Source organism: Phalangium opilio, unplaced genomic scaffold (genome assembly GCF_054372755.1).
Source record: "Phalangium opilio isolate 3A_F unplaced genomic scaffold, DU_Popi_V2 ptg000055l_1, whole genome shotgun sequence".
Classification (NCBI taxonomy): domain Eukaryota; kingdom Metazoa; phylum Arthropoda; class Arachnida; order Opiliones; family Phalangiidae; genus Phalangium; species Phalangium opilio.
In genome coordinates, this window is record NW_028324174.1 from 3317578 (window position 1) to 3389666 (window position 72089).

Sequence of the window (72089 nt, forward strand, 5' to 3'; positions counted from 1 at the left end):
ACATCACAAGTTTTTCGCACAACCACAGATGTTTCCTATTTCACTTTCAAATTAATTTAATTCATCATTAAAATACATCGAAAGCTCTTACATATTTTAGGGTAATTGCAATTAAAGTTAATATTTTATCGAAACTTGTATCCACACTAGATAAACCGATAAATTAAACTTAATCAAGTATAATTAATGTGAAATCAACTCAAAACACGAATGTTTTTGGAAAATTCATGGATGCCTTATAATTAAACTAACAAATTATAATTAAAACTACACTTATCTTACACTCAGCCTCCATTTTCCTGTTTAATTCTTACACTTAAATAAATTGTCATTTAAAAGCGCCAAAGAGTAGATTTTACCGCCATTTACTTGATGCTGTTGCATAGCCCACTCGATCACGCGCGTCACGACGAGAAATTTCAAGGGTAAACAGGACGCAAGCTGCTCGCGCTATCGCGAGCAGCTTGCTTCGTGACGCGCGTGATTGAGTGGGCTATGGCTGTTGAAAGGAAAACATCCAGTGGTTATCGGCTCGCGCATGTCAATGGGCGGGGCTTTACATTTCCCCACTCGGTCCAGGTTCGGAAATAAGGATATTATCAAAACTGGACACTGGGTCAGCAAACCTCCTGGCCTGGAATAAATAAACTGGTCCATGACCATTGACCAGGGCGCGTCGTCTGTTAAACTAAAGAAGTGGGTAATTAAAATAGTTCAGAATAATGTCTGGACTCTGTTTACCATTGAAATTTCTCAGTGGTCCCGTGGACCACTGACGCCCCTCCGATTTAATTTTTAAACTGGTCCAGGAAATTTTTAAACTGGTCATTTGCCCTGTGCCACCGGATTATTTCCCACGCTGACTCGGTCTATATCCCACCAAGTCCCACACGAGTCCCACTCTACTTATGGATAGCAGCCTAATCAAACTGTTTATAAATTGGTTAAATTCGACGTTGAAAATAGTTTAATAAAATGTTAAATAACGTGTTAAAGACGGTTTTATTTATTTTAATTTTGCGATGTTCAGCGGGTAAATATACATTTATAATTCATTAAAATATCAAGTATAAGTAATGTTTACTTAGGCCTTGGTTGATATTGAATGGGCCAATGCATGGCGGGCTCGGGAACGGGGAGGTGTGATTGTGAAGCTGAAAAATATTTAGTATAATCTGAATCTGGTTATAGTCCTATTTTTGACGCGTCTCCGGTTTTGAGGAATAAAAATTTGAAAACTGAACCATTTAACCTCGTTGCAGAAAACGCGGGACCAGTCGTTTCAAGACTGTCGAGTTCTTTGTTTCAAGTCTTTTTGTCTCAATTATATCTGGAAGAATTTTTAATCTCTGAAGTCAATTGTCCCGTCAATTGTCAAAATATGTCGCAACGTGGAAATTTCAATATGAGGGGCCGTAAAAGAAAATTAAATTGTAATTCACTAACTTTTTTTCATATTATTATTTAAAAAATTAAAAAAAACTTGACAGCTACATTTACCCGAAAGCCCCTTTGTAACTCCACACTTCATGCGATGTTGGAGATTCTGTCCATCTCTCGCGTTCTGTCACTAACTCAATTTCATATTATATTTAAATTTAATTTAATTAAAATTTCGATTTTGCGCTCTTGTAGAACATTAGAGGTCCGGTAATTAGTCACTTGCATTGCATGTAACTCCCTCAAAACGATTTAAAAATCGCTAAATATATATTAAAGACAAAAATTAATTAGTTTCGTACTCTATTAGGTGATAAAATAAGTTTCAAGGACATAGTATAAATATTTATTCGCATATTGAAGCTTCCCTAACACTATCAACGGCAAAGGAGTGAAGCCCTCGCCTTATGGTTTGGTTGTACTTTCCCGAAACGGCGTAGATCACCCTTGCGCCTCGCGAGTAGAAGCTAGTTATCGCGAAAAATGTAACTTAACAGGGTTAACATAAAAAGCGCAAGCCCACAATTAGCTCTAACAACAATTATACTCCATCCCATTCTACGCTTGAAAAAAGCGATACTTTGCTGCGTACCAATAAATTTTATTTTGTTATCTTCAGATTCAGAAGCTCAACGTAGGAAAACATTTAAAGTGAAGAGAATCTATGGTAAGTTGTACCCACTTTGAGGATTCCGTTAATATAGATATGAGATAAAGTGTTTGTTGTACTTAATATTTCAACAAATAACAAACAAATGTTTTTAAGACTCCATCATGCCTATTGGTGAAAGAAAATAATTTTCGCAAAAAATGGAAAACCAAAGTAAGCAAAGTGTTCTATCGGTGACTTGTCTAGGGGTGATTTTTAAAATTTTATCATTTTTGTAAGATTTGATTCCAAGCATTTGGGGTTTCGTGGCTGTGGGCGATGGTGTTGCTCTTGAATTCCTAAAACACGAAGGATATTACGAATGTAATATTATATATTGTATAATTTTTCATGTGATTAAACTTTTCTTTATTATTATTTAACAGCTGTCAAGGGGTGGCAGAAAATAATTGGACATACAAGATCGCACTCGCAAATAAAAAGTCTCGCGGATTATTTTGAGAAGAACATTTCATTAAATGAACATACAAGCTTCATAATTTCTACAGGAAATTTTGAACTACAAGAGGTAAGTATCATTTTATTTTGTTTCTATTTGTCATGTCCCCATAGGTACGTTGATTTAGTACTAGTGACAAATTTAGTCCAGTTATCGTTAAATTACCATTCAAACATTTCGGTATGTTGTCAATTGGTAATTTAGAGCGGTAGTAGGTATATTACTGTGCTGTGCCAACGGTTCGAAAAAGAAACAGTTCTGGTCAATTGTTGAATGAGTTTAAATTTATTTCAGTTAAGAAAGACTAACAACGACAAACATTTCGCTAACTTAAAGACATACACTGTGCAGTTACTAGACTTATTAAAGGGGAAAGAAGTTATTTTTTAACTCCTCTTGAAACACTGGCATCAAAAGTTGAAGAATACGTTAGTTTCGTTAAAGGGTACATGGTTGGCGAGAAAGGTGTGTTTTCAAGAATGGAAAAATATTTTCTGTTGAAGTTTTAATGTAATATATATAAGTATAAAATAAATTATTTTGTATAGATTTCAACGTAATTCACTTAAAAGGAGAGCTGGTAGACGGGTAAGTTTGATAATTAAATCCGTCTATATGACGTAACTACTTCAGGCTCAATTTAGAGCAGGCGCACATGCCCAGCCTTTTAGACAATGTTCGGATCCCTAATACTTAGTATTCGCGCAGGCCCTTCAATTAATAATATAGAATTAAATAAAAATAATGTCTTCCAATTTTAACCTTGGTTTTTAATATGGTATAGGAGAGGCATCCCAATTTATCATTTGATAAAAGAGGAAATAAGAAAAATAATGATCCAGAAGACGGGTGGTGAAATAAAGAGGGGTAAAGAATACTGCAAAGCTGCGCAGTATTTAGAAACTTCGAAATGGATGGACAGGCTTCTACCACCCAAAAATAAAATTATAAACAATGAAGAAGAAGCAATAGCTGTGGGGGGAAAAAACCATCAGAAGAAAACAAAAAATTAAACGAGGAAATTCAAGAGAACGAGAACTTGATGGATGATGAAGAAGAATCTATTAGGGATTCCGATTACGATGACCATGATGACGAGGAGTTTGAAGAAAATTATCAAGTTTGTAAAATTTAAATGTTTAAAGAAATGCTAATAATTATTCTTAAAACACTTTCTGCCATTTTATACAGAGATATCATAACTTGAACAACAGGTTCACCCACTACCACTTTGCTGCTCTTAAAAATAAACATGATAAAGAAAAGAAAAAGGTTTTTGAGGGAAGAAAAAAAAATTAAGTGAAAGCAGAAAATTTTTTTACAAATTTAAAGGAAAAATATTTCTTCGAATTTAAAGCAAAAAAAAAATTGGAATTGAAAGTGTTTTTTTAGGGAAAGAAAAAAATGTTTAAGCGTAGAATTTCTTTTCTATTTTTTCGATTCGTTAAACAACTTCTTTTGAACGGGATATGTTTTTTTACTTCTACTAATATTAAAAAAAATTGTTTCTGGAAGAGAGGGAAGAAAAATAACACTTCACTTGAAAGGAATAAGGAAAAAAAATTAAGTGAAAGCAATATAAAAAGGAAAAAATAATTTTTTGGAATTTAAAAGAAAAAAAATTCTTGCAATTTAAAGGAAAAAATATATTTCAATTAAATTTAATAGAACGGAAAAAAATAAAATTGAAAAGGCAAATAAAAAATATATGTGATAACTAAAATACCTCATGGGTCCAAAGAACTTTTAAGAAAAAAGAAATTTCTTTTAAGGTGATATATTCAGTATTAAAAAAAATGCTTGTAAATGATATTTTATTATTTCCCTTGAATATAACATGAATAATTATTAAAAAGTTTTATGAAAAATGTATATTTTGTGTTAAAAATTTATGTTCCTTACACCCTTGAAATAATTTTTGTTGTAGAATTTTTCAAAGTATCTGCAAAATCGATTTCTTGATTTTTTTCCCATTAAATCCTATGAAAATGTTGAAAAATAATTAGATATAATTATTAATTAATTTAATTTTATACAATAACTTGTACCATTTTCATGGAGGAAAACTGATTTATGGAGAATTTTTCAAAGTATCTGCAAAATCGATTTCTTGATTTTTTCCCATTAAATCCTATGAAAACGGTTAATAATAATTAGTAATAATATTTAATTAATTTTCGACACTAATTGGTACCATTTCCTTGGAGGAAAACTCATTTCTGGAGAATTTTTCAAAGTATCTGCAAAATCGATTTCTTGATTTTTTTCCCTTTAAATCTTAAGAAAATGTGAAAAAATAATTAGATATAATTATTAATTAATTTTATACAATAACTAGTACCATTTTCATGGAGGAAAACTCATTTCTGGAGAATTTTTCATAGTATCTGCAAAATTGATTTCTTGATTTTTTTCCCATTAAATCCCATGAAAACGGTAAACAATAATTATAAATAATTGTTAATTAATTTCAGACACTAATTGGTACCATTTCCTTGGAGGAAAACTCGTGTCTGGAGATGTTTGTAAAAATGAAAAGTATCTGGAAAATCGATTTCTTGATTTTTTTCACATTATATCCTATGAAAATGTAAAAAAATAATTAGTAATAATATTTAATTGATTTTAGACACTAATTGCTACCATTTCCTTGGAGGAAAACTCATTTCTGGAGATGTTTGTAAAAATTGAAAAGTATCTGCAAAATCGGAAGTTATCAACGCCCACTGTAGTATGGAAATGTTTTTGCGGTGGTTTATGGGGACCACCATTTTTCTATTGCGATCATTCCAATCAAAATTACCACGTAGCGTGTTCAAATGGAAAACACGAGTGTGTTCGCGGTGAAAAACAACACTTAGTATGTCTGCCGTGCCAAGGAATTTTGCGAAGTGGAATAGTAAATGTTCGAGGAAAGAGCTGCTGGTTATCTTCCACCATTCAAGCGCTCGTGGAAGTAGAGTTGTTTCATCCAACAGATAACTTTAGCCAAGCTTTAAAATGCTTTTTGGAAAACGTTACTAACAATAACGTAATGTATGAAAAAGAAGTTTCACTATTTTTAAATTGGATTCAAGAACAAAACTCAAGCCTGAAAAGTGATTTGCAGAATGATCCGGAAGAGTTCATTAATTCCATAATTGAAAATGAGATGCCAAAGGAACGTCTTTCGGAAATAATTGTCTCTCAAATATGTAAATCATGCGGATCTGAAGAAATACAAGAACAGCCTTATTTCAGCACGGGTTTCGTTGTAAACTTAGACGTTAGCGGAAGAGGTGTATTAGAAAGAATTGAAAGTCATATAAAATGCCAAAATTGCAACAAAAATCTACTGGAGAAAACGAAAGTAGTTCTCTCCAAAATAATAAAAGTGTATTGTCCAAGGATAACTGGTACACCAATAGTTCAAACTCAATCGTGCCCGTTAGAAGATGATTTGCACATACACGAGAAAAAATACAAATTAAGAAGCGTTATAAGTTCGATTTGGATCAAACGCTAGTTTTGGACACTATAAGGCTTATTGTCGAAAATCAAATTATTGGGTAATTTATGATAACGATTCGGTAACCATGGAAGAAAATGTCGATCTGAGTCGTAATTGGACTCAAGCTTTCTATGAAATGAAAAATTATTGAACAATAAATTAATTTCTTTCGTATTCGCCAATTTACCTCAGATTACAAAAGAAAAATAACTATCAGCTCCTTGCATAACGCGTGGTTTTAATATATTTGAGAAAAAAAGGCTCTGAAGACCCATTCTGTTACCTCCACGTCGGTCAGAGCTGGAAACTATTAATTTTATGATAGGCTAAAATAGAGGGCTTATTTGTTAAACTGTTATTACTTAACAATTTTTAAAATAATCATCTCATTGATAATAAAAGGGAAACGAATGTTCTGGTATAGTAATAAACTCATTTGAACCTCGAAAAATCATTGAACCCTTAGCGAGAGAATTATACACTGATTAGGGATCTAGTATTATTCCATACTGAAGATCGTGCCATTTATTTATTATTATTATTATTTTTTTTGGGGTGGGGGGCTACACTCAAAGAATGCACCATGTGAACCTGTAACCGTTGTAACGTGTCACAGTCCCTTTTTCTTCTGTCTCACTCACTGCCTTTCTTTTCGTATCAGTATCAAAGTTTATTGGTTTTCTTGATTATTATTTCAGTACCGCTTTGGTTTCATGGGCTAATAGCATGGTGACGTCCCACTAAGGCTTCTGATGTAGCTCTATTTGAAATGTGACTTGCTAATATATTCATTTAAATTCGATAAGCCTCTTTTTTTTCTTAAATCCTACGGGCTTGAACGCTTTTCGAATTTCACGCGAAAGCAACACAAAGTCGTAATGTTAACACGGCCAAAGTACATATACTTATAATAAGCCTTGGCCTTTGGCAGGCCGGCAGCCTGCAGGTTTTTTTTTCCAATTTTCAGATAATGCCTATTCTGTATATACTCTGTTACATTATTGGTTTTCAGCACGCACAAACCTAGGTCTCTATGTAACCGAGCTTTGTAGGTGCTGTCAAGAGACGAACAACTTCAGGATTTTCAAGATTTAAAATATCCGCGAGTTTTTTAGCTCGAGTGCACGGACCTTTAGGCCTTAGTTTCAAATACGTGTGAAATTGCCTACATCCTACTACAAGTATTTCAAACTAATTCCTAGAGGTCTGTGCACTCGAGCTAAAAAACTCGCGGATATTTTAAATCCCGATTTACGTTACATAGAGACCTAGCTTTGCACGTGCTGACAACCAATGTTGTAACGGAGTATATACAGAATAAGCTGTCGTTCGAGTTATGGAGTTGCCTATCCTATAGCGTGAAAACAAATTAAGCACGGGCGAATACTCGAGTAACACGAATAACTCGATCGAATATCGAGACGAATAACCGTCTCGATATTCGATAATCCCCATTTCGGGTATTCGAACGAATATCAAATAGTGAATTTTACTATTCGGGCCAGGGCCGGATTAACAATTTTTTGGGCCCTAGGCAAGGCCTTAGTTCCGGGCCCCCAGCCCCCAACAGACCACAGTTCTAAATCTAAGAGACATACTATTTTTAATATCTTTAATTGACTTAAAACTTAACTGCATATTTAAATTTCTTTTTGAACTCAATAGTTAAATTTCTTTCTTTCTAACTCAAGAAATTTAATCTCTTCATAGTCTATGAAGTCGTTTAGTAAATCCTGTTCAATATATATCAAAGATAAACAACTTAATTTTTGATGGGCTAATGTGGTTCTTAAGTAGTTTTTCACTCTTTTTAAAGCTAAAAAGGATCTTTAGTCACTTGCATTGCAAACATAAGTAAATTCTCAAAATAATTTCTAAGTTTGGAAAAGTTGAAATGATATTATTGGTTTCAATGTAGGATTGAAAGGATTCTGGGTTTTTGCTTTCTTCATTCTTCACGAAATGCTTGAAATGTAGCAGTTTGTTTTCATGCTCTTCAAAATTTAAATCAACGCTCCAGAGAAAGATTCATCGGGGCATTAATGTTAAAAATAGGTTTGAAATTTTCATCAGTGTCCTTGTTAACTTCAGATTGTTTTTTAGTATTTATCATTAGATTGTCACATAAGACGTAAAACACTTTTATTTTGAAAGCGTCCCGTCCAGTCAGTGTGTTATCATCGTTTTTAGTCACATCGTATGATGTACATCTACGATGAGGCTCTTAGTTTGGCCTGCCCTGTTGTACTAGTACTAGTACCAGTAGACATGAAAGAGTAGAGCGTTTGGCAGTATAGAAACTTTCGTTCGTCATTTAAGGGAGATTGAATGGGGGAGAATTGTGGTGAGGTGATTTTTACGTTCGTGCATTTTAAGAGGATGGCGATTATAATAGTAGCTTTAAGCATTGCATTGAGTTGTACCAGTAAGGTTAAGCATTTTGAATTGTGTTTTACGATTGCTCGACATATTTAAAGCGAGATAGAGGATTATGGTGTTACCTTAATTAAAATGGAAGGTTTAATACGCCCTTTAAAATTCCTGTCACCCGTCGACAATAAGGGTTTCACGCTTTCAATCCCGATCCCCTATTTCAAAATCCAAAGAAATCGAGGGGAATTTTTAAAATGCAAAAGGAAGTATATTCCCACGTTATATTTAGAATGGCCTTGAGGAGATGTTTATTAATAGAAGTTACGTGTATTTCTCCACAAATCGAGAAGAATTTTAAAAGAAAGTACTAACTTGTGGATCTGGATATTACAATTATAACTTAAGGAAATTTATTGAAGTAAGGATTAAGGGTTATTATTTTTGTTAAGGCATCGAGGGGTTATTCACTCTCATTTTCTGTACTTCTTTTAATGGGCATTTACGGGTATTTCGTTTAACCACTGTTAAAGGATGTTCATCGTGGGGGTACTCACGTTTTCCGTTCGTGTCACACTATTATAATTATAACAGAAATAAAAAATGAAGTTATCATTTTTAAACAGTTACGGTAGCGCATCGAGGGCTATTCACTCAAATTTTCTGTACGCCTGTCAAGTACGGTATGATGTGGCTACTATTACGAACCCAACCCTTGAGTCGCCTTGTTCTTTCCTGCGCCTTCATCACAGAACAGTTTACGTATTTTTTCCCCTTTCTTCGTTACATTTGTAAATTATCTCTTTTGTGAGCTGAGCAATTATTTAAAATATTTCAAATTATCACGAACACGCTGAATAAAGCTTATTAAGGAATCATACAATACAACTCCAGTGTTTAATGACGATCAATAACAACACGAATTCAAAATGAAATTTCTTTCTCCGAGGATTGCGACTTCTGAAAATACATTTCCATTGAATTTTCAAGTTTGTTTTCGTCTCTTTCTTTCTTCCTTTTTAAATTGCCATAATGTTTTTTGGGTAACGGGTTTTTCAACATTAGGCTGCCGTTACATCTCACCTGGCTTTCCCATGGTGTCAGTGACGTTATGTTTCGGTTGAGAAAGAGGGGAGAATATATTTTTTTGGTTTTTCATTTTCTCATTTTTTGGAAACTAGCTCATAACGGGCCCCTCATATATCTGGGCCCTAGGCAATTGCCTAATTTGCCTAGTGGTTAATCCGGCCCTGATTCGGGCCTACTATTCGTTAAATATTCGACTAACTATTCGTTAAATATTCGACTAACTATTCGTTAAATATTCGACTAACTATTCGTTAAATATTCGACTAACTATTCGTTAAATATTCGACTAACTATTCGTTAAAAATTCGACTAACTATTCGTTAAATATTCGACTAACTATTCGTTAAATATTCGACTAACTATTCGTTAAATATTCGACTAACTATTCGTTAAATATTCGACTAACTATTCGTTAAATATTCGACTAACTATTCGTTAAATATTCGACTAACTATTCGTTAAATATTCGACTAACTATTCGTTAAATATTCGACTAACTATTCGTTAAATATTCGACTAACTATTCGTTAAATATTCGACTAACTATTCGTTAAATATTCGACTAACTATTCGTTAAATATTCGATTAACTATTCGAGAAAACAAAACTAATATTAACCCTAAAAATGTTTTGAAAAAGTAATGGCAGTTACACTTTTTAATGTATAAGCTTCTATGGAAAAATAGGCCTGAAGTGCTACTACTCTATAGCGTGTGAAAGTTTGTCTGTGGACGTTTTTTTTTCTTCTTTTTTCCCACGCTTTTTATTGGCCACTTAGACATTTTTGGCTTCTAGTATTTTCAGAGTTTTCTCCTATTGCTTAAAAATTCAAAAGGCCAGAAAGATAGACTAAGATTTAGAATTGGTTCCAGTGAGTCAGTTGAGCGTCATTTAGTTTTGGTGTTGCAAATTGCAATAGTTGCATATTTCCAGATTGAACTACTGTAGGTATTTTTGATAATTTTGATAAATAATTTAATATTTAAATACTTTAAATTTTGTTTATGACTATTTTATGCGATTTGTTTTAGCTTCCTAGTGATTCGAAATATAAAAAAAAATCAACGGCCTACGACCTCTTAGCACAGTGTCATCCCCCCTACCAGGCGCGTACAGTATCCCCTCTTACAAAAGCGCGCCTACAGGGAGGGATACACAGTCTACTACCCCCTCTTCCGACACTACTCTATGCTATGACGTTTGCATAGTAGAATCTGACATTACTCTAGAGGGCAGAGAAAGATGCGCGCGCGCACCGGAAGCTTAGAGGTAAATTTTCAATGCGAGAACACTCAAGCCAAGCCTTCTTCTCCCCCTCTTTGGTAGCGTAAAGTAAGGGTAAAAATCATAACCAAAGGAATAGGGAGATCTCATTGCAGTAACCAAGGGGAGAGACAGAAGGAATAGGGAGATCTCATTGCAGTAACCAAGGGGAGAGACAGATTGTAACCGTCATCTTGGCCTATAGAGGGTGTAAATATTCGATACCAATTAAGGTAGATCTAATAATTAAACGAATTATTAATATTATTTATATATTTCTAAATACACTAGATGGTAAAGTGTGTTGAGAGCTATTAAGTGAACTGTGTATCCGCTGCGAAAGGGTCAACATTGTAATTGAGAATGCTCTTCGCCCGGAAGGGGGGGGCGCTATCACTAAGGTGAGAGATAGAGGGTTATGACTAGGGTTGTAAGTCGGAAAATTTTCCGGAAAATGACCGAGCTATATTTTTCCGGAAAATTTTCCGTATTTTTCCGCTACCGGTTTTTCAATTTTAAAACTTTAAAATTTTTCAATTGCCTTTCTTTTCAAAACATTCATTATTTGGTTTTAGGTGAATTCGGAGGGGTAAAAAATTGTCCAAGGGAACAGAGTCTAGTGACCCCTATTCTCTATAGGAAAAGCTCACTCATATGCTATCGCTTGCATGCATAGGGTTACTTTTTGCTCTTATGACGGTATAAGGCGTTAGAGACTCGAGACCTAACCGTTAAGAGACCCAAGTGAAACTAAAATTATCAGGCATAAAGGATAGTGATGGTCTGCGTCATTGTAAGGGAAACGAGGTGTTATGTTGTTAATGAAGTTTGTTAACCTTGTTTAAAGTCACAAATTATGGGAAAATCAACCACTAATATTTGGTGACACTTTAATAAATCTACTAAAGATGGCAAAATAACTGGAGAATGTTTTAAATCTTTAAAAGTTAGATAAATTGACTCAAAGCTCACATAATTGCTAGTTTTATATTTTTCCGATTAGCGGAAAATTTTCCGCGTTTTATTTTTCCGGAAAATTTACAACCCTAGTTATGACGATCCCGTAATAATACAGTTATTTACTTCCTATAGGAAGTAAATAATTGTATTATTTTTATGACTGTGACGTAGCAACGCGTGCTCAGGACCGGGCGCAATATCCGTTAATCAAAATTTGTCATACACAATTATTAGTTTAGCTCCTCCCTCAAAACTCGCCTATACCTTGAAAACACGGCTGCACGATAATTACTATATAAGTTTTGAATTGCTGGCCTGATTTAATCAGAATCAGTGTATAATTCTCTCGCTAAGGGCGAGGGGGTAGACACTTGAGAACTCAGGTGTACAATATGTCTTGAACTCAATGTACTGTCAAAGCTGAACTTTGAGTTCCGAAGGCTTTGAACTCAATGTACTGTCGAAGCTGAACTCTTTTGAACTCAGGTGTACACAGATATCTAAAGTGTCTACCCACTCGGCTAAGGGCTCAATGATTTTTCGAGATTCAAATGAGTTTATTACTACCAGAACATTCGTTTTCCTTTAATTATCAATGAGATAATTATTTTAAAAATTGTTAACTAATAACAGTTTAACAAATAAGCCCTCTGTTTTAGCCTATCATAAATTTAATAGTTTCCAGCTCTGACCGACGTGGAGGTAACAGAATAGGTCTTCAGAGCCAAATAAATTGTTGTTCGTTAATGTCCTATAAACAATTATGGCAGGAATAATTTAAATAATCAAAACTTTATTTGCAAGTTTTTCCCTGCATTTCTCTTTCAATTTTAAAGAGAGTATTAAACTTAGTTCTATATATGCGTGGTTAACTTCACTGTTGAACCAAAAAGTGTGAAGAAGTGGCGTCACGTGCGGTTTGGATCCCCAAATTATGAAAGGTTCACTACGTATAAGGGCATTTTTGGTTTGTTAAAATTGATATTGAGTTTCATTCTATATTTGTCAAAATTGCACTATTGTTTATTTGCGATACAGATATGCATAACGTAACCTAATTCCTAAACACGCCCCATGCGTTTCTTGAACCTCGTTATCAAATGATAAATCCATTGCCGACCTTTTAAGCTGTCGGGTGGAGGTTTTCAAGACATTTGAGGCACTCCTTTTAAAGTATTGTACGAATAATCTACAGTCTAATGCATTTTCATGTTTTGGAAGGAATTCTTCGACGTACTGGATTTCAACCTTAGGATCCGTTTTAAATTGCCAAAATGATATCAATTTCAAATTTTTTACATGTTTTTGACGGATCAAATATTGAAATAATGCCGTTTTTCCGAATTATTGCTAGGAGCCAATGTTCTGAGTGGTTTATGGTTCTTTTAAGGGTCAGTAGGATGTTTCTTTCATAAAAATCGGTTTGATTACGCATGATGTGTATACAAACTTGAACTTTGGTTTCCTTCAGACTCATTAAACGATAAATTTATATTGGTATCCACTAAAAATCCCCTTTTCTTCCGACTAAATCCAAGAGCTCTTTGCCTGCATAATCCAATGAATTGTCATCAATATATACTTGAGGTTTCAAACACTCATACTCTCTCAAATTCAAGATTTCCTTTGTGCATTTACCGTCGCAAAGGAATGTCAGCAGCATTTCTTTGTCGTTCTGCGAACCCCATTTGCATATTTGCAAGGGTTTTGCTAACAATCACGTTTTTCCTGGAGGGTTTTGAAGATTTTTCTAAAAAATTTGTTTGGATTAAATTAAATATCCATCTTCGTAGTAATGTGCTTGTAAAAGGTAATTTAATATCTTCATCGTTACGCAGGAAATAATATACGTATAACACTATATATAATCGGAAGTCACATGAATTTTCGGTCTTTGGGTTGTAAAGAGGCATGTTATATCTCTCCCATTCATTAGGAATTACATCAAATAAATTATCCGATACTGAACTTTCTGATTGAAGCGCATCGAACGCTACCATTTCTTTTGATTTTTTCGTGATGCGAACCATTTCGGAAAGATGATTATTAATTTTTGTTTGTGGGGGCGCAATATGAATTAGTAATGTCCTTTCTTTAATTTTTTTTTTTGCGTCATTTTCTCTTCGAAATTTTTCTTAAGCTCGCTATTCCCAAACAAAAAACGAAAGCTGTCGAATGTTTGGGAGTTCATGTAAACAAAACCATTTGAACGGCCAGATTTTTGCAAGAGGATTTTAATGGCTTCATCTACTGTTCACCCTCTAATTGGTTTATTCTCCTCTTTAAGATCGCATAATTCAAAAATTTGATATGTTTCTCTCATTTCCTTGTCAATGGAAGAGTGAAAAGGGCTCCAAGGTGGAAATTTGACCTCGACTTGGACCATTTTCGCTGCTTTGAACACTTTACGGGGTATTTTTTGCAATGGAATTTCAGCGAGTTTTGACATTGTTACTGGCGGTTCTTCGGACTCCATATCAGAAACTTGGACATCGAATTTCTTGGATGTTTCGGATTCCACTTCAGAATTTTCCTCAGCTATGTCGGATGTTTCTGATTCCTTATCAGAAACTTTAACATCCGATCTTACATCCTTGCCTGTTTCGGATTCCACATCAGAATTTTCCACAGCCTCGCCGGATGTTTCAGATTCCACATCAGAATTTTTCACAGCCTCGCCGGATGTTTCGGATTCCACATTAGAATTTTTCACAGCCTCGCCGGATGTTTCTGACTTCACATCAGAAACCTGCACATCCGTTTTCACGCAAGGGTAGTTTTAAGCTTCGGATTCCGCGTGAGAAAATGGCATATCGATATGGAAGTTAGGCATATCGATATGGAAGTTAGGCATGTCGGATGTTTCTGATTCAATATCAGAAACTTTAACAACCGATCCTGCATCCTTGCCGGTTTCGGATTACACATCAGAATTTTCCACAGCCTCGCTGGATGTTTCTGACTCCACATCAGAAACCTGCACATTCGATATCAGGCTAGGTAAGTTGGAAGCTTCGGATTCCGCGTCAGAAAATGGCATATCGATATTAAACTTTGGCACGTCAGATGTTTCCGAATTCGTATCAGATTTTTCAAAGCCAATATCAGCGTTATACAAACCTTTCGGCGTTTTTAGTTTGTCTGGAGAAAAATCATCTGTTACGTTACAGCTTGCATTAGTAGAATCTAAAGCATCCAAAATACTGTAATCAAGTAATTGAGGATAATAACCTTTCCTCCCACGCTTCCCCGTGGTTGTTGCCTTGTACCGATCACTTAGTTTATATTTCGGATTTCTCAGTGTCAGAGCTGTTCTTTGGCAAAGCATTTGAACAGGTAAAATGTGGAAACACTGATTATTTCCCCACTTGCACGTACAAAGTCGCTCAATATCATTGGAATTAACAACGTTTATTCTGTTCTCATGAAAAGGATCCCCCACTTTGTAAACTAGCAAATGCTGACAAAACTCAACTAGTCCATTTTTCAAACACATTTCTGCCAAAAACCCAGCAGAAGCTCTATGTTCTAGTTTGACTTGGGTATAGGAGCTTAATTTAGATTTAACCTCTTGGATTATCTCCTTCTCTAAGCGGAAATTCAATTTCAGTTCATAGTTGCAATCTTTAACGTTCTCTTTAACTGTGTGGTCTCCCTGAATATTCTTGTATGCTTTGCTGAACGAGTCCAAAGCAAAATGCTGCAAATGAGTCATTTTTAAAACCGCTTCAGCAAAATCAAGTTCTTTTCCTTTTGAACTTAATTTTAATACACTATGGAACGATTCGCTTAAATTATCTGTTGGAGTTTTTGATTGAAACGCAGGAAAACGTTTGAATTGCGCCGCAATCGCATTATTTTGCTGGTCTTCTCTCAAAAACGTATCGGCGTATGTCAAAAAAGGCTGCGACCATTTGCTAGGATATTTCTCGTACTGTTCTTCAAACTGTTCCTCGTTTTCAGATTGTAAAAGGCACCAAAATGAAGCCGATATCTTTCAAGGTCTGAAGTAGTACCACCATTTCTACGCAACCAATATTTTACATCGTTTTTGATGTGGTTGCGACAAAACAATAAATTATCGGACGCCACGGAACAGCTTTGTTTAACAGCTTTGATGATACCCTTTTCTCTATCGATAACGACGGGAACATTTTTGCCCAAGGTTTCAAAATCTAGTTCCAGCACTAGACGTGAAAAAAAGCTCTTATGAATGGCAATGAATTTAATTTGGTGTATCAAGAATAAGACAGGGAAAATAGGGTCATTGACTAGTTCCATATTACGCATTAAGACTGTAAAAGTTACCCATATTGAAAGTTGTATCGTAAGTTATGCACTGTTCAATATTTGTGCCATCTCTTAACGTTTGGCTCAGAAGTCGCTTACCTAAAGTCACCGCTTCCGGTTCATCAAAGACTATTGTTAAACTGTCGTTGTCCAAGTTTATTACTCTGATAATGTCCTTAAATTTGGTCTCCTTCAAGGCTATTATCGAGTAAACTGAATCAGGACAAATCTTATTTGCTCTTCATGCCAAATACTTTATGTTAGCTGCCTGTTTTGTATTCCTCGGCAGTGCCATTGGTTCGATATCGCTAACTTTCGGTTGCTGGACCTCTTTTTCCAGATTTTTTCGTCAACTTTCACCTCGGCAGTTATTTCCCTAAAAGTTTCTTTTGGGTCATTTTTTTGACCTTTCACTTTAGATTTTACGTTATTTAACGTGGACCGATTGGTACGATACCAAGGAACTTTTTGGTTTTGTTTTGAATTTCCATAAGGTCTTTCAACCCATACTGTTTCTTGATCTTTGTAGTGAATTAATACAAGATATGGAAACGATTTTAAGAGTGCAAAGTTGCCTTTGAAACTCCCTGCTACATGCTTTTTCAAATCCAGGTCTAATATCGCAGTACAATTTGATGAAGTCTTGGTACGTTTTGGTAGTGTGAGATTTTCTCCAATGCATTCCGTCATTATATAGATCTCGTTCCTTCATTATGTTATCGGTGCAAACTAAAAAAATATCGCCCCCTTCAATTTCATCTTTTGGGCAAAATCTGAAAACGCTAGTTGTTTACTGCATTATCTGCATTAGATTTTTCGATTTTTTTACTGGTGTTGGACAAAGTTTTAACGTTTTCTATGTGTTTCAATCCCTTGGAATATTTTTCCAATTCACTTTTTTCACAACCAAACTTAGCAATACAAGCGATACATAACGCTTTGGTGGGTTCTTCATTTACAGCACGTAACCAACCACGAAAATCATAACTACCGAGCCAGGCATCTTGGAATAGTTTGACTCTTTTAGAAGGTGGCTTATTGCTCTTGTCAACGTTTTTCAGGGGCGTGTGTTGAAAAGCGTCTTCATCTGAATTCATGCTTACAAAAAGTTTCTGGTTTTCAATGAAAATAATTTATAACCCTTTGTCACTAAGAGATATAACTGAAAATTATAATATTAGAAAAATATTCTCACATAAAATCCAGAAAAGATACTCAGGTTCCAGGGCAAGAAATTTCTTAAAGCTCGTCTTGTTTGAAACTTAAAAAGGCAGGTGTGAGCTGCGTGGATACATTCGGTTCGGTAATTCGGTTGATTAAACAAAGGCTAAGCTAACTTTGCAGGCTGCCTGCCGCAGCCGGAGTTTCCCGCCTAAACTATCAACTACTACCAAGAGAAAATAGAAGAGAGTATAGTTCTTAGGTACCGCGGCGACATGCCTTATTTGAGGGGCTATAGCTAAGCGCGAAACATGCTTCAACCCCCCCTCCCGGAATAACCGAATCACACATTTTGAACGAAAAGTAGTCCCATGAGAGAGAGACTTAGTATGCTGGCGTCGTCTGCTTATAACTATTTTAGTTATGGCGCTGGCGGGATCGGAGGCTTCGGAGCCGCATAATGTTGGCGTTCTTATAGACGCGAAAACACTTGTAAATGATTACAAAGACGATTTTTTTATTGCGGATACTAGAGGTAAAAGAAAGGAATTACTATCAGAATTATCAAAATGTGAGAAATTAGATAAGTTTGTTGAAACGATGTGTAAACAATACTTGCTACTGCATGGGAAATTCAAACTGGAAAAAAATGGACATGCAAGGTTTCTATACTCTTGGAGCTTCTTTTTAAGAGAAACTATCGTAAAGAATTTCATTGAAGACTCAAACGACCCAACTGTAGAAAATGAAACTCTAATAACACTTCAGTGGTTAGGATTCAGGTTCTTGGATGAAATGGCGAAAAGAAATGACAAAACTCAAACATCAAAAAGGGCCGCAAGTCCACTTCCCGACGAGATACCTAGGAAGAAAATCCGAAGAAATCGCATTTCAGATAGGATTTATACTTTAAATCGTCTAGGTGGAGGAGCCCTAGGCGAAATATTTAGTTGGAATAAATCAAATTTAAAGAATGAAGTGCGACTATTCAATAAAAAAAGACCACTAGGGCCAAAGGAAAAGGATAATGCTAGACTTTTACTAAATATCAGTGCATCTATTCGAAATTTGGAAAAGCTGCCTGAAGATTTTCCACCCGCGCTGATCAAAGTAGACAGAGGTGGACTACTTTTTCCTAACGTAAAATTTATTCCATACATATCCGCTATCAGTTCAATGGTTGTTAATGAGTTCACCAATTCTATTCAAGGCAAAGATCCATCTCACACTATAGGTAATTATCAAATTCCTTGTTATTGTTAAGATGAATTTAAACTAGATTGGTAATGAGAATAATTTGATCCATTAATTAACAGAAAATGTAACGTCTAAATTGATGGAAGATGAAAGTCTTAAGAACATGTTTCATTCAACCGCAGCGCTAATAGAGGAAACACATAAGTTTTCGTCAAATGAACTAGAATCTCAAAGAGTGATATGGCAAAGAAAAATGACCCACGCGAAAATAGCTGATCTAATTAGAGGTGGAATAAATCAACGAAATGAAGGAAAAGGAAGAAGAAGCCTCGGTGGTCAAAATTTGAGGTGTAAGTTGTATAACCTTGGGCCCAAAAGCAAGAAAGGACGAAGCGGGAGGAAAACCAAACAAGGTTCAAAATTGAAGATTACAATTAAATGTAAAAAGCAGGTAACAAAAGTCAAGAAACTAGCCAAGAAGCCTGAAAAAAGGGCGAAAAAAGCGTCCAAAAAAGAAGAACTAGTTAAAAAACCGTCCAAAAAAGAGGAACGAGTCAAAACACAGCCCAAAAAAGAGGAACGAGTCAAAAAACCGTCAAAAAAAGAACTAGTCAAAACACAGTCCAAAAACCTGGAACTAGTCAAAAAACCGTCCAAAAACCTGGAACAAGTCAAAAAACCGTCCAAAAACCTGGAACTAGTCAAAAAACCGTCCAAAAACCAGGAACTAGCCAAAAAGCCGTCTAAAAAGCAGGAAGTTTCGAAGATCTTCAAAAATGTTGACAAGGAAGAGGTGGCCAAGAATCCTGAAAAAGTCAAATTTCACTCCAAGAAAGATATAACAGGGAAGTTGAAAAAATCTGTCATAGATGAAGAGTCCCAAAAAGTGTGTGATAAAACAGAAAGTGATAATGTTATTAAGTTGATTTCTAGTCCAAAATCTAGTCGATCAAGCGGTCGTGTGATAAAACGAAAAATATTAGACGGGTTCCTATATGACAAATAAATTTATTGTATCAAAAAGTATAATAAAATTTTAATGCTTATGTTTTAATTCCACTATTTCTTAATTTTTTTCCAAACTATCTAACCCAATTTTCCGGTAGCAAGATTCTGCATTTTGACCTGTTGATGTGCAACTTTTAATGTACATGGCGCGTCTTGCTGTATTATAATTAATGCTGGTTAATTTACCGGCTGTAATGTATTTTAATTGACTGAAAACAGTTTCTATAGCTGAACCGTTTACACGTTGAGGGTAAATGTAATGCATGGGATTTCTAGCACAAAAATCTTTCACAAATCCTATGAAACCATGAATTGAAATTCGAAGCAGCTCCCAGGTTTGCCACGATAAAAACAATCTACTTTTTCCTATTTCCTCCCCAGAATTTATCAAGTCTGTTGCCCAATTTTCAAAAAAATTTAAACCTTCGAGCATTGATTTAATGGGGGCTGCATTTTCTGAATCTGCACGTTGTCTTGATAGAAGGCCATTTTCAAATATTTTATTGCAGGCAGATAGGTATTCGTAACATGCCATTACTTCCGCTTGATCCGGAGGTGGCTTTTCCCCTTCTCCAGGCATCGGATTGGCATAATTATAGAGTTCACTCAGAACCAAGTCTTGCTGCATAATTTTTGCTGGGGTTACATTTAGTTTCGTCCAAGGGTCCCTGTCAATAAATTCTTTCCTTAAACCTTTAACTTGTACCAATTCATTCTCAATTCGACGATCATCTTCACGCGCTTTCATTTCAACTAGCTGTTTCCAGCCAAAATGAACTGACTTGCCATTCCTTGTTATTACAAAATCTCGAGAATCTTCATCTTTTGAATGGTGTATGGCGTTGACCATGTTTTTAAGTTGGTGAGTTGGACACATAATCCAATAGATCCAAGAGTCTCCGGCAACGTAGGGGTTTTTGAACCTTGGTGTGATCGAATAATCAATCTTTCCATTTTCTTCAATAGTATGGGTTGGGAAACGTTCAATTTCTAAACTCTGCCGCAAAGAAGCTATGTTTGATGACCCGCCATCACAAACTAAAGCAGACACATGCAATCCAACTGACTCAAAAGCCCAAATACATTTTAAAAGTGTATCTGTTATTACAGAGTTTGGCACGGGTTTGGCCATCATAAAATAGGGGCCATTGATATCAAATCTTCCGGCGACGCATCTCCAGAGATACTGTAAAACGTATTCCGCTTCAAGCACCCCCGAAACATCTTTATCTTTGTAAATATCTTGAAGTGAAGGATAATCACTTGGATCCATGGCAGCCCCCATAAATTTGTGGTTCCGAGAATTCCACATAAGCTTCCCAATTACTTTCACCTCATCAAAGATGAGAATTCCTTCCTTTGGTGGCTTAATATCATTTGGGTAATTCTTTACGAAGTCATCAAATCTTTTAGACTCACTAGCTAATTGGTTTAAATCAATACCAGGCTCACTGGGTATCTTCCTAGCTTTTGATTTCACGGTATGGATACTTGGTAGCTGTAGAATTTCAAATGACTTTAAAGCCTCGTAAGCAGCAGGGGATCGACAATAAATAGCTAGAGCCACTCTGTATGTTAAGGGACTCCATCTATTACCCTTTGATCCACTCTTGAACTTAGTTTGATCTTTCATAAAATCTTTTACGTTTTCTTTCAAATCAATCTCCCAAGATTTTTTAATTGCTTGCGCAAGTGTATCGCTATGAGAGCTTGCTTCTTTCAAGATATTCTGAAGTTCTTCCCCGCCATTTTCATTAATTTGATGTACTAACGTCGCCAGTTCAATATTTTGCCTGTTGGATAACTCCAGCCTAGCGTCATTCAACTTATTCTCCAAGATTTTTATTTGCTTAGTTTGAGCATTCCTTAGCTGCCTGTTTTGAGCAATCCTCTTCTTTCTGGAATTTGGGGTTAGAAGAACGATAGGACAGCTTGAACTAACTAACTGCCGCCGGTGTTTACGTCCAGGTGAAAGTGCTAACTTCTTTTTCTTTCGATCTTGTAAATACCTAATGAAAACAATTTGTAAACTTTCAGATATTTTACTTAAAAGGACAAGTCCCGTTTAAAATGCAGTTTTCAAGCACAAGTTAGGGTTGTTGATTTTCTTTTTCTCTTTACAATAAAACGGTTTCGTTAAAATAGGTTCAAAACTCGCAAAGATATTAATTTTTAAACTAATTGAAAACTTCGGTTCATTAATCATGGGGTTAAATTTTTAAATAATACTTGTCCAAGAAATTCCAAAAAACAATTACCAGTTTAGAGATCGACAATCGGGACACTGATAAGTGCGTTTAAGAAGATTCTCTTTAGGAACATTCGATGGTGGTATATACCATGATTTGCAATGCATTGATTGGTATCTTTCATAAGGCCAATTAAACTTCCGGAGGCTTTTTGTTAGCGGCGCATTTTCACAGTTAACCTATAAAAAAGTAACAAAGTATTACTTGACTGGCTTCGTCCAATACCACTTAGTTTGTAGAAATACTTTTGCAATCCCAGGACAGAAGACGTGGAATTTGTTTAGTTTATCCAAAGCTCTTTTAATAACTTCGTCAATAAGAACTTCACCATCATGATTGTAAAATGTATCAACCTCTGACTCTTGAAACAATGTTAAAACAATAATCTGCCCATTTTCTGAAAACAGCAATCTAATAGGTGAATCCTTATATCCATGTAAATCAACCAACGAGATATCCCTTGTTATTTCTAATTGCTCAATAACTCCATGCTCGTTCTTCTTGAAAGTCAATTGCAATCCACCTTTGAAATATTCCATAATAAATATATTTTGCTTATATAATTTAGTAAAAACTTACTTATGTTTAGATTTGAAATATAATCATTGAGAAGAAAAAGCACCGATTTGCCCTCAGTAGACTCCTCCGTTAATTTCTGCTTTTTTGGCTCGTGCAATTCATCATATGATTTAATAACCTGACAATCATCCGTTGAGGTTGCCTTTTCAAGCTTTCTCTTTTTAACCGTAACTACCCCTCTCAATAACGGATTAAGTTCATTCCACGACTCCTCGGGTATAACATGACCAAATATCTCGGTTTGGCTTTCAGAACTTCTTAAATGACCAAGGCTTATTGATGAACCGCCTAAGCCTTTGCTATCATCAGTTTGTACTAGTTTTGATGTTAAAGTTTTAAAATAAAAGTTTAATTGGGTTCCCTGATTTTTCCGCTTAATTTTAGAAGAAAGCATCGCAATGCGTTTTTCATAAATTATTATTCAAGAAACAACAGCCTCTACAGGTATCAGTTAGGCGCAACGAGCAAGATAAAAACAGAACCGTGGTGACTACCGTACTCACTACTCCGGAAACGGCGGAAGATTTTTTCCTCTCTATCTCGCTCTTTTCCCAACCCATGAGCCTTTGCAGCGGAACTACGTCATGCAAATCGTCAAAAAAAAATCATTCATTTGAAAGCTCTGATTGGCTCCTCAATTTAAAGAGGGGAAAGATTCTCGGGAGCCCCTCAAACAAGGTGCGATGCCTTAGCGAAGCTAAAATTCCAGAGAAGAACTATACTCTCTTCTATTTTCTCTTGCTACTACCGCTTACCGTTGAGTCGTGATGTATGACTATGAGTATGGAGAGTTGAAGGAGCCCGAGAGTTGCTTCTTTAAGGGGTGGAGCCTACTGGTTAGAGTGAAAAAAATCGGCCTCGTCGCTTGCAATTACTTAACCAACGAAAATTTTCGAACATTCCCACATTGGACCGAATTTGGAAAAAAATTACTTTCTTCCCACAGAGCCAAAAAAAAAAGACCAAAATTTCCCACGTTGTAGGAAATTTCGCACACACTGGCTATACTGAACATATTCTGACCGGATTAATTTTTCCGCTCTTCGGCGAGTGGTAGAGCAGAGAAAACTAATGAAAGGAATGGAAGCTTTCGCCTTTGACATTGCATATGACGCTGGATCCGAAACGAGCAGCCGAGCCTAGAGTCAACTCTCAGGCTAACTCCGGTCACATGAAAGACCTTCCGGAACTGGCCTGTAACTTCTGATCATGTGTTTTTAGACACTCTACCTAAGTTTTTATTCCCCACTTGAATTCTCTCTGGTAGGAGAGCTTCGAAAAATATCATTCATAGTAAAATTCGTGGACGCTTCGCGCCATCTAGGTTTTCATCCGATAGAACGCTTTCACTTTTTAGTTTTTAGCGCCATCTATTGATGGGCTAAAAACTTATGCATTTATACCGAATAATAACTACCCTCACTTTTACCCCTTTCACCCCCACTTTTTCCCACTTTTCACCCTCTTTTACCCCTTTTTAGTGCCTTTCCCCCTATATTACCCCTTTTTCCCCCATTTTAGCCTATGTTACGGCTGGTCGGGAGTCTTAATCCCGCCCTATCCCCGCCCATTTTCGCGTTAATTTATTCAAATTTATTCAAAATTCATAAATAGTGCTCTAAAACGCGAACAGATGGACCTAGGGTAGCTAAACTTTATATTACTTTATTTCGTAAATTTCCAAATCCCCGATGGGACTCGAACGTACCAACGTTAACGCTACAGTTCGGAAACCCGGCACGCTACGAAAGCGCCACCGAATTCTTGTATGGACCATTACTTTTTTAAGATAAAACTGGTAGAGACAAATCCATCTCGAGTCTAGTCGCGTTTCGCGCTAAGAGAGAGAAATTAAATAATCGCCCACTGCCGTTAAGTCGGCCTCAAAGTCAGTCTGAAGCTTAGAGTTCTTTTCCTAAAACCTTATCAGTCTTGAATGTAGAGAGAAACGAATTAGCCATATGCCTGATCTGCGCATAGCGGCCAAAATTGGAACTATCATAAGGATGAGTACTGGCACTCTATGTTAACTCTCCTTATAGGGCATAATAAGTCAAACCCTCGGAGATGCCATTACTCCATTTTATACGGAAAAAAAAATTTACCGCGATTCGCGGAGACGAGCTAAGAGCGGAAAAACGTATTTTATAAATTTTACAAATGTAAAATCTTTTAAAAAACACTCGGAACTTGTATTTCTACTTACTTTCGAGGAAATACCACCGTTTTATGAAGGTAAGAGTCTTTTTTATACATTTATTAGTAATAAAAACATTTAAGGCGAGCTAAGCCTTGGTCATGGCCATAATGTAGATTTGCACATAGAGTGGAAGAGGCTGTACTTTTGTAACTTGGAAAATTTATTTTTTAGGTTTTTCGAACATTTCTATGGCGAAATGAGGTAGGAGACTAATGAGATATTTAGTGGATAATTTTGGAGAGTCAGTTTAGGGATAATTTCATCCGTTACATTATTTGATCTCCAAATAAGGATGGAATCGCGAACGGTTCTAGCCGACTACGTAGTCTCTTTCCAGTGGTGGGAAAGAAATCTGATTTTGTAAAATGTTTTGAACAAATCCGTAAACTGGAGATATCAGTGGACAGAGGTCCTACAGCTGTTGTTATAAACCCCTTAGAGGACCCCAAATGTGAACAATCGCTGGTAAATGTAAACACCCTGACCCTAAATACTGAAGGAGGTAGTGACTGAACACTGGACCCAAATGTGAACAACAATGATAATCAAATGGGAGGAATAAAAAAGGCCCTAGGAAAGGACAGGGTTGCCACAGTCCCTGTAGAATCTGGAAAAGTCAGGGAATTTAAAAATGGGCCGAAAAGGTCAGGGAAAAGTCAAGGAATTTTAAAATTTTCAGCAAAGTCAGGGAACCTAGTTTAATAAATATTATTCTGTAATTTAATTAAGATAAAGTTCTGTAGGTAAAGTTTAAAATGAACCTAATGAGTAAGTTACTGTAGTTTATTACTAGATTGATTTTATTCATAATAGGAATGCTATTATATAAACAATGAAAAAAAACCCCGAAATTCTAAATTAGCTGCGGTCATCTTATAATGAATATAGTAATACTAATTCTTGTCACTAGAGGGCGGTAAAAACTTATATGACTGGGTCATCTTGTTATTTCTGTAAAACCCTTTCAAGAATTCCCCTAATAAACGCAAGTGACTCAATGGTGAGAACAGAAATGAAAGTCTATTTTATTAATTACTTTAATGACCATTAGAGTCGGGATTACAATAGTGTTTGGAAACGTTTCATAATTATTCTAGAAAATTAATAATTTGTTTTATTCGTGATTTGTTATTTCAATTTTATTGAAGTTAAATTTCTTAGATTAGGGCAAAAAATCACGCCTCGCCAGGTAAAATACAGATTTTTTCGAATCGCCCGCCGGAAAGATCCCATTTTATTACAGGGTGCTAACAGTTCTGAACCTGAAACGTCACACCCTTCTATCTCTTACTGGAGTTTCATCCCTCCTTACGGTTGGAAACAGTATTCTACACGCAAAAATGCCAACCGGAGAGGGGCTGCGTGACGTCAGATTATCTCTTCCCCCAGCCAGTTGTTAGCTCCCTATTGGTTGAAAAATATCTCACACTCAGCGGGTGTCTAAGGGTGATTTTAATAATTGTAATTTATGAGAAAAACTTGGTTTTATACCCTTCGACAACCTAAAAACAACTAAAGTCAAAATTTTAAAAATCTTAAACTTCTATGGCTTTAATATTTATTATAGGAAAGTCTCAAAAACTATACTAATTTTAATCAAAACCAATCATTACGTTTATCCTAACAATTGTGCTACGACAAACGCTCTACAGACGCCGACAATATAAGGGAAATAATAATAATAATAAAATAAACAATTCTGTACTAAGTTCAGCTTTGGCCTCTATTAGTTTTTTTAATTAACGACCAAATTATTTTGAATAATGTATTACAAACCACTAATCATGATTAAAAAGCCAATTTGAACCTCTTGAATGCCTTTCTAAAACATTCGCTCCCTTTGGCTAATTTAGATCAAATTAATTTTTAAACGATATTTAAAAGTATTTTAAACCATTGGCGAAATTAAAAAACATGGCTATTTTGAACTTTAATAGCTATAATTTTAATTAATAATGCCTTCATCGCACCTAGATCTCCTGAAATAACACGGCATAGGAATTGGTTGTTAAAATACGAAGAAAAAACTAATGCCGTTTCCCATGGGCTAATTTTGTTGGGTAGAGAGTGAAAGTTTCCTTATTAGTGAATTAAAATACAGCTACGTCTCCTTAAATAGTGTTCCTTGGAAAACGGCATCAGCTTCCTTTTAGGTCCGCTTGAGGGCACCCTAGAGCGTATTAACGTTTTTTGAAAGAAAATATAGGGGAGGAGTTGCAGCTCCCCCGCTCTACAAGGCTAAATTACATTGTTGCCCCTAAATTATACTAGTGGTACGAGGGAGTTTCCGGTTCAGTCGCGCCACCTACGATACCGATAAATTTCTCAAACGGAAATGCCTCGGTACTGCGCATTGAAGATGCGCGGTAGAAAAAAGCAACAAGATTTTCCCCTCTTTCCACTCCTCCCCTATATTCTCTTTGGTTTTTTGTCGTTTACTACAAATTTGGAGGGATTCGCGCGATGCCGTCACAAACGGTTTAGCTTTGGACACGACAACAACTGTAAGAAAATGAACGCGTTAAAAATTGACAATCTCGTCGCAGTGTTACTTAGCCCGGAAGGGTCAAATACGGAGCGGGCTTTGTTTAAAGCCGAAGAAATCGACATTAGAAGCATAAAATTATTAAAAAATGAGGTACGTTAAGGTTAAACTTTACTTTAGCTTGCGCATTCAAAAGTTTTTTCAATAAATATCATTTATTCAAGGTTAATTTGTTAAAATTAAGGTGCGGAAATTAATAAAAATATGTAATTTCCATGTTTTTCTATATTTTACCCTTCATATTAAAGGTTTGGTTTGGTTTGGTCAGGTTTGGTTAGGTCAGGTTTGGTTTGGACAGGTTTAGTTTGGTCAGGTTTGGTTTGGTCAGGTTTGGTTAGTTCAGGTTTGGTTTGGTTAGGTTTGGGTTGGTTTTGGTTAGGTTGGGTTGGGTTATGTTATATATTTAGATAGTATATGGTATTTGGTGGCTACAAAGAAGGAACTGGTCAGGTTTTTATGGTCGTGAAAATATTTATTAAAATAGTTTCCGCGACTAAATGTAATTAATTATCGTATAATTAACCTCCAAGAAATGATATTTATTCGAAAAACTGTTAATAACGAATATCGTATTTTGAAAGAAGCCCAACTAGAAATTACCGTAATTTTTAAAAATGGTAATTTACCGGGAAAAATTACCGAATAAAATTTCGGAATAACAAAAATTACCGTAATTTATGATTTTTATACTTTCACAGGCTTTATACCGCGTTAATTAACGTAATTTAACGGTAAATTACCGTTTTAAAATTGCGGTAAGATATAAATCGGTAATATATGCGGTTTTTGGTAAATTACCGGTAATTTACGGAAGGTAAATTACCGACTAACATCTCTAAGCCCAATCCACTTATAATTCTATTTTCTTAACGAAAGCGTTCGCAAGCTTCGAAAAAAAGGCTGAAGAAGAACAAGAACTTCTAAAACTAGTCATTCAATTGCAAAATTTGACAAGAAAAAATGCAATTGAAAAAATAAGGCCGCGTTTTTTGGAAAAAACCATAATTAACGTAATTTAACGGTAAATTACCGTTTTAAAATTGCGGTAAGATATAAATCGGTAATATATGCGGTTTTTGGTAAATTACCGGTAATTTACGGAAGGTAAATTACCGACTCACATCTCTAAGCCCAATCCACTTATAATTCTATTTTCTTAACGAAAGCGTTCGCAAGCTTCGAAAAAAAGGCTGAAGAAGAACAAGAACTTCTAAAACTAGTCATTCAATTGCAAAATTTGACAAGAAAAAATGCAATTGAAAAAATAAGGCCGCGTTTTTTGGAAAAAACCATAATCGCGCTAAAGTCTATTGAAAATTGGACCGATCAAGAATACCATTTTGGAGCCCAGTTTCAAGAAACTTTAAATTACCTCGAAGAGACGACGAAGAAATTCGTAAGTACTAGTTAGACCAAAGTAATTTCATGGGCCTTGTGCCCCGTAAAGCTCATTGGAGAAGATTTAAGAAATTGATTGGGTATGGAATGTCTTATAATTTAAGGACGCTTTTTATTAATAATTTACCGGGCATAAGGTGTTTTCTATGAAATAAGTAAAGGCGTCTAATTACGGGGCGTAAGATATAACTACGGTCAATGGGTAATGCATAACGTGAAAGGAACATACGTCAAGAGATGATATTAAAATATTTTTGTCCACAGGGAGCCCACATGATGACAGAGGTGGATGAACCACCCGGCTCACAGGAAGGGGGAAGAGGGAGAGCAGGAAGGGGCTCAAAAAGGGGGCGATTTTATAGAAAATGAACTATAAGAAAAAATATTTTGTGTTAAGAAAAAAAATTGTGTTAAGAAAAAAAAATTTCGTGTTACGAAAAAAAAATTTCGTGTTAAGAAAAAAAAATTTCGTGTTAAGGAAAAAAAAATTTCGTGTTAAGGAAAAAAAATTTCGTTTTAAGAAAAAAAATTTGTGTTAAGAAAAAAAAATTTGTGTTAAGAAAAAAAAATTTTGTGTTAAGAAAAAAAAATTTTGTGTTAACAAAAAAAAATTTTGTGTTAAGAAAAAAAATTTTGTGTTAAGAAAAAAAAATTGTGTTAAGAAAAAAAATTGTGTTAAAAAAACATTTGTGTTAAGAAAAAAAAATTTTGTGTTGTAACATGGCTGCCAGAACTCTTGGAGCTTCCACTCCTTGGTTCTGGCAGGGCATATCTAGCCTCCATGTTAGAAGCCACTCCCTCTTCCACAGATGTTATCTAGGATAATTTTAGTTTTGTCAATCAGTTCTGTTTATGATTTCTCCGAAGACGGATCGACTTTTGTATACCAGTTCGGTTACGGGTTTATCCCTATATCAGTTAACTGAAATAAAATTGTTGTTGAATTTGGATTAAAACTGTAAGTTGGCCTTAATTTATTTTTTGGCCCTCGGGAAGATATTCCCTTTTGTTCAAATATTATATTGAGGGTTGCATAAATGGCGCCCGAACAGGGACTCGAAACATGTAGGCCTTAAGCCTCGGTCTTGTCCCTAAACCTCGTTGTTACCGGCGAGATTTCAACGCCCCCACGCGGGATATTTATCCTCGGCTCTGTAGGTGATTAATTACGCTGATTTAGCCAATTAATTATCATTCACTTAATCCAACTTAATCATTGACTGTAATTAATTAAAATTAGTATTGTTGTCTTAATTAATCAACCCTATAATAATGGCCCACGGTCAAAACCCTATGGATAACCAAAAATGGAGATCGACCCAGAAGGAAGAAGACGACGGCGATCAACCGTCTTACAATAATGAAGAAGATTCGGAAGAGGAGGAGTTTGACTCCTTACTACCAGCAGAATGGGAGGAAGATCTTGCAGCTTCTTTCAACAACTTGCTTTACATGGAGGACTTAACAAGAAAGAAAAAGGAAGAGAAGACTATTGTTTCCTACTTAAACCCTTTAGCCTCGGGAGAAACTCCCTATCAACTCTTTCCGATGAGAGGCATTCCTCCTCCTCCGGGGTCTTCTACCCCTTTAACTATCCCTTTCTCTGCTGGGAATAATCCTTCAGGTTCCGATACAGAAGTACCTAGTGTTAGGCCAAAAGTTCGCTTTTTCAGTACTTTACAGTCTAAGACTGGATCACGACGTAATCCTAATGTGGAGGAGAATACTTCCCCTCATAGGCCTACAGGGACTGATCCTCACCAACCTTCCTCAACTGGAACTTCAGGGAATATCCCTCCAATTCCTCCTAGTACTTTCCGATTTGGTCCAAATACATCCGCTGAGGATGTAGGAAATAATTTACTCCCCCTATTTCAGGCCATGGTGAATAGTTTCACGATTATAGCAAATGCCCTACCTCAACTAGTACAAGCTAATGTAAATTTAGTAAAGGCTATTTCTCCAGCTCCTTCAGCTGTTAGAACCCCTGTTATCCCTCCTGAAAGGTTAGCATTTTCGGGCTCACCAATTGAAAGTGCCGCAGAGTTTCTCATTTCTTATGAGGAGTTCTCAAAGTTCCATAAACTTACAGATAAAGAGAGTCTACCTGCTTTGCCTCTCTTGCTTAGAGGGCATGCCCTTTACTGGTTTAGAAATCTAACCCTCAGATATGATTCGGTTCGCCAAACTAATCCGAGACATCCTAAGCTAACATGGAAAAGTTTTAAGAAACATTTTAAAGCTCAATTTAGGGACTCAGCTGAAGCAGATTCGAAACTTAGATTAGAAATTTCCCAAAGGAGGCAGAAAGATAAAGAATCTGTTAAAGAATTTATTGGGGAAGTAACAAAATTAAATCTGGGAATGAATCTCCCGTTAACGGAAAAAGAATTAGTTAACATTATAAAAAGTAACCTTAAAAAAGAGTTGGAAGCTCCTCTCCTTTTTATGCCATTTACAACTCTTGAGCAGTTAAGAACAGCTTTAAAACAGTAGAAAGAAACCTGCACAGAGAAGATAAGCCTACTGAGAAGAAAAAATCTCCTCCTAAGCAGTCTAATAGGGCTAGGGATTTCCGAAATAATGGGGCCTTTGCTCCACAGCCTTATGCCGTGAATTGGATCCCTCAACCCATGTATTATAATCAGAATGCCCTACCTTGGGAATATCCTAATCAAAATATGGGAAGCCAAAATAGGTCAATGATCCCAAATGTACAAGGAAATAACTCTCGACCTAATTCAAGGTCTAGGTATAGAGCCAAATCCCCAGATAGACAACTCAATCCGCCTACTTGTTACATATGTCAGAAGACTGGACATTACGCTACCGACTGCCCTGATAAACAAGCCAGCAAGTCGGAGGAAGCCAAAGCGGGAGAGATCCCTCAGGGTCCCTCTCCCGATGCTCAATAAAAATCCCTATCAAGAAGCGTGTCGCGTTCCCTTTGAGGATTGAATCCGTGAAGAAAGGTTCCATTCATAAAAGGGTTACTATTCCCGTTATATTTGAACACGCGACAGTACACGCAAAATTAGATAGCGGGGCAGATGCTTCTTTTATTAGCTTAGATCAATGGAAAAGGATTTTTAAATTTAGAAATTCTTCAGAGCTACCTGAAGATGAACATTTAGATTGTGTAGTTTGGGGCGACGGCCGTTATACGTTTACCAAAGGCTCCCACGAACTTGACTTCTCTCTTAAAGATAAAGGGAATGAAAACTATTTTAAATTTCCATTCTACATAGTTCCTTCCCTCACTAGTGACTTTATATTGGGACAAGATTTCCTTGAGGAATATAGGGTCAAATTAGATTTTGAATCTTCACATTTTTTAGTGGGTAATTTGAAGATCCCTTTTTCAATTCCATCAGAAAAGGATCCAGTAAACCAGGAGATATTAGATAACCTCAGGGAAGCGGTTTCCGCAGCTCTTATTTCTAATGACCAGCGTCTGCAACTAGAATCCCTTTTGTTAAAATTCCCTGAATTGTTTTCGGATAAAGTAGGAAGAACAGGACTAGTCTTCCATGAGATTCACACGGGAAATAGTCCGCCCATAAAATCTCAACCTTATCGTGTAAATGATCAGAAGAGAAAAATAATAGAACAACATGTTAGGGAAATGTTACATGACGGGATCATTAGGCCCTCTTTATCTCATTGGGCTTCGCCCGTTGTTTTAGTTGATCAAACAAAACGGGGTAAACCCTATAGGTTTTGTATTGATTATAGAAAACTAAACCAGGTTACCATAGAGGACCCTTATCCCTTGCCTAATATAGAACATATGCTAGCAAGAGTAGGAAGGCCGAAGTTCATTTCAACCCTTGACCTTAAATCAGGGTATTGCCAAGTGGAAATGCACCCTAAGGGTAGACCAAAAACTGCTTTCGTGACTCATATGGGAAAGTACGAGTTTAACGTACTCCCATTTAGGCTTTGTAACGCCCCTAGCTCTTTCCAGCGTTTAATAGGCGAGATCTTTAGAGACACAGACTATTTCTACTTAATTGACTATTTAGACGATTTAATCTCCTTTGGTGAAGATTGGGATCAACACTTACCGTGTTTGGAATATGTCCTAAATAGATTTATAAAAACTGTCTTTTTAGACAAAGACGGGAAAGTGTAAAAGAGAAGTGTAGAAAATTAACTGACTGAAGTAGGATATTTTCAAATTTTCACTTTTGAAGAAATGATTAAAAAAACATCAATTATTTTTGATGATAACTTATGTTTTTTAGGGAGGATTATCCCCCCACGAGTAAAAATACCGACTTCGGTAGATTAAAAACTATTTCTTCGGGTTTATAACTAAGCTGCAATACCTATTTTATTCAGTTCTCTCGTTTCCTACCTTCGAAATGAGTTTTTCAAGTAGTACCGATGGCGACGAACTCCATCTGCACCTTAGCACATCGGAAGAAAACGATGAGCCAACAAACGCGGTAAGTTAAAAGGAGGTTTAATGACATATTGCAATTGGGGACATTAAGCATGACACAGAAAGGGTAGTCAAGGTATACAACTAATGCAACGCATTCTTGTTATTATATAAAAAAGGACTTGGTTTGCCCAAGCCTAAAAAACAAAACGATAAGAGTTTTTTCCAGTTGACTGAAGCGCGGATATTTTTTTTTCTATATAATTTTAAAGACAATCCGTATTTTACTACTCTTTAGAATTTAATTCAATCTCCTGATTTTACTGGTAATGGATTTATTTCCTATAAATTAATTGAAATAAAAAATTACTTATCTCAGATTTTTCATGATAAAATTTTACGAAAATGGAATTGTTGAAAAATCTAAGATAAGTAATTTTTTATTTCAATTAATTTATAGGAAATAAATCCATTACCAGTAAAATCAGGAGATTGAATTAAATTCTAAAGAGTAGTAAAATACGGATTGTCTTTAAAATTATATAGAAAAATAAAATATCCGCGCTTCAGTCAACTGGAAAAAACTTATCGTTTTGTTTTTTAGGCTTGGGCAAACCAAGTCCTTTTTATATAATATCTGTTTCTTCAGTCTGCATTTGTATTAATCTATTATAAAACAATTTTTGCCTGAAATGCGAAATTTTTCACTTCTAGGACGAGGTTAAAAATGGTTCTACACTTCTACTAATTCTTATAAGATACGGCTAACAATTCGTTTTAGAACCCGAGCTTTATAGTCAACTTCAAAACCAACATCCTACCACGATTTTTAAACTATCAAAGCCGTATCTTTTACAGTCCACTCTACGATTACAATTATCCATGACATTGCGTTCACTGCCCTTGTACGTTTACAGTGAGTGGCACCGTGGCCAGTTATTTTAATTAAAATACCTAGGCCACAGGTCCAGTTTTAAAAAATCCTTATTTCCAACACTGATCCATCTATCCTTATGCCTTACTGAAGGCTACAGTGAAATATCCACGAAGCGTAAGCTTCTATTATAAATCCATGGCCTAAGTAAGGCAACTTAAGCCTTGGTCGAAACTAACATCTAAAATATAAATTAAAAGGGTATCTTAAGTATAGAATTTCAACCGAGACACATAATTAAACAAAAAAGGCACACCTTGAATAGTTTCTTGTTAATTTGAAAGTATTCCGAAACGTAACTTCGCTTTAGTTTTTAAATGATTCGATGTACAGGAGCACCAAAAACCCCATGTTATTCCTATGGGAAAATCGGCGAAAATCTGTGAATTTTCATTTAACATTACGGCAGGGTATGGGATCTTATCTAGAAGGGCCTACGGGCCCTCTAGAATAACTTTGAAACTATGTTCCATTTGACTACTACCCACTGTATAAAACTAATCATTCTAATATTTTCGAAGGTGCAAAAGTATAATCTGAGATGCCGGGAAAATTTGAAAAACACTGTGTGATATGAAAAACCCCGAGGCGTGACGAGGTCCACGGCACCATAGGCGGGGCTAGAACGGCAGCACCCCGAGGAGGGGCTAGAGCGGGGGCACCCCGACAGTTGCGGTGAGCGGCGGCGGAACCGAGAACGGCACCGAGTAGTAGGCGGCAGAACCGAAAAGGGCGGTGTGTCGCCTAGGAAGGACAGGTTCACCGGTGCAAAAATACGCCGCGTCTGTTGTAATTAAACAATTCCAATACACAATCTTGAATCCGGAGATAAAAGAATGGTTCAAGCCCATCCTGCCGGTAAGTGAATACTTAGTTAATAAAACTCTCCAGAATCTCTCTGGGCGTGGTTGCCGTTGATATAATTTCAATTCTCCGATTCTCATTTATATTTTTTCGTTCTTTAAACAGGTACTTAAAATTTAGAGAAGAAGGGACGTACCCTTATGCTGGGTGTTTTTGGCGTCGAGAGAAAATTCGATGGCTGTCGTTGATGACTTAAACAAATGAAGGAATTGTAGGCCACAGGGGGAAGACGACCTTGTTTTCCCTTTTGTGAAACTTTTATTGAATTTTACCGTTATTTCTGTTTAGTTTTGTTAGTTTTTGGGTTTTTTTTTGTATTCTGGTTTTAATTTTCAATAAGATCTGTGCGATTAACTGTTTTTAATAATTTTACCGTTTTAAATTTCGATAAAATCTGAGAGATTAAAAGCTTTAAATAAATTGAGATTTTTGTTTAACTTATCAAAGATTCTAATTTATTTTTTAAAACACACAAATACTAAAAACAATTTCGACCAATTAAATGTGTTGCGTAATTACCAAATCTTAACCCTTATTGGACTTTTGACCTCAATAGGAACATTGGCCAAGAACAGAACGTCCACGAAACCCGTAATTTAATCATTATTTTTACGATAATGTTATTTAATTTTTGTTTCAAAAGGTCTTATTTATGAATATTTATTTATCGATAGGTTGCAATGGAATGTCCATTCTTTGTTACTTCAAATGATGTTTAAGAACTTAACATAACAGTTCAGAAAACACCTATTCCTATTACAGAAAGGATTTCGAATTGATAAATCTACTTGTATCAAAGTTAACCCCTTTACCATATTACATACATATTAGCTACTAACTTTAAACCTTGGTTAAAACTGCGCATAAAAATTTAACTAATCTCGAATAGAGTTTAGTCACCGAAAATACAAATATCGATCGCTTTATTAAATCCATTGTCACGTGCCATTCAGTGTAAGATTTCGCGTATAAGGTTGGTCTTTTGGCTCCCTCCCTCGCATTTTGTACGTCTTTTTCCAGTGAACCTAATCCCTTATACATTTCTAAAAAATTATCGAATTTTAGGTTGAAACTGAACATATTTTTTAAAGAAAACAACAAAAAGGCTTAGAGGTACACATCTGTAATATTACTGTAGTAAAAGGTATGTAAAGTTTTTGGTCTGGGGGCGCACAGTATAAATTATACCCTCAAACTACTGATAACGGCTCTAATGTAAAAGGAAGGTTTTTGGATTGGTTGTAACTTTTTTCGTATTAAGTCTATTGTTTTGAAATTTTTCTACTGAACCAAATTCCGGGCCCTTAATATGTGGTAAACATTTCAAGATCATCCATCCAATAGTTTATTTTATAAAGCATAAAGTTGCTAAGGGTGGTTTTCATTTCCATAAAATTAATCACAGATTTTGGCGAAAAACTAGAGAATCTCCATAGAAATAACATGGGAAATTTTCCAAACTTACCCATTTTGTAACCCTTACAAAAATAACTATCAGTTTGATAGATTTGAAAACGGTCTTAAATGAAAGCCCCATTTTTAAAGTAGGCGCCAATTTTTGTTTCATTAAAGAAATACAAAGTAAAAGTATTGTTTTTAATAGTTTTAAGTACCTGCTCTGAATTACGTGGTTTACCTTTAAACTGTGGAACTTAAGACTATTTTGTTTGGGTTAAGTAATAAAGAAAGTCATTCTAGGACTTACGTCGTTTTACTGCGGATATAGTCACTTAAGATAATCAAATTGGTAGGGCAATTAGATAGCTTAATTGTCATTATAACTTTTGCACGTCCAACTAATTTAGTTGCGAAGTACAGATTAAACCTAATAAAACAAATTAATCAATTAAAGATAATTAAACAAAATAAGCAATTAAAGATAATTACCAATTATAGGTAATTAAACTGGATTACCAATTATAGGTAATTAAACTGGATTACCAATTATATGTAATTAATTTAGATTACCAATTAAAGGTAATTAAATTAGATTACCAATTAAAGATAATTATAATTGAATTGAATTGAATTTTATTTCGTGCATGATAACGTACATCAGTACTTTTCAGAATGATACACGAGTTTAATTAGGTCTTTAAACTTTAAATAAATAATAATTAATAATTTAATTCAAATATAACGGTTCTATAAAAGTTTCAATATAATAAAGAAAAGAAAAAATAAATTAATAAATAAAACATGTTACTATTTTTACTTTCCCGTTAGGGAAATCTTCAAATTTGATTAAAATCGACTTTTTCTGTCTTCGAATAGGTCAGGGAGGCTATTCTCTAAGGTCCTTTTGGAGGAATTTCGATCCGAATCTTTTCATTCGGAGTCAATTTCTCCGAATGAAAATAAAACGTATTCTGTAAGCACCATATCCTAATCATACGGTGAAAACCTCTCCGAATCATTCGGCGGCCGTAAGAGACGGCCGAATCGGGCATTCGGAGTTTTTACCGCCTCTCTTCCCTCCATAAATCTTAGATTCGCGGAACTTCCGCCGGAGTTTTCTAGTTTTTTTTCCCATATCTCTTTGTTGGCACCTTGGCTGCGGTTATTATTTTATTAGTATGGCTGCTTTGTTTTTTCAACTCGAACTTCATCGCTTGCGATTTGAACGTGGTAATCGCCTTGCCCGTCGCGACTTACGAGTTCAAAGGGTTTTTCGAGACTTAAATCAAGCGTGGGAGTTAGATGATCTTCGGTTCAGGCAAAATTTTAGGTTAACGCGGGACATGGCTTTAGGCCTTTGCGAAACGTTGACCGAGCCTCTACAAGGTATTAGATCGACGGCTTTGCCAGTAGATTTAAAGGTAAGAAAACGTCAAATTTATCATAGATTTAAGGGATCATTTCGCTAGATGCAATTACATTAATTAACACAGATTTAATTGTCAATTGTAATAATTTTTGTAACGGGGCTGGGTTGGTTAGAACGACCTATTTTTGACCAATTGCATAAATTACTAGGAATTACTAGATTAAATTAGGTTGTTTCGTTTAGCTTCTATTAAAATTATTGATAGAGGGCTAATGATCTACATTAATGAATGTATAATAATCTCACGAGTTCCACACAATTGGATTATAATTTACGATTAATCGACGTTTTTCTAGGTTCTCATTGCACTGAGGTTTTACGGTAGGGGTTCATACCAGTTAGATGTTGGGCAAAACATTTTTCTTGGTGTAAGCCAATCTAGCGTAAGCCGAAGTCTAAGAGACGTTACTAGGGCTATAAACCGTCATCTAGTACCGAGGCACATAAAATTTCCTGTAACGGAGGTAGAGAAACATGCCATCAAAATGAGGTTTCAAGATGAGTGCAATTTCCCCGGAACTATCGGAGTAATTGATTGCACCCACGTTGCAATTGTGCCACCTCCGAATAATGATCCCGACTTTCCGGAGAGCTCTTATGTGAACCGGAAGTCTTATCATTCCTTAAATGTTCAATTAGTCTGCGACTATGATTTGAACATTCTTGCGGCTAATGCCAAGTTTGCGGGGTCAACGCACGACTCATTTATTTACCGCAGTACAAAAGTTTCAAGACATTTGGAACGGTCATACTTAAATGGGTCATTAAATTATTCTTGGATAATTGGTAATCATTAATTATATTGCTTATCTCTAACATGACTAAAAACTGACCCTCCACAAAATTACAAGTAATAATAGGGAGCTAGTATGTGCCAACCAATATATTCATTGCGAGCGGATTTAATTGATAAAATTATTTTAACCAATTTAATTTTATATGGGGAGGTGTGACTGTTTTTTTTTTCAATTTTGAGTTGGGTTAGTTTAATGTCACAAAGCCCAATTTTTAATAATTTTATTTATTTATTTATTTATTTTTTGTTTATTTTTGTAGGAGATAGTGGCTATCCATTAACTCCATGGTTATTGGTCCCCATTATAGGGCCCGAAGAGGGTACCCCAGAATTTCGGTTTATGTCAGCTTTTTTTAAGGCTAGATGTTCCATTGAAAGGTGTAATGGATGTCTAAAGCAACGCTTTTGGTGTTTGCTAAAGGCTACAATCCGAAATTCGCGGCACAAATCGTTATGGCATGTGTTGTTTTACATAACATGTGTATGGCGAATGGCCTTGGGGAAGACATTGACGTAGAGGACGACGATGCCCCATATGTGGAGGATGACCGCCCACATCCTCACATTGTTCCCCCTCGTAATGGGAACTGGAACCCGGAAGGGCGAAGGTTAAGGGACAGAGTGGTTCGTCGTTTTCGTTGATGTACCCTCTAAAAAAACAGCCCTTTTAAGGGCTACTCGTCAATAATATACTGTCGAAATAAAGGGTTAAATTTTTTTAAAAATTGAGTCGTCACGCATGATGACTTGACCGTCGGATCCCTTGTGACGAGGAGATTAGTAAAAAAAATTGAACTCTTTATTTTAGCGCTATATTGTTGGCCAGTGACACTTGAAGTTCCGATTTATTCTCATATATAGGCTAATGTCGTGAACATGTACGGAGTATATTGCCTTCTCGTGGCAAGTGTCGTAAACTTGCTTTGCAAGGCCGAAATATACACGTTTCTTTTAAATTTTAATTTTGAAAATGCTTACATTTTTTAGTTAATTTAGAAATTATTAATTTTTTTACGTTTTAAATTTCGTAGGGCTAAGATTTTTTTTTTCTTTTATGTTATTAAATAAAAATTTTGTTTCAAGGTTTTCATATTTCTCAAAAATGTTTCTTTTAAATATTCCTTTTAAAAATGCTTACATTTTTTAGTTAATTTAGAAATTATTAATTTTTTACATTTTAATTTACGTAGGGCTAAGATTTTTTTTCTTTTATCATGTTATTAAATAAAAATTTTGTTTCAAGGTTTTCATATTTCTCATAAACGTTTCTTTTAAATATTTCTTTGAAAATGTTTACATTTTTTAGTTAATTTAGAAATTATTAATTTTTTACATTTTAATTTACGTAGGGCTAAGATTTTTTTTCATTTATGTTATTAAATAAAAATTTTGTTCCAAGGTATTCATACACATTTACTTAGAGTTTACTTTAACGGAAGTAATAATGTAATAAGATGGTTAGTTTATAAAAACCATATTATATTATGATAAATTATATTTTTGTGAAATTTATAACTGTATTATTCTAAGAAACGTGTATATTTCGGCCTTGCAAAGCAAGTTTACGACACTTGCCACGAGAAGGCAATATACTCCGCACATGTTCACGACATTAGCCTATATATGAGATTAAATCGGAACTTCAAGTGTCACTGGCCAACAATATAGCGCCAAAATAAAGAGTTCAATTTTTTTTACTAATCTCCTCGTCACAAGGGATCCGACGGTCAAGTCATCATGCGTGACGACTCAATTTTTAAAAAAATTTAACCCTTTATTTCGACAGTATATTATTGACGAGTAGCCCTTAAAAGGGCTGTTTTTTTTCTTCGCCAATGCTCAGACTCTGTCCCTTAAGGCCTGCGCAATTATCTCAAAGGCATTAGCCTGCCTAACTGAGGCATTAGCCTGCATAACTGAGGCATTGGCCAATGTTGTTACCGCCTCAGCCAGTTTTGATTGGGACGCGGCTATCGACTCTAGAGCTTTTCTAATGCCTCCATATTCGATATTTTGGGCAGTTTGGGTCTCCCCCAAATGCTCTGCGGCCCGTTCATACGGCGTTTTGCGGCTTTCGGCCCTTCTCTTTTTTCGTGCCTCATTCAATTCTATAAATTTGTTATACTTGTTAGTAAATGTCAGGATTAGCCTAAATTATTTGCTATATAAAAATACTTTTTGCAGAATCTGCAACTGAGTTTGGCACAAAACCCATTTCATCGTTTCCGCTAGATTCGCCACCGGAAATCTCGCGGCTGGTTGGAGTAGTTATGGTTGGTTCCCCAACCACCATTGTGACAATCGGTGCCACATCCACTCAAAGTTGTCATCCAACGTAACAAATGCCGAGGTGGATTCCTTTGAGGAACCGTTGGCCGCAGGAGAACGGAGGGATGAAGTTGATGGGGTATGAACTTCGGGGAACCCAGCGTCAATGACCGACTCTAGGCCCGTGACCAACCCCTTCCCAAAAATTTGCATTAGCCTCCCTTCTAAATCCGTAATAGATTCCGGAGGTGGCCCACCACCGGTCTTGCCAATATTGGCCTTAGAGGCTTTGGCTTTTACGGCGGATTTCCATGCCGTAAAGCACTAACGGAGTTATTATGTTAAAATTTATATTAAAATGTATTTAAATTAACATACCTTCTTCCACTTTTCAACATTTTTCGTCGCCCCAACTCCGCAACTATTTAATTGGGAGGCTAGGTCCTCCCACATGGCCTCGTACTTAACCCTACTAAATGTAGCGCTGAATTTCATGTCTACAAAATTTCTATTAGCTTCTAAAAACTCGACGTAAATTAATTGCTGCTTGGCGTGTACTTTAACTCCCATTTTAAATTAATGTTCAAGTGAAATTAATTCAAAAATAAATATTTTCAAACCAAAAAAGAAGCACGTGTTTGTATCTTAAGAAAAGAAATCGAAAGAGAAAATTTTCTTTGTATTGAATGTATTCCCAATACAAAGACTCGTTTTCCAAAATTTTCCACTCCTTGGGAAAAACCAAAGTGTCCATCCTTTCAATTTGAAAGCGCGCCTAATAAAATTGACCAATAAGGAAGAAGTGGGCGTGGAAAAGTACCGCACGTGATGGAAAAATCAACACGTGGCTTAAGAGGAAGTGACGTCCATTTGGATTGAGAGAAAAGTTTCGAAGTATCCGAATGATGATAAGGATTGGGGTTAGAGAATACGGTTTTCTCGGTCCACTCCGAATGAGCCCGATCCGAATCATAAGGATTCGGAGTGATCCGAATGATTTTCGATTTTTAGAGAATAGCCTCCCAGGACTGTTTTCTAATTCATCATATGTTTTTGTATTCTTAGTATTGGGTTCGTTTGATAATGTTTTAATATGTAAAAAGAGTTCTTTGCCCTTGTCACACCGTTTTGTAATTTAAAGTTTAATTTACTTAAGAGACAAGGACAGTCTCTATGTTTGTTTATAAGATTGTATAGATAACTAATTTCAGAAATTTTAGACGATTTCTAATTGTTAACAATTTTAGACATTTTAAGGTGTTGTCATAATGATATTCAGTTTTAAAAGGGTTTCGGAAATTCTTATAAAGTAGTTCCACAAAGTTTCTCTGAATTCTTTCAAATTTAGTTATGATATGTGCACTACAGCCCCCGAAAACTGATGACCCATATTCCAGTCGGACGCGAACCAGTTCAAATTATTAGTTAAGTTACCAATAACGCATACACGAACGACAAACTGCTACTTTGTTAATTTATTAGAATAGAGTAAAATATATTTAGTTTCATAATACAAGGTTGAAAGAACTGGTTAAATATAGTAGTCAATTAAATAATGAAGGATTAGACTTATTCCTTGAAGCATCTTTACACCACGAGATCAAAATTAAGACTAATCAATTTAACAAAATTATTAGCAGACAACAACGGGGCTTTCATTATCACGTGATACATAGCAAAGGAAAAATAGATCCCCTTATGTTTGGCCTATTTCCTTATCTTATCTTATATCCAACATGTTCCCCAATTTTTGTCTTGATATTTATCCAATGTTTTCTTTTTTAAGTGTCTTAAATAACAATACTAATGGTTATTACAATTCGTTAACTTTCAGTAACTTATATAGCAATATTAATGGTTATTACAATTCGTTAACTTTTAGTAACTTATATAACGATAGTAATGGTTATTAATAAAACAGTTTCATCATTTTACCAAAAACTCATTAAATTTTCTTGAGGCTATCGCCTTTGTAAACAAATCAGCAATATTGTTTTTAGTACTTACAAATGCTATACTAATGAGTCCCTTTTCCACACATTCTCCCACATAATGGTATCTAATATCGATATGTTTTGTGCGTCTATTTTCTATGTTGTTTCGTGATAACGATATTGACGCTTGATTATCACAAAATATATCAGGTGTAAAAACATTGCTTTCAAACTGAAGAGTTATTATCATTTCATTAGTAATCCTATGGAGCCAGACTACTTCTTTCGCGGTTTCTGCTATGGCTATATATTCCGCTTCTGTGCTAGACTGAGCTACGCAGTCTTGTTTTGCTGATCTCCGCATAACCGGATTATCACCGATCTTAATTACCGTCGTAGATTTTCCATCGTCGAGGTCCATGCCGTAAGAAGCGTCGGTATAGGCTTCTATGGTAATGTAACTTAAGACATGATAGTTCAGTCCATAATCACTAGTATCAAACACTTATTTTAGAATTCGCATTAAATTACCACAGTGTATTTTAGCAGGGTTTAATGAATTTCTGTACAACTTGGTAACCGCGTACATAATATCAGGTCGAGTGCGTTGTGCTAAGTACATTAGTATACCGATTAGGTTCCGATAATAAAAATCTACTGGGTATTCATCTGAATGTGATTCCCACTGGAATTGGTATTTTATTTACACTCTGCGTGTCAATTGTCCATTCTCGTTTCAACTTATCTATATAACCACATTGACGGATATATGCACTCCCTTTTTTCGACAGATCAAATTCGATCCCCAAGAAATATTTTAAACGTCCCATATCGTTTATGTAAAATTTAGAGCTTATTCGGGTCATTACGGTATCCATTATCCCATTATTTCTAGCTATGACTATGATGTCATCGACATAAACTAATATCACAGCATTCGTCTCATAAAGATATATGCAATTACATCCTTTTAGTTTTGTGAAGTTAAGTTCCTGGAGGACTTTTTCTAATTCTCGGTACCATCGCCTGCCACTCTGTTTCAATCCATATAGAGCCTTCTGTATTTGCTAGACATGATCTTCCTTGCCTAGTTCGACAAACCCTTTTGGTTGCTTGACATAAAAGGTTTCATCCAAATTACCGTATAGGTAAGCGTTCTTTACGTCCAATTGTTTATGCGCCCATCCAAGACATACAATGAACAGTAAAACGCAAACTCTGACTAACGAGAAATTTATCACGGGTGCATATGTCTCCGAGTAATCGAGATCCTGTTCTTGAGTGAAGCCTTGAGCAACCAATGCAATCTGGCTTTGTGTCATATTATTTCGAGTTTCGAGTTACTCTTGATAGCGTATACCCATCTTGTTCCGATCACCTACTGATTTGGCTGTTTATTGACTAAATCGTATACATTTCGTTCTTGTATGGCCTTTAATTCAGTTTTCATGGCTTTTTCCAATTTCTCAGCATCCTCACTTTGCATCGCTTCTTCATATGACTTGGGTACCGTAAGACAATGCACTATGTTACAAAAGACCGATATTTTGGCAATAATTCCACAAGGCACATAGGGACAATATTTATACATTTTCGACTTCCACCTATTTCTATGATGATGCCAAAGTAAATAGTTTTCGGGTGCGCCACCTGGTGGCGAAGTTAGCCCCCTAGTAGGTTTAAGTGTGTTTTGACGTTTGTTATGTGTAAATAACTTCATTACTATGTTATGTTAAAAGGTCCGTTAGTAAAGATCACCTATCATTTGAGATACAGCGAAAAAACTGTCGAAAATTGCACAAAATGGGTTATTTTTGATCAATGATTACTCTTAAACGCGCAAGTGAATTGCGACGCTATTTTCTTTAAAATGTAATTTAAATGCCATACTATAGAAATACCTGGAAAGATATTTGCGGTTTTGGCTGGTCTTTTAACAGTTGACTTTCCAAAGTCTCAAAAAAACAAGGAACGAAATATGGAAAACGATAAACGACGCACTTAAAAAACATACAGCTCCTTTATTCAAACAATAGGACAACACTAATTTGAGTAATATTGAAAGAATTTAAAAAATAAATTACGATAAGAGGAGTTTGTACCTCTACCTCTCCGGGTTATCAAAGTAAGTCATTTGATTACTATCTCCAGTGCAGTAAGTCTGCTGGATTGCTGACTTCTTCTGCAACTGAAGAAGAAGCTCGCCCCATTACAGTGGCAAAGTCGAAACCACCTTTATCACTCAGGAAGTCCGATTTAGTCAGTATTTTTAAATCTAAGGCTGATGTTAATGGGTGTATACAAAACGTTATTGCTTTGCTTGGAGGGGATGTACAAAGTAGTATCTCTGACGAAGATATTAAGTGTATGAAAGCGGCGTTTATTAGGGAAAAGTCCCGCTTCATCAAATATTGGAAAGAATCCGGCAGAAAAATGAGTGTTTTTTGAAGAGACACGAGTCATGGCTTAATTACGACTTCTCTGTCCCCCACGCCAAGATCGATAAACATAGAATTGATGAAGTTGTTGAGGGTTCAACTACTTCAGTGGCTGTAGGTAGGCCATTAACACCCTATTCCTTTGCGAAAAATCGAGCAAAAAGGCAAAAGGTAACTGATTTGGCTAAAGTGTTGGCAGACAAATCTAAAGAGGAGCTTCTGAAATCAAGCGAATTAGCTCTAAAGATTCAAGGAGAGAAACAATTATCGAACATCTTGCATGACTTATTGAAAAGCCCAAATCGGGCTTCCAAACTGCAACAGAACATGACTCTCGAGGCATCAACTAGTTGTACTGCTGAAGAAGCCTTAGCCTTGATTTTGGATGGAAATTTATCTGTGTCGACCTATCAAATGTTAAGACAAACAGCCACGTCCCACGGATCGTCTTTGTTCCCACCATATAACAAGGTCCTCGAGGCGAAGTCACTTTGCAGACCCGCTATGATTGACGTGTCGGACACTGTTGCTTCAGTAGCATTGCAAGATCTCTTGAACCACACTACTCTCCGAATTCTGAAACTACAATATGAAGCCGTAGAACGCTATGCTCAAACTCGTAACGTTGACAACCTGCAACTTACTCTTCTGGCTTCGTGGGGTTTTGATGGAAGCACTGCACAATCCCAATATAAGCAAAGGTTCGACAGCTTAGATGAACTATCGGACGCTGCCTTATTTGTTACAACCGTGATTCCGTTGCGCCTTTCCTCAAGTGCGGGCCACGTTTTGTGGAATAACCCCTCTCCACAATCTGTTCGATTTTGTTGGCCACTTAGGATACAATTTGCCAAAGAATCAAAACAATTAATTTTAGATGAAAAGTATTGGGTTGAACATCAGATTGCAACGCTTCAACCGCTGACGTCAAGACCATCAAATCATCTAAAGGTTACCATTGACTATAGTCTCTACTTAGCGGTAATTGATGGTAAAGTCCTAAGTATAATATCTGGAGCAACGTCACAACAATCCTGCTCGATTTGCGGTGCCACACCAACACAACTCAACAAACTAAACCTTCAAGCAAGTCGCACAACAGATGCGCAGCAACTTATTTACGGTATTAGTCCCCTTCATGCTTGGATTAGGTTTTTGAATTTTGTCTTCATTTGGGCTATCGCAACGTTGAAGGCTTGAAAACATGGCGAACCAAAGGGGGTGCGAATAATCCACTTTTCATCCAAAGGAAGAAACACATCCAGGGTTTGATGTGGGAAAAATTAGCTCTTCGAGTAGACTTCCCAAATCCAAAAGGCGCGGGAACAAGCAACGACGGAAATACAGCAAGAAGAGCTTTCTCTCCAGAAAACCAGGATATGTTCGCGGAAATTCTTGGTTTAGAGAAGTGGTTAGTACCAAAGTTACACGTCATCCTTTGCGTCATATCATCATCTCTTCCAATTGAACCATCAAAATTTGGGCAGTACTGTCGAAAGCTGGCCGAAAGATATGTTGCTTCTTACCAATGGTTCTATATGCCTGTCACTGTTCATAAAATTCTCATTCATGGAGAAGATATTATCAAGACATCCGCCCTGCCAGTAGGGATGTTGAGTGAGCAAGCGGGTGAATCAAGAAATAAACTTTATCGGCGCGATAGGGAACTTCACGCGCGAAAGACAAGTCGAATGGACAATGTGAGAGATATGTTTGGACGAGCCCTTGATTCTTCTGATCCTATTGTTTCCGAGTGTTCTTTAAAGAAAAGACTAGATAAACGTAACTTTTTACCTCTTCCGAAAGAAGCAATTGGTCTTCTCCAAGAACCAGATATTCATGAAACCTGCATTCATACTGAAATAGTACGCTTAGAAGAACATGAAATAGAAAATTTAAGCTTACTCCCGAATGTCGATTGCATCGATTCGGACACCGAGTGAAAAACACAATCTGATATAGTATTATCATACCAATATGTACTATAAGTTTAATAAACATGTTCTGTTTAATCTTGCATTAGTTGTGTTTTAGTGTTGTCCTATTGTTGGAATAAAGGTGCTGTATGTTTTTTAAGTGCGTCGTTTATCGTTTAGTATATTTCGTTCCTTGTTTTTTTAGACTTTGGAAAGTCAACTATTAAAAGACCAGCCAAAACCGCAAATATCTTTCCGGGTATTTCTATAGTATGGCATTTAAATTACCTTTTAAAGAAAATAGCGTCGCAATTCACTTGCGCGTTTAAGAGTAATCATTGATCAAAAATTACCCATTTTGTGCAATTTTCGATCGTTTTTTCGCTGTATCTCAAATGATAGGTGATCTTTACTAACGGACCTTTTAACATAACATAGTATTGAAGCTCTTTACACATAACAAACGTAAAAACACACTTAAACCTACTAGGGGGCTAACTAAAACTATTTTCTTTGGCATCATCATAGAAATAGGTGGAAGTCGAAAATGTATAAATATTGTCCCTATGTGAGTTGTGGAATTATTGCCAAAATATCGGTCTTTTGTAACATAGTGCAATGGTAAGCTATGTTGCCTAGGTGTGACTTACAATCCTTTCGTTTGTCCAATGGCTTGAAACTGAATTTGTTAATGTCATGTTTTATTTGTCGTTGCTTTAAGCATGCGTCTACTTCGGTATTGGAACGAAGTGTTTTGGAGTCATCAGTCATGTAATAGACGTCGACTTTCCCTTTTGTTCTTCCTGACTTTTGAATGACATCTTTTCCATACCATCCATTTGGCAAATCTGGATCTTGTCCTACGTGTCATTCGCTCTGTTTTGGCTGTACACCTTTAAGCGCTGGTCTTTGAACCGTTACTTATTCTTCATTGTCCTTCCAGTCTTCATCGTCTTCTTGTTGTTCTGTTCCTTGTTGTTCCGTCATTATATTTTGTTCGGAGTCTTCAAAAGGATCTTCTTCGTCTTCTTGGTTACTTTGTCCTTTGTTTCTTCGGCAAACGTTACAGTCTTCTTGACTGGGTCTGGGTCTTTTCTGGTTGTGACGTCTGGTTCCTCTGCTACATACGTATGGTCGCCAAGTTCATGATACATGTCCATACCTAATCTATCTTCATTGAAAGTGACATACTTGCTTTCAATAATAGAATCTTGATGGGGAAACCAAACCTATATCCCTTAGTCTTGACAGCGTAGCCGACTATTATGCCTTGCTTCGCTCTGTTTTGTAATTTATTCCCGTTTGGTTTCGGTACATGGGCATAAGCAATACAACCATATCGTCTCAAGTGTCGTACGCTGGGTGTTTTCCCTGACCAACGTGCCAAATCATCTTCGGCTTTCAATGGCTCTTCTCCTGAACTTTCCTTTTCAATTTAAAAATAATTTCAAACTTTCTACATCTGCAGTACCTAAAAACGCCTCACTATGCCTATCAAATTCGTCCAGATCTTCACAAAATAGAACGTTTACATAACCTGATTTAGGTAGGATTGCACTTTATCTAACTAACTCAACTAACAACGGTTTCTGACTAATCAGACCGTGGACAGTTCGGAAAAAATAGTCAAAAAATTATTGGCCCGCCGCTAGTATTTTAAAAAAAAATTGAATATTTTAAAATAGCATGTATTTACCGCTATAAACTAAACGCATTATGCACTCAATCTTTGATAATATGGCGAGGGAGGCAAGGCCGTTAAAATCGCAAAAGCTCTATTTAGCTTTATAAAGCCTACTTGTACAAAGAAAAATTCTCAAAATCACCGGGGGGGCAAGCTAACGACGTGACGTAATTCCCTACGGATTTTTTAGGAATAAGTAGTAGCGTTCGAAAACATGAACCCGAATGTAGTCCAGCTTTTTTGTGGAGAGCCGCGACGACGGCAATCACGAAGTGAAGGGGATTACAACGAGATTCACGGCAGGCCAGGTGCAGTCCCGGCAGCTTGACGACTTATATCCGAAAGGGTTATTTACTATAAGTTAAATTTAGTTAAATACATTTCTTATTTTCCTCTTACAATGCCCCTGTAATAATATCTAAAGGATATATTTCAAGATGCGGATCAGCTCAGATGCTCATGTGTTAATCAAAAATCAAGTTCAACTTCAAGATTCGGGCTTAAACCTATCGGGAATATTATAAATTGGATTTGTAAAAGGTGTCTTCTCGCTTTTACTGGACAGTAATCAAATTGCCTCTTAAATTTGCCATTCGTGAATGTAAAATCAACTTCATGTCAACCAGAAATCAGGATGTGTCTTATATATAGATTTTCTCCTGATAACATTATCAGACATTCTTGGTTGTAAATGGAACTTGCTATATGAAACAATAAATTTCAACGTAAAATATATTCGCATCATTTTACTCCTGATGATAATGAAAGAGACCTTAAAGCCGAACTTATTTATACTGAACAAGAGAAAACACTATTAAATTTGTGATATATAGTATAACGATTGGTTGACTTGGTTCAACCCAAAACATTGCCGGGTTTTCATTATTTAATATTGGGTTCAACCAGAACCCTTGTACTCAAAAACTGCTGAGTGCCCTAGATATTTAAGGAGGACCAATAGCGTCTAAAATCATGAATCCATTTTCTATCGTTCGCGAAATCGTAAGCCTTGGCTCTAACGAGACAGCTTCTTGTTTGGCTCAAACAACAGTTTGAGCTTGGTTAAAAAAAAATTCACGATGTGACTGGCTTCGCCATTGACTGATTCTTACCGAGAGATTAGACGGCTATTCCCCATGTATATTCATTTATATAACAACATCAATCACGTGATGAAATTTCATTCCCCAAACTCCAACAAGAAGCAGACATGCTGGCTCTTTAGAGCCAAGGCTTACGATAGGTTCCTCAAATAGCTAAGCCATTCTCTGGTATTTGAGTGTCATGGTTCACCCCAAAATTAACAATGAAAATCCTCCAATGTTTAGGGATTAACCAAGTAAACCAATACTAATGTAAAATTATTTTAGGTTGCCTCCAACTGCTGTCTTCTTATAGAAGACCTTAATTTGCGTTCAGTGTCCTGGGAACGCGGGACCAAGTTTGGTTGAACGTTCTAGTATAGAGGCACCTAGTGGAGACATTTATTTAGATTTCGTCTGCTTTTTACATTTAAATAGGTGTAGTTGCAAGGCTTTGCAACACTTAACCTTGGCACAACGGTTTTAAAATTTAATTATGGGAAAATACTGTTGCTTTGAAATCTGTAAAAGTGAATATAGAGTGGAAAAAACAACCGAAAGATGGCACTACAATCTGACGTGCAACCGAAATTTTCCGAGTAGGGGTGCAGCGACTTTACCCCTCCAGTATAACCGTTCTCAACTCCAAGCCATGTCCACCCATTTTTCTTAGGGCTTCTTTTCGCTGGGAGAGAGCCAATAGATAGGGGCCAGGTTTTTTTAAACTAATTAACTCTCCGAGTGACGTAGGTCACGGAGAGGTATTACACTGGACGTGTGGGTGTGTCTGTGTGTCTGTCACACCCCACGTGACCGCGTTCGCAGTTTGCGTATCGGAGCAAAGGTGTTTCCAATTTCCGAACTGCATTGACAGTTCACGAAAATTTGGGTTTGACTCCCTTGGCTATTCTACTTTACTTCCCACACCACCAGTTTTGGTTTTCGTCCACTCCACATGGACACTAGTCTGTACTTGCTGGCTTCCAAGCACCACCATCCTCTGTTCTTCGTCTTTCGTCTATACCACTTAGACACGATCTGCAGCATTGGCTTCTAACACCACCATCTGCTGGACTTTCGTCTATACCACATAGACACTAATCTGTAACATTGGCTTCTACTCCATCATCTTAAGATGTACGCGGCGAGCGGCTAGGGTTACGAGAAACGTCTAGCCTCCCAATGGCAGGGCTTCCACCATCGGTTCACGCGAATGCGTTTTTATCTATTATTATAATGGAAACGAATCGTATATATACCCCAAAATTTGACAAAAGCGGGCAAGAGGGGTACCCTTCACTTTAAACGTCAATATTAGCAAAGTTTCGAAAGATAACAAGTTCAGCTAGCTAATTGGACCAAGTCATCTTGCGACTTATTGCCACTTATCTAAGATAATAGGAACAGCTTTATTTTAAACGATTTAACTATTTTAAAAGTTATTTACTGGCGATTAAAATAATTAATATCATATATATTTAATTAATTATTTAAGATAAACTTATTTCTTTGAAGTGACACAAGTGAGAGTTTATATAGAACGAGTAATGAAGATTGCATCTGAATCGAAACACTACACGCATATCAAAGTTAATATAAAGCGAGTAGGATGATAAGATCTCTTACAAAACGATAACATATCCTTTTTGCAGAATATTAAATGAAAATATTTTAAATATTTTTCGGCATTACGATTCTTTAAGTAGTTTTGTAGCTATAAAGCTCTGTTTCATCTTAATATTCCAAGAACATCTTTTGATATTAATATTTCAAATTTGGTGTTTACTTTTTAATTCAGCTTTACTACATTTATATATAGTGTAATCGCATTTTTTATATTCATTAGATAATATGGGTGTTAATTCTTCATCTATCCACAAGTGTTGAAGCGATTGGGTCTGTGAAATAAGATACCCTAGAATACCGGCCCTCTAGAATAATCGATGTTTTATGATCATGTCTTCAAAGGTGACAATTTTAATATCTGTACTTCAGGCAATTCAATTTCTACTCTTATCTTTTACACTTTCCCGTCTTTGTCATCAATGACAGTTTTAATATCTGTTACTCCAGTCTTAATATTATTTCAAATTGTTCTGAAACCTTAGGAGAGTAAAAGTATTAGGGCATTGTGCATACATTAGTTAACACGTTTGAACTAACCAATCATCTATTATAAAACTGTCATTCCTGACTGCTTGACTTGACAATGAACTCAAATTGCTTCCCCGTCATTTTCACATGCAAATACAGAGGGAGCTGTACATAGTTATACCACAAAAAGATTCCGTACACCTGAGCAGCAACACATGTCATAAACCTATCAAGTACAATTACCAGTTATCTGTAATCTAGCTCAATTACCAGTCGTCGGTAATCTAGCTTAAATACCAGTCGTCGGTAATCTGGCTTAATTACCAGTCGTCGGTAATCTAGCTTAATTACCTGTCGTCGGCAGTCTAGCTTAATTACCAGTCGTCGGTAATCTAGCTTAATTATTAGTCGTCGGTAATCTAGCTTAATTTCCAGTCGTCGGTAATCTAGCTTAATTATTAGTCGTCGGTAATCTAGCTTAATTTCCAGTCGTCGGTAATCTAGCTTAATTACCTGTCGTCGGCAGTCTAACTTAATTACCAGTCGTCGGTAATCTAGCTTAATTATTAGTCGTCGGTAGTCTAGCTTAATTACCAGTCGTCGGTAGTCTAGCTTAATTATTAGTCGTCGGTAGTCTAGCTTAATTACCAGTCGTTGGTGATCTAGCATAACAGTCGTCGGTAATCTAGCGTAATTACCAGTCTCCGGTAATCTAGCTTAATTACCAGTCTCCGGTAATCTAGCTTAATTACCAGTCGCCGGTAATCTAGCTTAATTACCAGTCGACGGTAATCTGGCTTAATAACCAGTCGTCGGTAATCTGGCTCAATTACCAGTCGTCGGTAAACTAGCTCAATTACCAGTCGTCGGTAATTTATCTCAATTACCAGTGGTCGGTTATCTAGCTCAATTACCAGTCGTCGGTAATCTAGCTTAAAAACCAGTCGTCGGTAATCTGGCTTAATTACCAGTCGTCGGTAATCTGGCTTAATTTTCAGTCGTCGTTAATCTGGCTCAATTACCAGTCGTCAGTAATTTATCTTAATTACCTGTCGTCGGTAGTCTAGCTTAATTATTAGTCGTCGGTAGTGTAGCTTAATTACCAGTCGTCGGTAGTCTAGCTTAATTACCAGTCGTCGGTAGTCTAGCTTAATTACCAGTCGTCGGTAGTCTAGCTTAATTACCAGTCGTAGGTAATCTTCTTAAAATCACCTTTATTTTTACTGTCTCTAAGGCAGTTGGTATTTTTATATTTATGTGTGGGGTTCTTTACCAACTTAACTTAATAGCTAACACAAGCTTAGGTCCGCTGGTTTTTTAACCACCACGAAAACGGGACCAAATAGCCTTAACCGTGCTAACATCATAAACTGACCCTTATCCATGCTAAAATATCGCAGATTGGAATGGTTTGGAAAATTTGAAATTAAACATACTTAAACTTAAATTTAATCAATGAAAGTTGGAAAGCGGAAAATCTAAATACCAGGCTTTCGTTTAAAACCGTTTTCAAGTCAAACAACCGAATAGTTATTGCATTACGGCTGCCACAAAATGGTTATTTGTAATATATTTTCCCATGTTATTTCTATGGAAAAATTTCGAGTTTTCGTCAAAATCTGTAATTATTTTTATTGAAATGAAAACCACCCTTAGCAACTTCATTTTTTATAAAATAGACTATTAAATATATCTCTTTGGAATTTTAACCATATAATGAGGGCCCGAATTGTAGTTCTGTGGACTTTTTCCAAAACCGTTCAAACAATACAAAAAACGTTATATCCAATCAAAACTCTTCCTTATACATTAAAGTCAGTATGAAGTCTTCTTATCTAAGAGAGCTACCGCTCTCATAGAATTACCTATAAGCACTTTGATCATTTAATTCTTAATATTTTTACTATTCTCATGTTAAAATCATTAATTAATCACCTATAAGCACTTTGTTCATTTAATTCTCAATATTTGTTTACTATTCTCATGTTAAAACCATTACGTCCGTACCTCAAAAGCCTAAGGCTTGCTTGTGCGTTTCTAGTCCTAATAAAAATAAAAATTAAATAAAAAAAGTTCAACCATGGAGCCTGTATGATCTTAAGATACAGACTCCATGGTTCAACTTCCACAGAATGAAGCAAACTGAAAATGTCAACTTAACTTGTTATCAGGCACATAGCTAGGCCCTCCCTTGTTCTCGTTCTGTTTGAAAACTGAAGAAATGGGTATCAGCGCATTAACAGGTTAACCTGACATTTAACTCAAGAGCCGTACTTCTGTAATTAACTAAAATTTGTTATAGAGGTTTTGCACTCTTTTTGATTAGAACAGAACTGAACCAGAGTTATAGACACTGTCATTGACTTGAGAAAATTACCACGGACATTGTTGTCTGCTAGATACAAGCGATCACTATAACCTCATAATAATAACAAAATTAACATACTTAGACCTAATTGTTTTGATCAAACTGGCCGATAGCACACCCTGAATACTTAATTGTTAATTTAAGAGTATTCCGAAAAGTAATTTCGCTGTAGTTTTTAAGTTAGCGGTGGTGAAAAATCACAAAAAACCCCATGTTAATCCTCATAGGAAATTTAGCAAAAGCATGTTGGATTCGTCCTTCATTCCTCAAACGTCTATCCACAGCCTCGAACGTCAGTTGATTTTGTAGTCGCCTTTGTGGAAATCTTTCCTGATACAAACGTACAGCAATCCCATCGACTGGTCCATACATTAGATGTATATCCGTATTTTCGGAATTAGTGAAAAAAGGCATTTAAACAGACTTGTCGAACTGTGTAGGTGATAATACCAACACAAGCGAATTGAATCGTGTTTATTGCTTGCTTTAAAAATCCAGTGAGCTTGCTTCAAAATATTTTTATCAGGTCAACGCGATTCATTGCTAGGGGTGGTATTATTAACCGAAATAATAAGCATCAGAGGTCACAACTCTAGTAAAATCTCACCAAGTACAATTCAGCTTAAACGTGTGGTGTGGTATTGTGGGTGACAATTTAATTGGGTCATATTTTCTACAGACCAGGTTAAACGGTGCGGCTTAGCTGGAATTCATACGAGAAGTATTACTGGAACTACTTGACGACATACCCTTGGGTTTGGTACGCGTAATGTGGCTCATGCACGACGGCACACCAACACATTTCAGCCTGACAAAACTAATCTTAAAGCAACCTTTTCTTTGCGGTGATTAGGTCGAGGTGGACTTGCTCGATCACCAGATCTGAACCCGTGCGATGTTTTCCTTTGCGGCCATCAGAAAGACATAATCTCTGAAAGTGAAGTTTCTGATGTGGAAGAGCTACGTAATGGGTGCTGGGAGATCTTCAAACACCACGGAACTTGGGATTGCCTTGACTTTACCGTCGTAGGTATACTTCTACACATTTTATACCCTTCTGCTGAGTAAAGGTACAAAACGTTTTTAGATTCAGGGCTATTGAAATTGTCTCATAGTTCTAAACAAGTTGGCTACTCGGCTTTAAGTCGTACTCTACATTGTTGGATATTTCCTTGTTTTTGGGGACAAAGTTTGGTGAGAAATATCTCCATAAGCAAAGGTTCTACACCCCATGTTCTTTGATACTTTCCATTCAGTTGGGCCCAATAAACATGCTCTTTCATTACTGATGGACTTTTCAAAGGCACCCTGTAAATATGTACTGTATGGGTCTAAATGAGTCGAAAAGTAAATATTAGGTAGTACACGTTTCCCATCGACAGACGATGAATGAGGCATGAAAATGTGTGGCCAACATTATTGCTCGATCTCTAAAGATGTAAAAGCTATTTTCAAAAGTGTTTTCAAATTGTTTACGTAAATTAATTTGATTAGCATATGCTTTTAGAGTAGAGGACGAATCGGGAAATGATACTGTTATCAGTTATTTATCTAAAAAGTTATCGCTTTCGTCATATTTGTCGAAAAGCACTATTTCTTGGCTGTTGGTTTTAATATAACCATAAGTTTATAAATTATGATCGATAAGTTTGAGAGCTTGTCAAAGTCACAGATACTCGTAAAGCGACGCCTAGTGAGGCCCCGTCAAAGGCTCAACGCAGACTGAATGGGAAACAGAGTTTAGCTAATTCTCGTGTCGTCTCTAACATTACTAGAGATGTGAAATTACCGTAATTTTTAAAAATGGAAATTTACCGGGTAAATAAATCACCGGTAAATTGCCGATTAAAATTTTTGAATAACAAAAATTACCATAATTAACGGTATTTCATATTTTCACAGTCTTTAAGTAATTTACCTATAAATTACCATTTTAAAATTACGGTTAGATATAAATCTGTAATTTACACAGTATTTGCATTACAAAGTAATGGAAGTGTCATACTTATGAAACATATCATATGAACGTACGCTATAGCTAAATAAGATCAAATTGAACAAAACAGGCATTTAAAACATACTTCTAAATTACGAAGGGAGACACATTTCACTACTTGATTTTTCCCCAATTTTTATGAATTATATTTTCTTTTAACTTTCTTCTGTTTAGTATAACAACGTACAAGTGGTTAACAGAATTTGGCTCAAAATCCTAAACGATCCGGTGGCATCACTCTTGCCAAGTTGCCGATGGAAGTTCTAAATTCAAATGACATGATGTCAAAGGTTTTAAGACAAAACAATTACTTTATGATTAAAGGTTTTGAATGACCGCTCCAAGTCCCAAAAATGTTGTGGATTTAATATTACGCCCCTTAGCGATTTTGTTATTTTCTACGCTTTAGCTTTCAATAGACATTTGCCATCAGATATTAAAGAAAACTTAACACATTTGTGAGTTTCACGCAGTTTTGAAAAATATTGAAATGGAGTATGCCTAATATTCAAGCGTTCTAACAATGTATAATGTTTCCCAAATTTTGTTATATTTTATGATAACAGAGCCACTAATCTAGTTGATAATGGTATCTTGGCTGATGATGTTGAGAATGGGTCGGAAGAAGATAATATTATCCGAATCGATGTGAGTAAATTGCTTGGAGTGTTCATTTTTTACTTCGGCGGGTTGTTGTGCGCGTTTGCTTTCTTCTTGATAATAGAATGGAAAGTATTGCAAAATGGGTCGCTCTGATTTTCCACATTAGCTTCATCTTGAAGAGATTTCCTTTAAGAAAATTTATTGTTAAAATATAAGTGGATAATAACATTTAGGTAAAATACTGAATGATAGCCTGTTGTAGAGCGATTTTGCGATCGCGAAATCCGGAAACGGAATTACGGCATTCCGGAACTGGATTATTTAGTTGCCCTACGCACGCGTAACGTGCCTATAGCTGTTAAAAGACAGAAGAAAACTCCACCGACCGTTGAGAGGACTATCAGTATAGTACCTAACACATTAAGCCTTTGCTTATTTTCAACAGATTGAGCTTAACGGCATTTTGAGGCTTTTTTTACAGATTTTACTTAGAGATTTTTTATTTGCAAGGCTCAAAATAGATTTTGATTCATTTTTATTAGTTTTCAGTATACTTACTAATCATGTTTAACTCGTCTTAAAAAAGCGATAGAGTCCGCAAAGCGAGTCGGCCGGCCATAATAAACAGCCCTGCGATTTTAGTGGTGTACTATTTTCATAAGGGTCAATATCATAGGTAGAAAATTAAGTCACGTTGACCAATAGATAACGCTTATAAATTCCAAGTACTATAAGAATTCCATCGTTTTTCTACGTCCACCATAGTCGCCAACGGAAGTTTTGGAACAAAAACCAAGAAGCATAGATACCACTACAATCTACGGTAAAGTTGTATGTCCATCAACAGGCTAGTGCTTTCTACGCGCAACGACAAAATCTAGTTTGCGATTTTTACCATTAGCTCTATGGCGAGTTTCGTACTTCCCCCCTGAACTCCTGATAAAACGTATGATTTTTAGCGAGAACTTGTGTTAAATAAGTCAAGAAGAGTGGCACCTTCTCCCAGAGTATTCGTTTTTGACCTTTGTCAATCCTGACTCTTCGCCAAATCCCTTCTTTCACTATTCCTGGATTTATTTTCGTTTCATTCTTTCGTAACAAGAAATATTTCGCAAATTGAGAGCTAATTATAATTGGCTAATCATTACAACCCTATAGTCAGTTTTGTGGTTTCCAATAAAAGGGGGAAGGTAAGAAGTCGTTAAGCCTATAGGGGTGGGAAAACAGGGTAGTAAATTGGCCATACAAAAACCAAGACTCGAAAAAGGGGAAGAGTATGAAGATAATTCAGTCTGGATTACAAACACAAGTAAACTTTACATTCGAGTGCAACTTTCTAATCACAGTGACAATAGAATTACAAAATAAATGTCCGCTAGAAGTTTAATTTTGAAATGTCGCAACATGTGGATGGCCTTTCAAAACGGAAAAGCTTTTTGATTTTAAGCAGAATTCGACTAAGCAAAGTGATTGAAGATGATTTCGGTGATGACGGCGGCTACTGTTCCAGACAACAGCATGGAAAGCAAGTAAAAAGGAACGAAGACGCTACTCAGGTCCAAATCAGACATGCTTTTCAACGGTCTTTTCCACTTTACTTGTTCGATTAAGTGATGCTTTTGAAATTCGAGATATTTGAAAACTTGCGTTTCGAACCAAGGCTCCAGGCTGTAATAAAACAGTAGTAAAACACGAGAATTATTCTACGATAAAAATAGTATGGACCTTAGTTGGAGGTTTTCGTGCACTTGCGGGGAGCTTCTCATCCAAGAGGTGTTCAAAATCAGGTGTAGGTACTCGAAGCCAACTTCGTACTGCGAAAAGTAAAATCCTCCATTGTTGTCCAACAGCTCGACTTTGCTCACGGATTCGGAATTCAATAATTCTGGCATCAACCAAGTCAGAAACATGTCCGTTATGATTAAAGCTTTTTCCCCGGATAGAATTGGACGGTATCCGTCAAACGACACATAATCCACAAGATCAGTGAAAATTTTCTCCTGATCTTGTGCGTCTAGCCATTCCTTAATGACTGGGTCATGGGCTGCCTATTGATACGCAACAATGACGTCAAAAGAATAGAGGACTTAAAACGGCAACTCCATCTTACCAAGTTTTTCAAAAAATCCAGAGTTCCGGCTTCTTTGATCATTGTTGGTGGAATTCCCGATTTGATCAAGTCTGAGAGGGTGTTTATGCTATTGTAGCTTTCCGTCGTAAACTCCGTACGCAAGTAACAACCCAAGAAAAACAAAATGAAAGTCACTCCGATCAGCCAGGATGCAGCGAGCAGTCGACAAGTAATATGGGGCAAAATGGTGGGAATCGCTGCAAAACATAATTATGTCCGATTACAGCGCTAGGCATGTGTCTTTATGAGAAAGCAATCTCTGCTAATTGGATTCCCAATTCGAAACTGACTGATAACTATTTTCAAATGCCTTACGTTCGGCGCACAAGAGCGACGCGTTGTCCCAGACATTTTCCAGGGCTTCTTGGGCCATTTTCTTGACAACTTTCTTGGTGAGCACCGACTTGTATTTGTTGACTACGATGGAGTGAACGACGAGCAAAAGTGACAGAAGCACTAAGGCTAAGCCCGTTAAAATCACAACCTAATTGTATCAAGAATGTAATACAAAGAATTCGGCAGTTATTTTATTCGAGCAAATTTTACTTGAGTGTCCATATTTAAGAAGGAGAAAGAAGTTGATGTGACTTTCTTCGGGGAGGTGGACACGATAATAGTCTTGGCCGCGTTGTAGACCGCAGACGGGCTGAAATATTCCTGCCGCCGCTCATTATCGAAAAATGAGCGTTGCATGGGTATCAAGACAATATTTGCTTTCTAAAACCACAATTATTAGAAATTTGTACTTAATCCGTACAACTCTCTTTCACTTACGTTGAAAACATCCGGTTCTGTTACCAGTTTATCAGCTTCAAAATAGCTGTGTTTATGTTCTTCGTAACACACTCTAATGATAAGTACACAAAATTCAATTTAATCATGAATATTGACTTGACTTTGACTCTGATGCTAGATCCCTATCCGAAACCTGATTCCTGTTAGTGACATAGATTTTGTCATCCATAAACTTAAAATGGGAAAAAATCATTGAAAAGTCTAGTTAAATATGGTATGTTTACTTCTATATTTGGTTTCGTAGCAATTTATAAAATTGCAATAAAAGTATTGTGTTTGGAAAAAGCCTATTTAAATTTTTTTTTGATGACGTAGTAAGTTGAAATTTTCTCTCTAGATGTCGCTAACGTGACGCCTTAAGCCTATTTTATTCAGATTCGCGCGCCATTAGTAGACTCGGGCCCTCGCGCTTGGCTTTTCCTCGAGATGCCGTGAGTGAGGTATCAAGGAGAAAAAACCCGCCAAAAATCTTCTAGGCAAATTTGCTTCCCCCCCTAATTTCACCAGTGGCTAAAAGTGCGACTCTTTTTAGGTTAGAAATGACGTAAAATAACAATACTCTGGGATAAGGTGGCAATAAACAAGCTAATTAGCAATAATTTTGGAAAGTAGCAATATTTTGAGGTAAAATCTTACCCATTTTAGTAATTATTTTATTTTTTAATAATTTATTATTTATAAAAACAGGCGCATATTTCCGTCCATCAAATTTCATGTTTTTCTGTGTTTTACCTCATTTTTAAATATTGATCAAGCATATTTTTGGAATCAGAAAAGTAAGAATTTCCTTAGATTTGAGATAATTTTTAAGCAACGTCGCTATTCCTTTAAATTATAACCCTTGATTAATCGTTAAAAATTTAAATTTAATCGGATTGAAACAAACTAATATTATTCAAATAGGACGTTAACGGAATTATTTTTCGGTTCGATCAATTGCTCGAATTGAATTCCAAATACTACTAGATTAAAATATTACTTCATGTTGAGAGATCGCCTTAAATAATCCCCAATAACGTTGTAACTTGGCGCAGTGTCCTCCATCTCCCACGTTTCCTGAAAAGAAACGCTAAATATTTATCTGCCATCTAGGAAAATAATTCTGTCAGAAACCCAATGAGGATTAACTCACCTCAAGTGTCGTTACGTTTATTGGGGTCTCCTCGGTGTACCTAAAATTAAAAATTCATTTTCAAATCGACAGTAACATTTAAGAATTGAAAATTCAAATTCTAGATAGGCTTACTTGTATTTAAAATATCGATCATTTCCCTTAAATTCATATTCAGTTGGCGACATTTCTTCGTCCATGCGTCCATGCATCTGTAAGCGATAATAATTTAATAGAATTGTGTGAAGATGGTTCCAGAATGGAAAAAAAAATATTTCTTACACTGTAAGAAATTACCGTAAAATTTACAGTCAAATTAGCGGCAGCTTGCTGCCAGTAGTTTGATCGAGAGATCTACCTGGTCTAATCTTTTAAAAGATAAATCTAGTTCTGTCCGGCAATTTACTCCTAGACTCTTTAAGATTATTTGAACCAAATCTGTGGCCCGGTACTAGCCTGAAACCTGTTCCGTAAGAGTACATATACTACCAACGGGGTTATCAGTAATGTTTAGAAAATTTTCTCTACCATACATATAAAATTTATGGTAAAATTTCTCACTTTGCTATAAAATTTCGCAAGATGGGGGTTTCTCGGTAGAGGAACGGATTAGCCACTCCTTCCCATTGATCGTAGACTTTTGCGTCGAAAATGGCCTAAGCGTCTTCGAAATTCACAATAGAGCCCTGTTCGCTGGGTACGTAATCGGAGAAGCTCAGGGTTTTATCACTGGTTTGTGTAACGAGATTACTTGTTGAATTCTATTATATCAATAATTGAAAAAATAACTGGGACCTTAGCATTAATATATAAACTAGCGAGTAAGATTTAAAAGTCAGCCACCATATTGAGAAACGTTTTGACAACAAGTAACCAAAAATCATAAACTACATATAGCGCCATTTTCAATACATGACATGTAATGACGTGAACTCTAAATTCTCCAATTCCAATTTGGTAAAGGACAATACTATTTGGATCGGAGACTTTAACATTAACAGCCTTAACACTAGAGACTCCATAGTATCTGAATATCTTACATATTGCACGAAAATGGCTTATATTCTTGTATCAATCTACCAACAAGAGTAACTGAGGCGTCAAAAAATTGTCTGGACCACATTTTCTTTAAAACGAAAGAAAATAATATAATTAGCTCCTATGTCTTTGACACTGCTATCATGTACCACTATGCTACATTTCTAGATTTATCAAGCCTTCGTGGTACAAGACAATCTAATTTTGACCCTAAGAAACAATGCAATTACATTGATAACAAGTTATTAGAATCGATGATAAAATTAGAATCTTGCCTGCGGTCTTGCATACTAGTGATTGTAATCTAGCCAGCAGTAACTTTATAAATACGCTACAAAGCTTTAAAAGTCCGTCAACAAAAACCACTATTGTAAATAATAACCATAAAAATGTAAAAATTAAACCTTGGATAACTTCTATTTTGATAGTATCAATTAGGAAACGAGACCAGCTTGCTAAGAGGCTTAGAAATGAACTCTTTAATGCTAAACTGAAAGAATTGATCAAAACTTACAGGAATAAGTTAAACTCGTTAACCAGAACATTGAAATATAACTACATTAAAACAAAAATACAAGTGAGCAATGAAACGAAATCAGTTTGGAAAACAATAAACGAGGTAACTAGAAAAACTGTAGTATATAGCCCAATGGATGCTATCAAACACGAAGATGAAATTTTGGAATTTTTTTATTGAGGTTTCAATGCGAATTGGGTCAGAGGACCGCGGCAAGGATGCGATTAATCAGGTTTCAGGATGCCTGTAAGCAGGGAAAGGAAATGAGGAGGGAGGTGACGTACGGGGTGTGGGGGTCAAGTCACCTCCGGCGGACACGGGGCAGTCGGCACCTATAGGGTAGTATCGCCGACAAGTGTCTTATTCCCTCATACTTTGCCGCCCAGAACCTTGGCTTACAGGAGTGCGCCACACTCCCGGCTAAATTGAGGAAGTTAAAAGAACCCTGAAAGGGTAGCTAATGTATTTAATGCCTATTTTGCAAAGGTCGGATCTCAACTAGCTAAAAATATAAAACATAATAAGACAATGTCAAGTACAAGGTAAGGTCTATAGCATATAGTCTTTATTTTTAGCCTGGTAAGAAAAGTAGATGTTTTAGACGGTATCAAATCCCTAAAAAGTCTTACTTCAGATTAGCATTAAAACAATAAAATTCCTTAAAAACCACATTTCCGAACCTCTAACCCACATTATATATTTATCACTGAACAACGGTGTTTTTCCTGATATTATAAAACATGCTATAATTATACCCATATATAAAACAGGAGAAAAAACTAATGTTAAAACTACAGACCAATATCATTACTTTGTAACATTTCTAAAACAATCGAAAAAATTGTTAAAAAACAAATAGTTAAATTTTTGGAAATAGAAAATTTCTTTTCTTTTAATCTATTTGGTTTTCGACCTGGCTTCAGTACAAATGATGCGTTTCTAAGAGTAACTGAACTATTATACAATTCTTTGGATAAAGGTAAAAAATCAGTTTTGATATTTCTAGACCTAATGAAAGTATTTGATACCGTCTCACATAAAATACTTATAACCAAATTAGAAATTGCGGGTGTCAGGGGTACTCCCCTTGATTGGTTTAGGAGCTGCCTTAAGGATCGTAAAACTTTAACGAAAATAAACAACACATTGAGTGACCCTGAACTAGTACCCCAAGGATCGGTCTTGTGACCTATATTATTTTTTATTTATATTAATGATATCAATGATATTTGTAATCTTGATATTAATGGATGAGTTACTGTTTTTACAACCTTACTGTTTGAGGGTAGCTCGTGGGATGAAAACTTTGCAAAAGCGCAGAACGGTCTAAATAAGATATATGTAGCAAACGAAATGGCAGTCTTTTAAGATTAAATATACAGAAAACCAACTTTTTGTGTTTTTCATCTAGAACACTGGATGTAAATAATTTAGAGTTAGTTATAGACGATAATGATCACTGTACTAATTGCGGACGTAGTTGTGAAAAATTAGAACGAATGGAAAAAATAAAGTTTTTAGGAGTTACTATTGATCAACATCTACAATGGTAATATCATACAAATAATAGAGTTCAGAAACGGCGTCTTTGTTTACCAAAATTCTACGAGCTACGAAATTTTGTAACTGTAACGTGGTTAAAAACTGCCTATCTTTCCCTGATACAGTCGTTAATAATATACGGTATCATAGGTTGGGGAGGAACGTTTTATAATTACAGGGTGTATCTGAAATGGACGTAGGCGCGGAAGTATTTGGGTTCCTGGGGCCAATATAAGGCGAAACTGTGGTATGACATTTTGTCGTACGCCAACCCATTTGGAAGTTACTTGAACCTAACACTTGCTAGTTTGCATAAATCACAGCATGTCGACTTCGTCTAAAACAGTAGGAATTAAGTTCAAGATAGGATGATTATTGCAAATTAGTGGTTGCCAGCTAAAACAAAAAAGCCTCATAGCTATAGAGTTTATAGTCAATTTTTAAAGAGTAGAAAGTTGTACAGTTGGTGAGTCATAAAGAACATTAATGTAAAACAACATGTTACGATTTCGTGTGTTGAAACAACTGACCTATACTAACGGGAAAGTAGCGCAGTCTAATAAGGAACACCGACATTTTGCTTCATTCTTCAAACAATCGAAAGGTTGCATTTAGTTTAAAGAATTGGTTAATGTTGCAACCTATCGAAATCGGTATTCGTGAATAAATGTTAGTGGGCGAATGTTTGGGATGGGATGTTGGGCAACGCCTGTTAAGGATTAAACTTTACAAATTAATTTGTAATGGTTCAAAGTGACCAAAAAAGGGAACATTCCTTTCTCCAAAAAAAATTTCAGTGAGCGAGTAATGGCATGTTTTTGGGGCCTCACCCGAAACTTCACCCGTAACAAATTAGGTACGCTATGCTGAATTGCGTACTTAGGAGTGGGCTTCATGAAACCTAGCATTCCTTCCCTAGGTCACACACTACTAACTTGTTCAAGAAAGGGTTGAAATGCTCGTGATTGGCCTACACTGATCACGAGGTACCACCAGAAGTAATAGCAGAGAAAAATTTTAAGAAGAAATTTTAATAATTTAATAATCGTAACATGTTGTTTTACAACGATGTTCGTTATAAGTCAACAACTGTACAACTTTCTACTCCTTGAAAATTGACTCTATGGCTATGAGGCTTTTTTCTTTTAGCTGGCAACCACTAATTTGCAATAATCATCCTATCTTGAACTTAATTCCTACTGTTTTAGATGAAGTCAACATGCTGTGATTTATGCAAACTAGCAAGTGTTAGGTTCAAGTAACTTCCAAATGGGTTGGCGTACGAAAAAATGTCATACCACAGTTTCGCCTCATATTGGCCCCAGGAACCCAAATACTTCCGCTCCTACGTCCATTTCAGATACACCCTTTATATTGGTCCATTGGAAAAGATGCAAAGCAATTAATCAGAATTTGTTTAAAAAAACATCGATTAGAACCTAGATTTGTACTGTATAATGAATATAAAGTATTCTCTGTACGGCAATTATATGCAAAAACCATATTAATTAATATTTTTAAAGTGAAAAACTATCAATTTATTTAAAAACGAGAAAAACTCCTGGCTAATAGCAAAAGGATTTAATTAAATAAACAATTACATAGATAACTAAATATGCAGTTAAATATATAAATTATTGTAATTAATATAATTAATGAAACTACGAAAATTAACTATAATATAACAACGAGTATAAGAAATGTAAAAAAAATACTAAATCTGAATACGGTCGCTTTAAATGCCGTAGTAAATTATGGATCTTAAAAACATTGTGATACTGTTTCTTTGGAGCAAAAATGTAAATTATTTTACGTAAGTCGAAAAAATCTTCTAAATTGGTTGTACTTGTACTCTGTTGCAGAGTGGTAATATCTAACTAACAACAGAAAATTCATTGCGCGACTTTAAAAGTACTGAAATATTTATTACCTCCCAGGCATTCACAAGATTCGTTCCATTTTTTTAAGTTCATACTTTTCGTTATAAACAGCGTTAGCTTCTGAATATCCGTTTATATCTCGAGCTGAACAAGTTTCTCTCATTCGTCCAATGGAATTTTAAGCCAGCCTTCGAAGCTTAGTCAAAACAAACATGGTTTAATTAGAAATGTATATTGGATGCCAAGGGATACATAAACGAGTCTCTATGCGAGTTACACTAGTCACAATGTAAATGTACAATAACAATGACAAAATACAAAAACTTCTACTTATTTTGTATGTTACGCTCTATCGTGCTTTCAAGTAATGATGATGCTCGTGCGTAAACTCACCTACGCTTAGGAAAGTTTTCGTAAACTAGAAGTGTCTGACGATCCCGATTTGAAATAAATTATTTGACAATTTTTTACCTCTTAGAGTGACGATGACGTCACGGAGAGGTATTACACTATGTGTGTGTGTGTGTCTGTCACCGCGTTCGCAGTTGGCAAATCGGAGCAAACTAGTTCGCTGAAAGCAATTTTTGGCTTCTGCTACCATCCTTAAGATTAAGAAGTACACGGTAAATCGGCTAGGTTAACGAGACACGTCTAGCTTCCCAATGGCACGGCTTCAACCAAAGGTTCACGCAATGGCTGATTTTTTTATATTTTATTGTTAATCAATCGCTTTATGTACCCTAAATTTACAAAAATTGTTAAAAACGCATTCGCTTCAATTAAAAAGTCAACAATAGCTATACTTAAAATTATTTCAGGAATAAAGTTTCATAAAACGATTTCCCACAAACTATGGTAAATTAATGAAGATTAAAGTAGTTAATATCAATTAAATGTATTTAATTATTTATCAAAAACCTCTTAATTACGTCTCAACTCGGAGAGGTTTATTTTGTTTTCTCAACTTGTCTTCTTTACGACATTCCATGAAGACTCTGTTTTATTCTGCTGCCGTTCAATCTCAAGTATCAGATGTCAAACATGTACTTTAAATCGTAGGACAGTCAAGCGTCCCTTTCTGACCCAAAATAATTTTTCTTCGTCAACTTTTACTCTACGACTGACGATGACGTCAAGGAGCGGTATAATACTGGACGTGTCTGTCTGTGTATTAGTCACCGCGTTCCCAGTTGGCTAAAAAAATGGAGAAAAATAAAAAATTTGTTCACAAATTCCAGACCGCGTTCGCTGTTCACGGAAATTCGGAAAATATTATACTACAATACGATATCTATCTCACTTACATTCCACTTACTAACTAGCCATTGCATGGGCAAGCTATCCTCCAATTTTTTCACCTAATATTTATAATTTATCCTACATACACATCAATCTGTACCTATTAACTTGATTCGGCATTACGATTCTTTTCGTAGTTTTGTAGCTATAAAGCTCTGTTTCATTTCTATATTACAAGAACATCTTTTGATATTAATATTTCCAATGCGGTGTTTAATTTTTATTTTAGATTTACTACATTTATATGTAATCTAAATGTAGACTTAAACTAAGCTAGATGCAATGGAAATTAATGCTTTATAGTAATCCCTCCATGGCTGTTATATTGGTTCGGACTAGATTTAGAATTGAAGGCGCACCCTCAGGCCGAAACTAGAAATGGCTTTGTTTCGTCCAATCTTTAGTGAAGCCTAAACGGTCCAGAGTGAAACGAAAGTTAAATTCACAACTAAATAATAATACTATGTCCTCAATAAAACCATAGAGTATATACGGTAGAGGAGCAGACAATATTACTCGGAGTTATATTGAGACAAAGTTAACCACGTATCAACCAAGAAACTGCGTGCCGGAAGCAGTTTCAAAAAATGTAAAGAGAACTGAATTCAACATCTGTTTAAGGTTCAATTGTATATTCTATATGATAGAACCACGTGATAGAACCAGAGTCGTGGCCGCAATTAGATTGCCGCGGGTAAGCCTCCATTTTTTGTTGCACGTTCCCTTTTGAGCGTTTAGAGATAATTTTTCTTTAATATTAAGAAACGTTAACAATTATAATGAATTACTAAGAATATTGTTGAGGAGTAACGAGAGGGTAGTGTTTACAGACCAATTGATTTTAGTTTTCAGAAATTCAAGTGGGTATATAGCCCTTGTCTCGTCTCGGAGAGATTCATTTTTGTTTTCCAACTTATTTTTATTATAATAAAACTCGACATTTATATCATTCAGAATACATACGTGATTATATTACATAGCAACTGAAAAGGAAACGCAAGCCCTAAAAAACGTTAATTGCTTTTTATCGATCGTTTTAGTCAAGTAACTTATGACTCTTTGTTTAAATTCAAATTATCACAGAGAGTTTGCTCCCTATACAAGCGTCATATGTGTGGGGGTTTCATTACGTGCCCCTTTTTTCTCTCCATCTCGTCCTTGTTTTTACCTCTCTGAGTGACGATGACGTCACGGAGAGGTATTAAACTGGACAAGTCCGTGTATTGCCTCTGTCACAACGTTCGCACTTCGCAGTTGGTAAATCGGAGCAAACCTGTTGGCATAAAGCAATTTTTGGCTTCTACTCCCATCGTTAGGATTAATTGCTGATTTTCTTATCATTTATTGTGAATAAATCGCCTTATATACCCTAAATTTACAAGAATTTTAATATTATTTTTAAATTTTACGTATGTCAATAATTGTTTCTCTAATGCGTGAGATGTTAAGCTGTTTTCTAACATATAGTTCCAAGAATAATCTTTCGAGGTTTTTGGTAAAATTAAAGGAAAATGACGATTTTAATCGTTTATTTTGGCTTGGGTACAATTCAATGCAATACTAAATCAAGTTTAAATTCGATAAAACGACGTTTACTTAGGGATTAATCATAATAAAACTAAGATGTTGCGGATTTAATAATAACGTTCTTTACAGGCTTGAACATCTTTGTGCAAATAGATCAACAATTTAAAATCTTCCGGGAAGTACTGTGCATTGTTAATGTGCATAATGAAGAAACATACTTCTTTATCAAATATATAAAAGATGATAAAAGTCCCTCTTTTGTATTCGAATTCTTAAAAGTATAGACCGCTTGTAACATGTATTTAATTACAATATTATTTGAAAATTAAAACACGTTCTTAGAAAAAAAATAAATTTCATGATAAAATGTTTTAGGAAAATGGGATTGTTGAAAAATCTGAGGTAAATAATTTTTTCTTTCAATCAATTTATAGGAAATAAATCCATTTCTAGTAAAATCAGGAGATTGAATTAAATTCCAAAGAGCAGAAAGTTCAATTGAAAAAAAATAATATCCGCGCTTCAGTCAACTGGAAAAACTCTAAATGTTTTGTATTTTAGGATTGGGGAAACCGAGTTTTACTTTATATAATAATAGATTGAACTCAGAGTTTACAATTTAATTTAATTATAATGTATTTACATAATCAAATCGCAGATTTAGGCGTAGTTTAAAGTAAGTTTAATTTCCTTTAAGTCATAGATTTAAAGGCATAGGTTAGTTTTGCTTAGGCGTCTTTGAGACCTACGGTTCCTAAATTAAGCATTTGACCTCGTGATAATAAGCGTATGCATATATTCATATCCTATAAATGCTAAAAATTTAAAAACCATTTCAATGATAATAAACATTTTATCGGTGACAGCGTTTAAAAATGAAATGTTTTTAGAGGAACTATGTTACGTTAGAAAATAGATTTTGGGTACTCATTCTATGTTCAAACTTCATTACAGTGTTACATAATGCATATGACTTAAATATAACAATTTGCTAATCGCTTTATCAAGGTACATTTCTTCGATTTGAAAATATTTCGTTCTTCTAAACTCTAAATTTTGCTTAATATTTTAAAAAATACATGGAATTATTGCTCATTTTACCTAACCACTCAATCTTCATTAGATAATCAGATTATCTTGGGTATAGAGTCTTCGTGTTCCCGAGAATTACTGTATTTCCATCGGGAACTTTTAATCATAATATACCGAATCCAAAAACCGCCAAATTGCGGGGTTTTTCAGCCGAATGGAAGACACTGTTAATTGCCGTAGTAAAATCAACTTGGATTGGGGTGAACAGGGGCTTGAAATTGTTAAAAGGGGACTTGAAATGGAGTAAATGGGGGTTTGAAACGGTGAAAATAGGGGTTTGTAACGGTGTAAATATGGGTTTGAAACGGTGTAAATGTGGGTTTGAAATGGTGTAAATGTGGGTTTGAAATGGAGTAAATATGGCTTTTAAATGGAGTAAATAGAGCTATGAAATGGAGTAAATAGGGCATTGAAATGGAGTAAATAGGGCTTTGAAATGGAGTAAATAGGGCATTGAAATGGAGTAAATAGGGGTTTGAAATGGAGTAAATAGGGGTTTGAAATGGAGTAAATAGGGGTTTGAAATGGAGTAAATAGGGGTTTGAAATGGAGTAAATAGGGGTTTGAAATGGAGTAAATAGGGCTTTGAAATGGAGTAAATAGGGCATTGAAATGGAGTAAATAGGGCATTGAAATGGAGTAAATAGGGGTTTGAAATGGAGTAAATAGGGGTTTGAAATGGAGTAATTAGGGGTTTGAAATGCAGTAATTAGGGGTTTGAAATGCAGTAAATAGGGCTTGGAAATGGAATAAATAGGGGTTTGAAATGGAGAAAATAGCCGCTTGGAAATGGAGTAAATAGGGCTTTGAAATGGAGTAAATAGGGCTTTGAAATGGTGTAAATAGGGCTTTGAAATGGAGTAAATTGGGCTTTGAAATGGAGAAAATAGGGCTTTGAAATGGAGTGAACAGAGACTTGAAATGGTGTATTAATGGCTTTGTTTTACACCTTAAACGTGGTGCTAAATATAGAAAAAATATTTAACACCTTCACTTCAATTGGTGTAGTAATGTGATATACGTGGCGTAACTTTGCCTACATTTAACACCATTAAACTAAGTAGTAATATTAGAGTTCAAAAGATTTCCTGAAAAATATGTTAAAAAGCACTATAAATGGTGCATAAATGCCTAATATTTCGTTCATACTTGCAAATAATATTTGTAAATGGCGTGAAATTATCATAAAAATGGTGTAGAAGTACACCTTAAATGGTGTCAATTTTGGCACCGAAAAAAACAGCATATATGGTGTAAGAATGCACCATTATTTTTTACAGTGTATACTCCTCAAAAAATGGTGTAGAAACTTTGGCTATCACAAAAAAATTTCTCATGTTATTAGTACGGGAAAATTCCCACTTTATCGTGGAAATCTGTAATTAATTTTATGCAAATGAAAACCACCCATAGCAGCTTTATTTTCTGTAAGAAAAACTATTGCAAGGATCACTTTGAAATTTTAAGCACATTTTAGGGTCACGGATTGTAGTTAATGGAATTTCTTCAAATTATAGTAAACATAATGCGAAAAAAGTTATAGCCAATCAAAATACTGCCCTTATACATTAAAGTCAGTATCAAGTCTTATCTAAGAGAGTTACCAAAATCTACGTGATTAGAAAGGCGTATACGAGAGAGAAAAAATTTCAGAAAGCAACATACTTAATCATGGTTGGAATTTCGACGATACTATTATCCTCTATCCTGAAAAAACAGATTATCGTGGCTCTAACTCGGGTCAGTTCAGTTCGGATAGACATTTCTTTCCACCACGGTTTCGCCCAGTGGAAACCGAACACACAGGTATAAAAATTGCTTTACCTACTTTGCTTTCTTAGCGAATTTCTTGACGCAAAGAAATTCGCCCAGTGAAATCCGAGTTTAAAAGAACTCTATTCCGCGGTGTTTATGACCACTATAAAAGGGGAAATACCAGAGGGCAGGTTTTCAGTCCTAGATTCGTAGTAGGTTTCGGAAAACCTTTGCACCTCTACTTATTATGTTTTGGAAGAGACTCTTAGGAAAAAAGATGACGGTTCAATCAGGTAAGAAAGGGCGAAATGGCTATGGCCCATCTGCGAGTATAAAGGTCTCTCAGCGTACCTTTGCCACGCACCAACCCTACGATAGGCGATTTCTCATCAGAGCCATTGTATTTGTATGAGGACAACCTTCTTTTTTAAGGCACAGGGGGCATCCTAGACGTTTCCGCACCGTTCCAAAACACTGAGGATGCTGGGAGGACTCCTTTGCCGTAGATAGGTGTAGAGAAGCTGCGTTATGGGTATTGAGATTTGGACTCCATCCTCTCCTTCAAGGTGCCATGATCGCGGTCGGGGCTCGGTTACATTGACCCATCCTGTTCTTCCTCCGTGGGCGCTGAAATTTAATTAAGTTTAAGTTAACCGATTGAGGAAGTTACCATAATTTAATTTATAAATTTTAATGAATATACTGCAGTTTATTATAACTTTATAATTAATGATGTAGCTTAATTATAAGTTTAAAATTAACCGATTGAGGAAGTAACTATAGTTTAATGAATATTATTCTGTATTAAGATAAGGTACTATAGTTCAAATTTCAAATTAACCTAATGAGTAATTACTGTAGTT

At 35.8% G+C, this 72089-nt stretch overlaps 2 protein-coding genes and 1 long non-coding RNA gene across 5 annotated transcripts; 2 read left to right on the plus strand and 1 right to left on the minus strand.

Annotated features, from left to right (window-relative positions):
* Nucleotides 1-1366: 1366 nt before the first annotated feature.
* Nucleotides 1367-3589, plus strand: LOC149668646 (uncharacterized). The gene is made up of 6 exons (XR_016367906.1): nucleotides 1367-1433; nucleotides 2060-2107; nucleotides 2207-2413; nucleotides 2476-2618; nucleotides 2844-3137; nucleotides 3334-3589. It is a non-coding gene; the product is annotated as an uncharacterized LOC149668646 (long non-coding RNA).
* Nucleotides 3590-18260: 14671 nt separating this feature from the next.
* LOC149668647 (uncharacterized) lies at nucleotides 18261-22837 on the plus strand. Of its 3 annotated transcripts, XM_089840789.1 has the most exons (3): nucleotides 18261-18406; nucleotides 18489-19000; nucleotides 19091-19716. In XM_089840789.1, exons 1-3 carry the CDS (start codon nucleotides 18349-18351, stop codon nucleotides 19373-19375), a joined length of 855 nt encoding a protein of 284 aa, XP_089696915.1. In that variant the 5' UTR covers nucleotides 18261-18348; the 3' UTR covers nucleotides 19376-19716. The 3 variants fall into 3 exon arrangements, 2 of the variants coding, with proteins under 2 accessions (XP_089696915.1, XP_089696914.1); XM_089840788.1 differs by having other exon boundaries at nucleotides 18489-19716; XR_016367888.1 differs by lacking the exons at nucleotides 18489-19000; nucleotides 19091-19716 and adding an exon at nucleotides 22216-22837 and having other exon boundaries at nucleotides 18278-18406.
* LOC149668648 (uncharacterized) lies at nucleotides 19436-22599 on the minus strand. The gene is made up of 4 exons (XM_089840865.1): nucleotides 22206-22599; nucleotides 21872-22149; nucleotides 21636-21805; nucleotides 19436-21386 (listed from the first exon to the last, which is right to left on the minus strand). The coding sequence occupies exons 1-4, from the start codon at nucleotides 22597-22599 to the stop codon at nucleotides 19436-19438; spliced, it is 2793 nt and encodes a 930-aa protein (XP_089696991.1).
* Nucleotides 22838-72089: the final 49252 nt, after the last annotated feature.

Coding starts and splice junctions, on each gene's coding strand:
- LOC149668647 (XM_089840788.1), top strand. CDS start 18,349: ATGGTTGTTAATGAGTTCACCAATTCTATTCAAGGCAAAGATCCATCT. Junction 18,407..18,488: donor AGATCCATCTCACACTATAG/GTAATTATCAAA, acceptor ATTAATTAACAG/AAAATGTAACGTCTAAATTG.
- LOC149668648 (XM_089840865.1), bottom strand. CDS start 22,599: ATGCTTTCTTCTAAAATTAAGCGGAAAAATCAGGGAACCCAATTAAAC. Junction 21,806..21,871: donor TCTGTCCTGGGATTGCAAAA/GTATTTCTACAA, acceptor ACTTTTTTATAG/GTTAACTGTGAAAATGCGCC. Junction 21,387..21,635: donor GATTGTCGATCTCTAAACTG/GTAATTGTTTTT, acceptor TGTTTTCATTAG/GTATTTACAAGATCGAAAGA.